This window comes from Dreissena polymorpha, chromosome 4 (assembly GCF_020536995.1).
Source record: "Dreissena polymorpha isolate Duluth1 chromosome 4, UMN_Dpol_1.0, whole genome shotgun sequence".
Lineage (NCBI taxonomy): Eukaryota > Metazoa > Mollusca > Bivalvia > Myida > Dreissenidae > Dreissena > Dreissena polymorpha.
Window position 1 is genome coordinate 30,949,410 of NC_068358.1, and position 72,089 is coordinate 31,021,498.

General features: G+C 33.2%; 1 protein-coding gene and 1 long non-coding RNA gene across 2 annotated transcripts; both read left to right on the plus strand.

Annotated features, from left to right (window-relative positions):
• The first annotated feature begins 4,151 nt into the window (after positions 1-4,151).
• Positions 4,152-6,934, plus strand: LOC127878321 (E3 SUMO-protein ligase ZBED1-like). The gene is made up of 5 exons (XM_052424844.1): positions 4,152-4,678; positions 4,891-5,008; positions 5,220-5,392; positions 5,925-6,072; positions 6,641-6,934. The coding sequence occupies exons 1-5, from the start codon at positions 4,152-4,154 to the stop codon at positions 6,932-6,934; spliced, it is 1,260 nt and encodes a 419-aa protein (XP_052280804.1).
• A 16,823-nt stretch (positions 6,935-23,757) lies between these two features.
• Positions 23,758-45,941, plus strand: LOC127879155 (uncharacterized). The gene is made up of 4 exons (XR_008048943.1): positions 23,758-23,944; positions 26,802-26,873; positions 38,943-39,239; positions 39,377-45,941. It is a non-coding gene; the product is annotated as an uncharacterized LOC127879155 (long non-coding RNA).
• The last annotated feature ends 26,148 nt before the right edge of the window (positions 45,942-72,089 follow it).

Consider the following 72,089-nt stretch of genomic DNA (forward strand, 5'->3'; position numbering starts at 1 on the left):
ATCCAAAGCACGTGATAGTCTCGTTAATCTTTTTATACAATTGAAATTCAAATTTAATTATCCCAAAACCATAGATATTGAAAAATATAATCAATGATAACTTTTATCAAAGTTTACACAACTGGCTGCACGTGTTTAAAGTTAGAGGTGAACACCTTTGATAGTTGTTGAAAAATGGACACCAGTCACACACTTAAACAAGACTGATGTCCTCAACTACAATGGTCTGACAACAATAACTCAACATGCGTCGAAAAGTAGAGCTAAAACACATTAATATGATTAAGTCAAGCAAGGGCAAATACAATTAATAATGACACTGTTTATTTTAGACATTATTTATTTAAAATAAGACAGACTTTTGTCATATCACAGCATAGAAATCAATGTGAAATCAATGTTATCAAAAAGTTAAGAAAATAAGAAAAAACAACAACAAAAAACAAGAACTCCGCGGACGACATTGTGCTACGGACGCTGGCAGGACATGAAACATTGTACCATAAATACAGATTTAACCTTTAAGTCTTAGTATGACCTTGACCTTGGGGGTAGGGACCTGGCTGTTCAGCATGACACCTTGGACAATGATGATGAACATTTGTGCCGAGTTAAATGAAATTCACTTGAAAGATGACGAAGTTATGCTCCAGACACGAATGAGACATGAAACTGTATCATATATGGAAGATTGACCTATAAGTGTGACCTTGACATTAAAGGTAGGTACCTGGGTGTTTAACGCGACATATCGTCTAATGATGGGGAACATTAGTACCAAGTTAAATGAAATGCGCTTAATAAATGACAAAGTTATGCTCCGGACACGAAACATTGTACCATATTATTATATATGGACATTTGACATATAAGAGTGACATTGACCTTGGAGGTAGGGACCTGGTTGTTAAGAACGACACATAGTCTAATGATGGGGAACATTAGAACCAAGTTAAATGAAATACGCTTAATACATGACGAAGTTATGCTCCAGACACGAAACATTGTACCGTATAATCATATATGGACATTTGACCTATAAGAGTGACTTTGATCTTGGTGGTAGGTACCTGGGTGCTAATATTATAATCTAATGATAGGAAACATTTGTGACAAGTTAAATGAAATTTACTTGATAAATGACGAAATTAGGCTCAGCACACAAAACCTTGCATCATATTATCTTATATAGACATTTGACATATAAGTGTGACCTTGACCTTTGAGGTAGGGACCTAGGTGTTAAGCGTTATTCATCGTCAAATGATGGGTAACATATGTGCCAAGTTAATTAAAATTCGCTTAATAAATGACGAAGTTATGTTTTGGACACAACAAATTGTATCATATTGTCATATATAGACATTTGACCTATAAGTGTGACCTTGATCTTGGAGGTAATGACCTGGGTGTTGAGCGTGACACATCGATTATTTATTGGGGACATCTGTGCCATAATAAATGAAATTAACTTGATCAACGACGAAGTTATGCTCCGGACACGAAACACTATCATATTGTCATATATGGACATTTCTCCTATAAGTGTAACCTTGACCTTGGAGGTAGGAACCTGGGTGTTAAACGCGAACCATAGGCAAATGATGGGGAATATTTGTGTCAAGTTCAATGAAATTTGCTTGATGAATGAAGATGTTAAGTTTCGGACACAAAACATTGTATCAGATAGTCATATATAGACATTTGACCTATTAGTGTGACCTTGACCTTGAAAAATCGGGCATGGTTGTTATGTGCGATTCATCAAATAATGGGGAACATTTGAGCCAAGTTAATTAAAATTTGCTTGACAAATGAAAAAGATATGCTTCGGACACCAAAAACTGTATCATAATGTCATAAATAGATATTGAAGGATATAAAATGCGAAAAAAACTTTTTTTTAAACTGAGTAAGCTTTATTAAATAATAATCTCAAAGATGACACTATATAACATTTATGTTAATTGGTATTTGCTATTTTTTTTATTAAAATGTTACTAAAAGTATACATTTTTTATCAGAACACTTAAATTTTAACTTCGTTCTCAAGAATAAAATCTTAAAAAAATTACCGTTTTACATAAAGGGACACAGTTTCAATTTCATTAGCAAGAATATATTTACCAGCTATCAATATAATGAAGTGAAACTCCAGCTGCTGGAGCAGTATTGAATTTTCATTAAAAACAATTAGTTGGTCCTTTATTTAAAGCAAGTGACCGATTGCCCAAACAGTACAAAACAGCACAATACAGCACAATACAAACCAACATAAACACAAAATATGAATAAAGCTGAGTTCACCGCCTTGGAACGGTCAATGCAAAGCATTGGGGGTTTAAACCTGGTTATAGAATTGTCTGGGGTGAATTAAAAATGTATTTTATAGTTACATTTACAATATCAATTATTTTCATCCTTATCAAAAATGACTTCCATTGTCTTAAATTTGTTCATTTGACACTATTGCTAAAATATACACTTTCATTGTGTAAGAAATGAAATCTGGAAAATTTTAACAAACTATGTTATATAAAAAATATATTCAAATATTTACAAATGTAATGTCAATCTGACATAAAGAAATATGAAATCAATATCCAAGTTTGAACAAATTAATATCCACACTTAGATACTCTGGTTAAATAAGTGCTCTATAAGAATTGTAAAAACATAGTAATTATAAAACACAATCCAACAGTACACAATTATACATAAACATATATGTTGGCACGTTAAAGGTTCTGAAGTGCATCTATTTTAAGATCTGGCAACTTTCGCGAATTTCTTAAGGTTTCGTGAAAAGTTTTTAAGAAACGTCTTCCGTTATGTTACTCTTTTCGTGAAAATATATTATTTTCAAGGTTTCATGAAAAGTTATCTGTGTTCGAGAAAAGTGATTTATTTTCCTGAAAACTTTAATTTGTCTTTATGTGGTGGCAGTTTAGAGCACTAACAGGGAAGAATTCGTGTAAACATAATTTATTTTATTTTCGTGAAAATTTATCTGTTTTCGAGAAAATAAATCGCGAAATCCGTCATTATTTTCACGTTATTTCATCTGTAGTAGTGACACAAATATGCTTCCATACCAAACTAATCGGGTTATAAATGAATAAATTTAATGGCATTGTCGTGTTTATTGCTGTTTGTGCAACATACAAATGGTTTTCGTGCAATACGCATGTCGCACTTCATATAGAAGTAGGACACAGGTACATGTATATATTGAGGCAAGAAATGTATCAATTCAACAAGACAAAAAATACGCGCTTTAGAATGCAGATGTTTTGTACGTGAGGACAACTGAATCATGTGGACTAGGGCTGCAACGGGTACCCAAAATATCCGATGATATCGGATTCAACTTCAGATTCGCAGGTACGGATCAACCCCTGGAATTTTCGGTTCCGGATATTTATTTTCATAGTTGAATGTAACCTAGCGCTGTTTTTTGACGAGTACTATTTTTTATGGAGACTGGTTCTGTTTATAAGACAAACGATACGTATAATTATCGATATTTTCTTGACGTTTGACAGTCAAATAGCAGTTCATGCGAGATCCTTCGGCTTTTAATGTAAAAAGTACCGATTTTCGCGAACAATTGAACATGTCGGAGAGGAAAATCTTCGCATGTGGATTGTCCTCACATGTATGGGAGCATTTCGGCTTCTTTATGAAAACAGAAAATGGCATTGAAGTTCTGGACAAATCAAGGTCATATTTGTAAAATATGCAAGGTATCTCTTGTGTATAGAACAGGCACTACGTCAACTCTGAAAAAAACACATTGAATCACGTCATCCCCACATAAAGTTAAAACCTACAGGTACGTCAGGTAGTGTTGATTCTGTTGAAACGCCTACTCCACCCAACCCAAGAAAGCAAATAATCTGCAAACCTTAAGTGATTACCTGAATAGAAAAAGAAAGAGCAATGAGACCTATCATGCAAGCTCACAAAGGGCTAAGGATATATCAAGATCTATTGGAATCTTCATTGCCAAAGATTTGCGACCCTTAAGCATTGTTGAAAATCCTAGATTTCTTCAACTGATTAATTGTCTTGATCAAAACTATGTGGTCCCTAGTCGAACATACTTCACGAACAATGTGTTGCATGACATATTCTCTGAACTGACCACAATGTTGAAGGAAAAAATCAGCTGTTCCTGTGCAGTAAGTCTTACCATTGATGGTTGGACCAGTCGCGCCACAGTAAGCTACACAACAATAACTTTGCACGTCATTGACAAGAATTTTCAACTGGATTCATATTTCCTACAAACTCGTCCATTGACAATAATTCACACTGCTGAAAATCTGTCAAATGAATTGGAATTGGCACTTGATGAGTGGAAATTGAGAAAATTTGTCAACTTAGCAATTGCAACTGACAATGCTGCGAATATCGTCAACGCAGTTAAACTCACAGGCTTGAAACATATAAGGTGTCTAGCCCATGTGTTAAACGTGTGTGTCAACAAAGGCCTTAAATGCGAGAATGTAACAGGACAGTTGAAAAAAGTTCGTAGAATAGTAGCATTTTTCCACCGGAGCAGTACAGCTGCAGCACGTCTTGAGTCAGCAGCTAAAGCATTGTGCATAAAATCCCACAAACTCCTCCAAGATGTGGAAACAAGGTGGAATTCTATTTTTGACATGCTTGAAAGGTAAAATATTTTAAAATAAACATAAACCTTTTCTAAATGTTTCTTAATTTTAATCATGTTTTGCATGTTTAAAACTCAAATTTAAAAAGGCACTTTCCAGAGACATATACTACGTTTCCCAGACATCATTTTCATATATAAAATAATTTCCAAAATAGTATTTATATTTGCTCACAGTTTTCAACTTACATAGAACATGAAACATGTTATAGATATACAGAGCAAAATGATGCTGTGGAAGCCACATTGAAGAGCAAAGATCTGAAGTTCAAAGACGTTGAAAGTATTCCTACGACTGAGGAGGGAAAACTGATTGATGAGCTTGTGCATGTATGTTAAAATTGTAGTGTTTTCTCATCAAGCTTTTTTTCTTTCTGAATATATTATGTAGTATTTAATATATTTTATTGAGTATCTCTTATAAGTTCTGGTATTAAAATGCTATGATACAATGAACAGTATTTTTCACAAAAAGTTTTGTACGGTTTCTTGAAAATAAAGTATGTTCTATAAACATATTGTGCGGAATGATTTTTTTCAGCTTCTGGGTCCATTCAAGACAGCTACAGAAGAACTGAGCACATCAACACATCCAATTATCTCCCTCGTGTACAACGTTAAGAAGCTGCTTCTTCACCAACTTCACCCCACAGCCCAAGATAGCCATGCCATTGCTGAGATGAAGAATGCCATGCGCGCAGACCTTGAACCAAGGTGAGAATACAAATTACTTCTGAAAAATTATTGGAAACTTGTATTACCTTAAGCCTCTATTACAAAGTTCATTTTTACATTTAATTAGTTTAAAGATATTTATTTGTGCACAATTGCATCGAAAGCCTTAAGCTTATTTAGACACTCTTGATTCCGTTTCCTGGGAAGAATCAGTACTTGGCGTCTACGGATGAGATTATAAGAACGCTCCACGAGTAAAGATCGAACCCAAGAACTCCTATTGCTAGGCGGACACCATATCCACTGCACCACCAGGACCTTGTTACACTTAATTATAATTGCTCATACTAAATATTAATTAATTGTCTTAAACACAGCTGATTGAATTCATAAATGATAGATGTGATTGTAGATATAATTATTATATATAATCCTTTAAAAGGAAAAACCCAACTGTTAAAAAAATGATCATTTATTGTCTCATTTTGTTTAAACAATATGGCATCTTAGATTCATTTTCTTGCAAAAACTTCCGTCTGTTTACTGTCATTTAAATCATATATATTCAAAGGTATGCTGATTCGGAACCCTTCTTGATCGAGTGTACCATGCTGGATCCAAGGCTCAAGACGACCACTTTCCCATCAGAGATTGAGAAGGAGGAGGCGTTGAAGGTCATCAAAGAACAAATGACCTCAATTATCAATGATGATGCAAGGGTAAAGCAATTGGCCCATTTTGAATACGTTTTTTGAAGTCTGAATTCTTCTCTTTGTTTCAGAGAAGCTGTTAGTACCTCTAATTATCTTATAAATATTCAACTTCCATTAAGTTTTACCCAATTGTTCTTCTGACTTGATTAATGTTTCTTGAGTTTCATAAATTCTGTAATAATCCTTTACCAAGAGGTATAATGTAGGGATATTAGAACTGCCATGATGTCAGTGTACTTATCTGTGACAAAATTGTTAATTCATTTTTTTTGCTATTGCTTGCATGAAACAGATCTTATGATATTTAATTTTTATTTATATTTTGTTTCTTCATTTTTGTCTTCTGATGAACCTCTTTTAAATCATCTGCAAGAAAAAAAATCATTAATTGTATTTTGCTCATGATCAGAATTATTCTGTGTATCAGGTTCCTGACATCTTGGTTTAACGAGAAGATGAGAACAACAACAGCAGCATGGCCTGCAATGCAACTGACACCATGGACACGTGTAAAAACCAGAGCAGCAGACACAGTTTGGGGTTAGGCGATATGTTGAACTCTTTTATTACAAAGAATGTACCACCTTCAAAAAATGATATAATTGTTGCAGAAGTCAAAAGCTACATGTCCGAACCCATCCTGGAGTATAAGGAGGATCCCCTAAAATGGTGGAGAGAAAAGCAGAAGACATATCCCGTACTGGCACAGGTAGCATCCAGGTATCGTGTGATGCAAGGAACCTCCGTGCCAAGTGAGAGGATCTTCTCAACAGCAGGGGATCTAGTCAGTGCGCACAGGATCTGCATAGACCAGGAAAATGTGGACATGTTATTTTTTGTTAAAACCAACATCAAAATGATCGAATAATGAAAGTGTATGTTAAAGTGCAAAATATTAATTGAATAAGTTTTAAGGTTTAGTTTTACTTTGACATTGTTACAATGTGTAACAATGTTAAACAAGAAATTTGTTATGTTTTTTTGTGAATAAATGTTTAATGTTTAATGATTTTTAGTCTAATCATACTTCTAAAACATTGATTTCTTTAATGTAGACAGAAAATTATCATTTTCTCTTATATGATAGATCCGGATCCGAAAAACTGTAAGAAACCACATTTGGATTCGGATGCGAATAAATTTTTTGGATTCGTTGCAGCCCTAATTTGGACAACCCTCCCGCTAAAATCAAGCACATCAATATGGACATCATTGTAAGTAAAATAATCATTTAACACCTGCATCCGATTGTTTAAACAGTTAAACCGGCGGTTAACCACATACCGGCGGTAAAAAGTCGGTAACTTGTTGGTTACTGGTTGGTAAGCGTTTGTATAAAATTGGGTAAGTTATACCGATCGGTTAAAACCCAGTTAAAACATACCCTGCTTTGCTTCTCTAGGTGGGTAAGTACAAGTAACCGAGAGGTAACTTACACAAAATGACCGAGTCGCGCGACATTATGAAAGCTAACCATCGACAACCTTGAACATTTCGACAAGTAAACAGACAATTGCAGCGACGGACACTTTATTTGACTTAATTTACAGGGCAATACGTTTTTCCGACTTCGGACGACGAATTCAAGGACGCGCAGAACGTGATTTTTTTATATAATGTTATGGATATGCCGTGTGTGATCCGATGCATCAATGGCGCCCATGTTAAAATAATTTTTCCGAAAACCGTAAACGACAAAAGTACAAACAAAAACCAAAACACGTTCGAACTAGTATCCTTACCTTTAATAATCCTTTAAAATCCATAAATAATCAATTTAACTCAATATTTAATTGACGATTTTGCATCTAGGGTCTTTAATAATTATTTTAGCATAGTTAAATAAAGACCCTTATAACTATTTTCAAATAAGTTTATGAACTCGATACACTTTCTTTTTCGTCACACGCTACGTCACGTACTCTACATTACTGCCTATCAAATGAACCGGAGCAGTTTAACAAATAATAGCCGTTGGTAAAATCGGTAACATTTGCAGATTTCTGCAAACAAACATATGTTTAAACTTACACAATGTTTTATTTGTCTATGGTAAATGTCCTTACTGTACACTAAAATAATTTAATATATAAGTAAAGATAGAATGAAAAACATTCCATTACACAATAGATAAATGAGTCGTTAATACCCGTGTAAAAAATGGGACATTCCGAATTCCAGTGTGGTGCTATTTTTATCATCTTATACTTTACACATCTCTATGCCTAACATGAATTTAATCGGAAAGCATATATTGCAGATTATTTATGAATTGTGCGACTATTTGTATGGCTTGTTGTACATTCTAAAAATGTCAAAAGTATATGCACATTGCACGAAATAAGGAAAATGTGATAAATTGACAACTGAAATGCGTCGATATACAGTGCATATACGTGTGAAATAAGTCGCGTTTATATAATAAATCGTCAAAAAGACTCGCACTTTTCTCAATTTCAATATGCAATATTGGACTACAGACAGAGTGATTTTCGGATGTAATTTGAAGTTAAGGATATACTCAGCGTTGTGCTTTGAATGTGTAAACATCGTTCTTTGGCGAAAGATATTATTTTATAACGCAGTCATATGAAAACGGGTTATAAGCACAATTAAAAGAATAGGCTAGCATGTTACGACGATCATGAATATGTTACATCATTTAAAAAACAAGAAAATTAGGCGTCTTATCAAGCACTCTCTCGCAGTTGAAAGCACCAGGGATTCCGCTAAATGAGGCAAATACCGACATCATGATATTTTTTCCCTGGTCTGTGACATATGTTCGTAAACATTTTGAAAAATTTGATGAACTCATAGATTAAAATGTACACTTTATTTAATTGTAAAAGCATTTGTAAATAATTTAATAAAAAAATACAATGACGCTATTTATTTTGTTTGTTAACTAAATCGAAGCGTGACACTTCGCGCAAAAAGTACGTCATTAGAAAATGCATTGTGGGAATGTTTTGGTTAAATTTACCGTTGGTTAAATTCCACTATGCGCGGTTTAGTTACTTTGCGGTATTTCGTGTTTATACAATCGAGTTACCTTGACGGTTACTAAACCTGAATAACCGCAAACTTACCAAGGTTTAAAAGCTACCGAGCGGTAACTTTAACCAGCGTTTATACAACTGGGTGCTGTTAGTCTATGGACATCCTTAAAGTCTCTATAACGCTCAAAATCAACGAACATTTCGGTAAGTATTTCGTAAAAAAAGTTAACACCTTAACAATCAGTGTTCCTTATAGCAATTAGCCAAGATTTCAACGCTAGATGTGGTATGATTACATAGATTTTTGTAGATACAAAATGCTCGTTTTTATTTATTTGTGGCCACAATTAATTCCCGCGAATATATCTATGCATACGACACACGAACACCATTTCAGTGTTCATGTGTCGTATGAATAGATATGCAAAACAATAATAAAAACGAGCGTTTTGTATCTACAAACATCTATTTTACCAGACCACATCAGGCGTTGAAATTTCGGCAATTGCCATTAGGAACACTGATTCTTAATTGGTTAAGTTTATTTTACGAACAATTGTACTAAATGTTCGTTGATTTTGAGTAGTAATGTTACTTTAAAGTTAAATGATCATTTAACACTTGTTGGTCTTCTTTCAGAGGTTATGGGACAGTAAACATGTTTTACACGAATGTTGTTAAAACATACATTCGTATCGTGCACATTTTACAAACTGATTAAAATAAGTGTTATCTGTATCAAGTCTTTCAACACAATGAATACATATTTAAGTACAAATGAAGTAAGATTTATAAACGTTTCAGGCAGAAACCGAATCTAAACATTATTGGTATTGTTTATATTCTGATGTCTAACAAAAGGGAGGAGGTAGAAAGAAAAAATAACATTTACGCATGTGTAAGTTAAATTGTCTGTATAAATGCCATTTACAAATACGGTGACGGCGTTTTGGTAAATCATATATTAATGAAATGTGAATATGTTTAACCGTTAATTTTAAATGAAGCATAGAATTTTAAACTGTTTAACTAAATTTAACATATGAAAATCATAAACGGAGAACGTTAGGGACTGTAGCAGTCTGTAACTTTTCAGTAAAATTAATATTCCTGAATTACGACCTAAACGCAGGTAATGTACACAAAACGCTTGAACAATGTCTGTTAGGTAATTAATGGGGTGTTATATTCTGCATAAAATGAAATTAGATGAACGTAGAAGGTGCCAGGAAACCATTTCAAATGCCTGGGTATAATGCATGTAAATACCGTTTGTATACTTCCTCTCATAACTGATTAAAACAGGAGCATAGCCTCAATGTGATTCCATTATATCTAGTATCACTATTGTTTTATCTGACCACCGATTGGTATATATAGAGAGACAGTTTGAAAGGAATACTAATACTTATATTAATTGATAAAAGAAACTAAATCACACCATTTGCCTCAGCTGAACTCTTACTTAGTTATACTGGATTGTACAAAAATGAAAAGCGATTATCAATTTGTTACGTTTAAGTTAAATATGTAGTAATACATCGTCGTGTATGTACATATTCGTTTGACAACAACGTATTAAATAATGTACTTGTTGAATTAATCTATTCTTTGTTCGCAGAATTGCTGTCATTTTGTTTACATATTTGGATTGTACAATTGTAAAAGAACGAACACTAATAACTGAATTAACTCGTCAGAATGCACTTTTTAAAGTAAATACAAGTCAAAAACATATATTATGGAACAAGTTTTATTTTAAATAACTTGTTGACGGTATAATCACGACAAATTCAAATAACACATCGGCTTATATTATAGGCACACACATACTGCACACTGGTTCCACAAAACATGTTAAAATTCAGGTTTCTTGTGCATTTGCATGTATTCTTATGTAAAGATATTCTTAAAATATTCTAAAGATTTTTACAAGTCTACATGACTAATTCGGCGAAAACAATACTTATTTCTACAACAGTTACTATCTTACAGCCTGGAAACATTCAACATATTGGAATTTACAAATACGGAATACTGACTGAAAACCGTGGCCGTCCGCACAGGCTAATCAGGAAGGACAGGTTCCGCTTTTATGATATTTTTCGTTTAAAGAAAGTCTCTTCTTAGCAAACAAAATAAGTTTAGGCGGAAAGTGTCGTCCGTGAATAGACTTTGCTGACTGCACAGGCAAGTATGGAACGACACATTACGTACATACATTAAACCCATGTTTCACAGAGCGCGGTTCATATGTACTACTGTGTGACAATCATTACAAATATTTTATCATCTTGATATTCTGAACGACAAACACGCAAAGATATCGTTAATATTGCATCTACCATGGTGCAGAATCACGTGCCTTTGTGGGAACCGGTAAGTGGTGATTTGTTTCGAATAACTTTTTAAAACACTTTTTCTTATGAAAATAAACTAGTGCATAAAAGACAGATTTTTATGCTGCTTATGGCAATGTAAAATCCATCAGAAAAACTTAATTTAATAAGAATATGTTCTTGTTCAAAAATTCTACGCGTACTGCATTTATATATACGGTTATGCTTCACGCAACGTGAAATGTTGTCACCGACGTGTTGAAGGATGTTTTCTTATACCTTAAGATATCGGCAAACACTGCAAGAAAACCTGTCTTTTATGCACTTAAAAGTTGTGCAAATGAAAGTCAATGACTTGAGATATTTTTTAAAGTAATGTTCTTAACGGTGTATTAATAATTGTGTCCAGCCCGTGTGTAACCCCCAAAAACCCCGTTGATTCTGCACTCTGCTACAGTTTCGGCAAATCTGTCACTCTACCAATCTACAAATATTACCGTCATTGCTTGTTTTTAGAATTACCGTTTAGAATTTTAAAATTAAATTCCAATTAAAAAAGGTAAAATTAAACCCACCATACCTATTCAGATTGCAAGAGATCTGGTGTTACTTTCCGCCGGTCTTTACCGAAGGCAAATGACCATTCAAGTATACATTACGGGACAATGAATTTAAAACACTACCCTGAATCTAACACCAAGTGTTTAAGCATTTTAGCTGTAAAAGAATTATTTAAAAACACATATATCGAAACTCAAGGCACATTGGTGGGCACATTAAAGCAAATGGTATTTTGACCATTTTATGCGTTCAACTTTATACACAAAGATCATTCCAATGTTTTTTACTATATGTGCTTATTTAAATTCTCTGGGTATTGTTTCACGAAGCACATTCAGTCGAGTAATACATTAATATGTTGGTTTGCCATTAAACAGCTACCGTAGTTTATCAGCAAATCAAAACCGATGCAGTAAATTGGTTCAATAATAACAACATTCCACGTCGAGATAACCCTCGATTGTTCAGTGTGTACTGTGTTTATATGGCTTATTATGCTCAGATCGACACTCTTACATGTTCACATCACATTCTGTATTTATACAGTTCTAGTTAGATACGCCGTTTATTTTTGTACGGAATTAAATGCAAAGGATGAAACTAAACAAACACAAATATCATCTTGATATAATCTTTTAAAATTCAATATAATATTCAAATGTGAAAATGACTCAGTTAAAAAGATGTATCGTATTCGGTCAATATAAAACCGCAAATAATGCAGTTTAATGACAATGAATCATGACTCTGAATCGTGTCTAATTAGCTTGAAAATAAAGATTTTCGTAATAATACCTACAGCATAATGCGGATATTCAAGTACACAATTGAAATTTTCATTCTAGCTTTTCTTAACATCGTTTCTACGGTTTTACTATATTATTTTCATCATTCGTCTTTCATTGCAATTTTAAATAGATGACGGCTTAATTAAATGCACGTATCATAACACAATGCTTTTTTACCACGTATAGAACAGTGTTGCTTGGTGATCCTGGTCGCATTCAAAAACGTTGTATATACACATAAAACGCAAAGATATTTTCTGATTATCTACCAAAGACACATTGAGTGCCTTGTTTTCTTATATGGTAAACAACGACGAGCACAAAAGGTAGCAATATTACATACAATTTAATGTCTGTAACACTTACACTTATATCATTTAAAATACTGAATTTCTAGAATTTTAAAGTAAGGAAACCCCACTTACTGTCATGTATGGATACATATTTTTTGTAAGCATTTGTCCTTTTCTTACTTACCGTAAGCATATACCACTTTGTTTTATACACATAGGCGTCAGCATTGGTTATATTCCGATACAAAAAAACACGAATCGCCAGTGTTGTTCAAACGCTAAGAATTATGCGTATCACGTCATGAAAGAACTTGTGTATATTGACACTAATTGATACGAATTTGCTTTACGTTTTGTTATGAAAGACACATTTTTGTAAGAACATGTTACCATTTTTCAGCCAGTCATACAAATCGTCTGAAATTTGAATACCTGTAGTAACTTATCCTTTCGTTTAGATTAGCGAAAAAACACAATTCGTATATTTTACAACAGGCAACATTTCAAATACTATTCTTAAATAGTTCGTAGCTATCACAAAATATTTGGTTGACAAAGAGATCGCTATTTGACAAAACATGACTTATTATTAAACGAAATCCTTTTTGAGTATGGTATGCATTGACGGCCTTTCAATATGAGTTCGAACTATTTGTGAGAGCTTAATCATAATGCATGCGTTTTATTTATCATAACAGCTTTATTTGTCATACAACAAATAATTTGCAAATATTTCAAATTAAATACTACAAAAATGACAGACAACGTAAATCATTTGAGAGAAATATTAATAATATATTCATTTTAAAAATAACAATTTAAAAATAAATCGCCCGGTTACTCGTTTTGCTTCAAATTTAACTTTCTGACAGAACTATATCGTTAAAGATATTATCGATGATGCATAAACATCTCATGTTTAACAAGAAAATAAACAAAATATTTGCATTCGGATGTCAAGTTAGACAATAATCAAATAGTTAAAATGCACACGCTACTGAAACTTACAAATATTTAAGCAGACGCTAACTGAACCGTTGAAGATGACAAAGACAAGGAATTATGCCGGTCTGTTTTGACGTTTTAAAGAACACAAACAACTTCAATTGCTGATTTATTTACGGTAAATTCATTTGGAAACGTAAAATAAATTTGAAAAAATAACGTGTATTAAACATTGCATAACTAGTAGTATTGATCTTGTCCGAACAAATTCATATCTGATCTGACATTAGTCGCTATTGTTGAAAACAAAACCATGAAATATGTCATTTTTGCACCATTTGGAAGTCAAAGCGAAAGTAAAACAATGTTGTATATTAATTGCTATTAGTGAATGGGGAATTTCAAAATTGTACTAATTTAATCGCTATAATATGGCCGCGGGTTAAATCAATAAAATAATTTCGTATATTTGATATTCATGCGATTTATGTTTACATACAGACTAATTCAACAGACAAATAATTGCTTTTTAACTGCTAATAAATACTTATATATCAATTAGTATAGTTATTGATTCATTCCATGCTATCTTAAAACAATGCGTTAAAACATATTAACGGAATATATATTTATTCGTAAAATATTAAATATTCAATATAGTTTTCGTAATTGATACTTTATTATGTAAAATAACTGAACACTAATTAATATGCCCCAATAGAAAATTATTCATAAATGACAATTTTAAATCTAGTTTTAAAAACAAAACGATAAACGCAGTCTAACATAAGTTCGAAGTTTCCCAAAGTACTTCAATGGAACGTTTTCACATTCTCAATGTCTATTTAATTTTTATACAAGATGCTTTTTCGCTGTATAATCGTCACATTTGTTTCCAGAACATGTATACTTTTCAAAGCAGTGCATTTTGAACACTGTTTTTGGCGAAAAAAATGCACAAAATCCTCATTATTTTTTATTTTAATAGTCTGCATTTGTGTATGTTTGCTTATGATCAATGGTGAATACAATTTCATTATAATTTTACATTTCGTGGTATATTTAAACGTTTCAAACGTCGGGAACAAAACATAGTTTAACACTCTAAATACAACATGATCTCGAACATATTCACTGATGTTTGCGTTCAATTAGCTACAGTTTACTTTGCAATTATGTTTGCTTGATCAGTAATGAGCTGCATACAAAACATTGTACACTTGCAACATGGCATCATCAATATGGTTCCTGTATGAAATGAAAAGACAATTAGACACTTTGTTTGCATACGCTTTTAAGTGTACAGACGGAAGTATTTATATGAAACAACGCTGAAGGGTTCGCTCTTTATTCAAATTAGTGTGTTCTCTGCATTTTTCAACATATTTAGAAACTACCAAATATTGAACGACAATGCTTTCAAGTGTAATGTTAAATCCATTACAATTAAATTTAGGGTTTGTATTAAAAGATTGTCAAATGCGTCATACTGTCACAGTTTCTTACAAAAGCAGGCGCTCAAAATATGTATTCAAAACATTTGCTGCTTCTGAACCATGCATGATTAATGAAGTGTTCCGCACTCGTGGTGTGTATGAAGAACTTTTAACACATTTAAGCCAATTAAGTGTTTTCTTTTAATACACGAATATTAGTATATAAGTTAATTTATTTACGAAATAACGACCATCAGCAAGTGTAATTAAATCGATATCGTTTATACTATTGTAGTATTAAACATAGAGAATAATCTTTATGTACGTATGTAAAGGGATATAGCGAAGCCTATCTGAGAATTATGTACTGTTTGCAAAGTTTGTTAAATAATCACTGGCCTGATAATAATACTTTGCGGACTTACCGTATGATAATTTATCCACGTTTAATCCATTAAGTGTAAACCGATGAGATAAATTTATCTTTTTAAATTTCGTCACGGTATCACAATTCCTTACAAAACCAATTGTACGCATCCATTTAAAATGTTGCTTCCACATTATCCCCCACTATTCCCGATTTATATGTTGTGCCGAATCGGCGTGTTAATTACCATGTGTGTTACCAAGTTTACACCGTTATATCAATTAAGCGTTAGCTTCCACAACGTATGTGTTTATACTTGGTTAATCGACGATGTTTATCATGTGGACTTTCATCAAAATAGTTTTTTATAAAAGTAGTATGAGAAACTTAAAGATTAAAATGAATATATAACTACACGGATTTGTTACACATATTTTTCAAAATTTTGGTGAATTAAAAACATACATAAACGTTTAGATTAATGGGTAGACGGACATCGACCAAACAAGGATGCTAACTATTAAAACATTTTATTTTGCACAAATGAACGTTCATTAATACACACACTATATTTACACTGTGTGTGAGATTTGTTCATGTGACAAATATACTTAAATGTTGGTTCTGTAAATTTTACTGCTAAACGTGACTGGATCGGCGTTTCATGTCGCTAGGAGTACCATAACATGTTAATATGTTTTACCAACATTAACGATACGAAATATATTTTGTTAAACATTCCGCATTCATATGTTAATATTGCTTTCACAATAAGAAAACATTGAAGTGTAAATCTTATAAAAATCGCCATAGTGCTTATATAGAAGATTGTGTAGTATTATCCGCACTACGGGATGTTGTGGCTAGTAGTGGCGTCGTTGAACTATAAGTGGTACACACGATATGAGAGGCAACAATTAAGGAAACAGTCAGTAAAAAAACAGTAGCTGTTAACCCAATAAGAATTATTACATGGTTTGTAGTGTTGTCGTTGAAATATTAGTAGTATACTAGATATTAGAAGCAGCGATTAAGGAACAAGTGACCAAGAAGCAGTAGTTGTATGTAGTTATTTCAGTAGCCACCGCTTGCAGCTTGTTTAATGACTCACGTTTCCGTCTGACAGAAAAGTAAAACATGGTTAATAAAGCATAGCGTAAATAGAGAATGCAAAATATCTTGGAAAATCACTTTCTAACCCATTTTTCGGACACATATTCATTTTTAAACAACTGTATTTGTGTATATGATAACACGAAAGCACTTAGCTATTGCTGACTATTGACATTTATTGGCATATTTTGAAGTCAATTAAAACTTGACGTCACATAATACTATTAACATATATTGACAACGTAATTAAAATATATAATGTATATCCACTAACTGCATTGTAAATCTATATTAGCCACACAAGAATTATTCATATGTACTTATGCGATTCGACGTGAATCATCAAATATCGATGACATTTAATTCACAAACTTTACTCGTGATCGTGCCGATGTCAAAAGTTGTAAATATTACTACTATTCTGAACTTATATATTATTAAAAAAACACTTTTTCATAGAACAATGTCCAAAATCATAAACAATTGTGGTATCGAAAATCTTTTTTCATTTTGTAAAAAATATGTAATAGTAAAAACAAGTGCGTAAAAGTTAATGGTATTCCTGTCTGTTTGTCTGAATGAATCCCTGATGACATGAATTATACGAATGCTTTGCTTCTTTGTTCCTTGAAAGTTATGATATTGTATTTATGAAGGATTGTGAAAAGCCGCATTAACAGCATCAATAACAAATACATAAGGACATAGTCTGTCGATAATTTAATATGTTCAGTCGTCTCACTACTTCCATGCCATTCATTTTGACATCTGACTGCGAATTGTCAAAGTGGCCCTATGGAATGCGCTTTTGTATGGCCTAATCTGGAGAGAACATAAATAATATAAAATATTCATCTCAATGTCGGATAAATAGTGTGGTTCGAGTCCGTATAAGTTTCGAAAACACACGTTCTGTTTAACATCATGGTTTGTGCGATCAAAAGAATATTTCAATGGTGTGCTCTGATGTGAACAAGAATTCCGTTCAGTTGTAAGTAAACGACGTTGATATTTTCTCATATTTCTGATATTTTCTCATATTTGCTTGTTAACATTGATGGTATTTTCTTAAAGAGAGTTTCAAAGGTAATTGTCTTATCCATGAAAATGTACAATAAAATACAAATAATAACACAATGTTCAAACATGGTGGTCAATCTTATAGATTGGTAGTAGACATTTTAAGTGTGTACTATTAAGATTAAAACTATTGCCTTTTGTCAAGTACATGTTTCATTGACATACATCATAAAAACCAGATTGCCCCTGTTAATCTTGTGTTAAACACCTGCAATAATATATTGAAGTTGATAAAATACTGGTGATTGTAAAACAGGGCACTAATGCGCAAAGTGAAAAATTATGTAAAAGGATGACCACCAGCTAGGATAAGATCCTAAGTGGACTGGTTAATAGTGGCCTTCTGTATTTTAGTAAAACAATTATTTCAGATGGTAAAATACACATTTATATAATAAACAACTAGTTTCTTTTAAACCTAAAGAACTATAGTTGAGCGTTACAGAAAATATATCATCTAAATCCTAAAATCCTAGATAATAGATTCTATACACAAAGACGCTCAATATACTATCAACTTATGACTAGAATTTCTTACTATACACAGGTACATTATATATCAAAGATAATAAATATACTATCGCTGCTATTTACATAAAACATGTAAAACAACTATTTATTTAGATATGTAAAACATTCTTCTTTGTAAAATTAAAAGGCAGGTTTTGGCTAAGATTCTTGTAAATACGTCATTGAAACAAAGGGTTTTCAGATTATCGCTATTCGACATGTTCATACAATTTGGAGTTGAATCAACAGCTTTTTCGACAAGATTATATCCGATATCATTATACATGCCACATTCTAATAATACATGACATTCATTTTCAATTGTTTTATCTCTACAAAATGGACAGAAGCGTCTGTCAGCAGGCAGACCTTCCTACCTTCCTGTCTCGAGGCGATTCGGAGCCATGCCATACCTTAATTTCCACAGGGCCGATCTACGACTCTTAGGGATTATTAACTTGCAATATTTCTCAACACCAAAGTTCTGCTTAAATGTGTAGTAGCTTCTAATCGTATTTTCATATCTACCTGATACATCCTTACTAGAGGTAATTCTATGTAGCCAATCTACTTTATATTCATTTAACATAAACTGTTAAATGTCCTTAACAATAACACCTTTGGATATAGGTCTAGAAACATCGTAATGATGTCTAAGATTAAAATGAGATAGATGCACAAAGAAAAGCCAATTTTTACATCTTTTTGGTGCTAGCCCAGACTGCTATGCGCTTGTTTAATCTAGAGGACTTGGTAGTGGAATGGCGGGCCCAGTAAGTTGCTACCACTGGGTCCAACCATTTCTCTAGAAACGCCAAGATTTTGGGTGTATTTACCCACTCCTAGATAATACCGCATTGCCTTGTTATGGGCAGGTGTTACACATGAAAAGGATTTACGCCCCCATATAGCCACCACGTAAGCAATGACTGCCCAAACAACTGAATCGTAAAGCTTCGTGAAGACATCGTATGGCACACCACCAATTGTTTTAACTTTGGCAATAAGTAAACCTAAAGCTCTACTAGCACTCTGAGCTACCATCTTAGCATTAACATCAAGATCCAAAAACTCATTCAAAACTAAGCCCAGATATTTATACTGATTTGCATATTCTATCACTTGGTCACCACATGTGAACACAACATTAGATCTCGGCATAGATTTTGTACGAAAGTAAACAATATTGCTTTTTCCTACATTAATATACATGCTATTTTTAATACACTATTCATTATATACATCTAATAGTGTTTGAAGGTTTTGCTCATTTTCGGCCAGAAGTACAATATCATCAGCATATAATAAAACACATACAATCTCATCATCAAATTTAACACCAATATCTAACGATTTCAAATGCATTGCTTAATCATTTATAAATATATAAAACAGAATAGGGGTACAAATAAACCCCTGTCTTAACCACATTTTACTTCAAACCAATCCGTTCTATGTGAAATAATTCTAACATAGGAAAATACAGAATTATATATAGATTTGGTTGCCTGTAGCTATTATATTGCAAAGTTTTTTTCTATCTATTGAATCATACGCCTTTCTAAAGTAAATACAGGTGGTAAATGTTGATAATTTTTACTGTTTACGGGTTTCTATAATACTTGTTAGAGAAGATAAGTGATCAACAGTACTACGTTTTTCCTGAAGCCATTCTGCTCATTTTCTAAAATATTATTTCTTTCAATATGAGTGCTCAACATATCATCAAGTATCCTACAGTAGACCTTGTAGATTGCAGACGCAAGGGCAATTCCTCGATAACGGGTCTCTAGGATCTAGCGTAGGGAATGGGGATAGGATTGATGATACATTTACTCCAAACTTATGGAACAATATCATTATAAAAAACATAAATTTAACAACACATGTATAAAATGAATGGATGTATCCTTAAAAAGTACGTCAGAGGATATCTCATCCACCCCATAAGCTTGCCCACATTTAGCTTTCCATATTGCCTTCTTAACTTATGCAATACTTACATGTATATCATTATTAAAAGGGGTATTACTTTCATTACCAAGATTAATGTTATAGCTATCAACATCAGGTAAGTCCTTTACATTTCTATTATTAAAGAGTGAGCTAAAATCATGCTTTATTCAACACATTTGAAATTGATGAAGAGACTGTTCCATTGTCCAAAACAACTTGCTCTGGGATCAGCTTTTTCTTGGAGTTATTTACATCACTTTTTCCGATAGACTTCCAAACGTTATTTTGATAAATTTTACAGTCCTTCAACAATTTATTCTGTAAATTAAGCCAATATGTACGCTAAGCTTTTTGTACCACACGGTCAAAGTGCTTGCGTAACTTAACCTAATCAGCTTTAAAAATATGTTTAAGACTACGAACAGTACAAATAAACCATTTATTTCAGCAGCACATAATTTAGACCACAGATCTGTAAGTAAAACACTCGACCAAGGTTTTCCTTGTCTATGTTTCTTTAACTTGCTAGACATATTATTTACAATAATTTTATGAGGAACACTCTTATACATATTATTTCTGACAATGTCACACCGATCAATGTTATTGCTATTTACCTCGTTACTTTCCAATCTATTTATTAAAATATTTATATTTTCTAAAACAGACTGATGATTTAAAAAATCATTTTGTACATTCTCTAGATCAAAGTTAACATTACTAGAAACAATCATCAAAGCATCAAGGCTACCTTCGTACTCTAAGTTAGTAACAATATTCCGAGACAGCAGCGAGTGGTCTGGCATGCCAACAGGAGTAATGTTTACAATACTATCAAGTGCTATAATCAGATCTGATGTGAGGATGACTAAAGTATGTAAAAATATCCAGATGCTCATGGGAAGTAATACAATAATCCAATACAGATGCTCCATTTACAGAAACTGATGTATAATTATTCTCCCCAAAACTACGGCCATTTAGCATACACATATTTGTATTAATTAAAAAATCGACCATAAATGACCTTAGTCAGCTCAGAACACAAAATTATCAGATGAAAAAGGGCAGAAAATTAATTTTTTAACCAAACTGTAATAAATAAACGAAACGTGAAACACAATAATTTGTGTATACGTTCATTTGAAAATAATTCTAAAAATCAAAGTCTAATTATCGAGCGCAAATTTTGTTGTACGTGCCTTATTTTAATACCAGTGTTTATTAATAAATTCAGGTCTTTTGTTTAAATGTATCCTTTAAAACCTTTCTTCTACATCGGTTATAAATAATATTTAAGGTTAAGTGTTGATTATTTCTCGATTAATTTTTGCTTACCATTAAAGCAGACACACAAACAAATATGATTAAAACGCCAATATAAAGTAAATAACACTTTTGAAGAATAGGTGTTGAACTTACTTGGATGGTGAAACAAATTGTATAGTAAACGTCCCAAGTTGAGACAGAGAAATAATACAATAATGATAAATACTGGATATACGTTTATATAGTTTTATATTTTTCATAAGTTTTGAGTTGCTGGATTTACGTGTTATATCAATACAAATCTTTCCTTTTTTCGCAAAATTTAAAAAATTTGGAATTTGTGTAATTAATTAAGTAGTAAGGAACAAACGTATTTTCTAGACGCATGTATTATATCTGCTACAAGTGATCGAAAGTAGAGACCTTTTCATCCCATGTTTTAATCTTCACAGTACATCATATTGTCGGCAAACATTTGGATAAATAGATGTGTACTGAAAAGGCGCAATATGAAATTGTACAAATAACATAACGACACCAGAATTTCAAAGAAAAGGTAGTCAATATTTTATTTTATATTTAACTTGCCGATTACGTGACTATTCGGTTTGCATAATAGGGGAAAATAACATTTTGATACTCATGGTGACGCATTGTGAATGTAATCAGTTCAACAATATACATGGCCTGTGTCACCTATAAATAAGCATCAACTATAAGCAGTTTCGACGAAAGTAATTTCAATGTCATTCAGCTAGTTTCGTGTACTGAACTCTGACAATGACCATACGTGCTATATTGTTTGCTTGTAATAAAATATGTAAAATTTTCCTATTGTCTTACAAACTATGTCATTACTTACTCGCATATAAAGCGCATTAAGTCATATACTTTACTTAGGAATAATATAAGAGCTAAAATACTGATTTACAATTCTCTAAAATAAACAGAATGGATTTAAAACTCACTAAATGGAACGGACTGGATACTGCATTGACAAAGACAATCATTTATAGCCAAACTAATCGGTTTATAAATTGATAAAGTTAATGGCATTATCGTTTTATTTCTGTAAGTACAAAATACAAATGCTTTTCGTACAATACGTGTGTCGCACGTCATATAGAAGTACCACAAAGATATATAGAGGTTATGTATCAATAAAACAATAAAACAATGCGCGCTTTTGAATGCAGATGTTTCCGTGAAGACAACTGAAATCATATGGACAAACCTTCCGCTAAAGTAAATATGGACATTACATAAGTGAAATTATAATTTTACACTTATTAGTCTTCTTACAGGGGTAATGGGGCAGTAAACATGTATTAAGATTTTTCTTTTCATTTATAGAAGTTTTATGCGGTAATTTGAGTAGAATATTTAACCGTTATGATATTAGTAAAGTCACATAAAGAATATATTCGTCCGAAAATAGTAATGGCAGATATTAGTATAAAAATGTATGTATTAATAAGATCTAATTAAATGCAAGAAGCGTCTCAACGCCAATGATGGCAAACAGGCAAAAGTATCAACAATTTACAGCATATGGTAATGTTTAGTAAAACGCACAAAGACATAATTTGTATTCAATATTCGAAGGTTGCTGGTTATAAGAAATAAAAAAACATATTCATATAAATACAACACATATTACACATATCGGTTACATCTGCTAGAAGTTCGGTAGACTTTACAAGTGTTTAAGATATTTAGTCCAACTTTTTTTTACGAGATATAGTCGAACTGCATAAACAATTTATTTATTCATATTTCATTGTTTACAGTTAAGCATCTATAAATATCAATAAGGTGAATGTAGTCGGAATTTATAATGAGAGCACATGCAACGAATCAAACGCTATAATAATGTACATTAGACTTAGTATTTAATCGTACAACATTACTAAAAGTTAAATTGCGCATAACAAGTGTGTTCATTGGATAATTTAACCTCATAGAATTGAAAAGATGGATTTTAATCTAATTCGTTTGCTTGAGTATGGAATCAGTGGTATGCAGCCTGTGATTAAATTATTTTTAGAACATTCGATTTACCCAATTGACCTGACCTACATGCCGAAATCGAGATCGCGTGTAGATCAGAGTTGGGTGTGTGTAAGTAGTGCGTTTATGAAAGAAATTGGAAAGTTTTGCACGTGCTCTGCTGAAAGTTAAATGCGGGATTACTGTTTTGGATTTGCCTTAAATTGCAGGTATGTATGTTTATTTATTTTGATGCAGTGTCATGGATTCTAAGTTAATTATTGTGTGTTTGTGAACGCATCCATAATTTTACGAGTAAACAAGCTTGTGCTTTTAGCCATGTTAATGTTGTTGCACTGCATTAATTCAATGTATTTGATGATATCTGGGCGTGTGGAGTAATATCTCGGGATCAATTGACGCCTTTGTTCTGTGAAGTGTGGGCACACAAGGACGAAATGAAATTCGTCTCCTAATTCTCTTAATCCTAGATGGAGGCAAAAGGGGTAAGTTTCTTAAGTTATGAGGAATATTATCTTTGAACTTCAACTGGCAGTTTGTGGTTAGCAGTTCAGAATTTAATGAGGTTTGTTGTAAGGTTACTTTGAAGTGATGTTATGCACTTTTCGAGTTTATTATTGTTTTTGAACAGGAAATAGTGTTTGCCTTTGTTTGACGTGTTAAGTTTTGCCTCCCATTCTTTTAAAATTTGATCCATTAGAGTTTGTTTAATTGCCTGGTGAACGTTGTTTGTGTTGATATAATTTTGGACCTCGAAAATGTATGTATTTCCTGTTTCGTTAAATATCTGTTTAATGTAGTTGAGCCATTTGTAAGTTTGAGGACTATTTAGCATATACTTATATATGATGTATGTGTATTTTGTGTGGTCGTCATTTATTATCTTTAACCAATATTTTATAATGTTTGTTTTGATTTGTATTTGTGTTGGGTTTCTGTCCAGCTCTGCGTAGAGAAATGAATTGGGAGTTGATTTTCTGGAATTAGTTATTTTCTTAAAAGAAGATATATGTATTTTCTCCAGATTGTTTGTGTTTTCGTATTCAATTATTTCAGTGGAATATGTTAGAGTTGGTAGGATTGTGCTATCGAATAATGATATTTGCAAGTCGAGTGAAAGATCGAGATTGTTAATTCTTTTGTATAGTAGGTGCAGTGCTTTGTTTGCTTGTTCTTCAATATGTGTTCTCGCTTTAAAAAAACTTCCATTGTGGCTAAAAAATGTTCCTAGATATTTATAAGTGTCTACTAGTTCAATAAGTTTACTGTTTATTTTGAATGAGTATTGTTTCCAAGTTCTTTTATTGGTGCCAAATATTATGACTTTCGTTTTATCTACATTTACTATTAATTTCCAGTGTTTGCAATATTTTTCGAAATCGTTTAGACATTTTTTTTAAAGATTTTTGGGAATCTGCAAATAGAATCGTGTCATCGGCGAACAGTATGGCTATTAGTGCAATAAAATGCATTGTTTCTCCATTCTGATATTGAATTTGAATCCCATTGTTGTTATTGTTTATAAGGAGTTAGAGTAAGTCATTAAGGTAGTAGGAAAATAAAAGAGGAGATAGGTTTTCCCCTTGTCGGACACCCTTGTCGCAGGCAAAGAAAGCTGAACTGTCATTTTTTGTTTGGACGCATGATTTGATGTTGTCGTTCATATTTTTTATAATTCGAATGAATTTTCCTTGGACATTGTTGTTAATTAGTTTATGGAATAGTTCTGCTCTGGGGATTAGGTCAAAGCATTTGGTAAAGTCTACAAAGCCCACAAATAGTTTACTCTTTAATTGTTTCATGTTGTTTATAAGAAAATTAAGAATGTTGTCTGTTGTTGAATTTTTTACGAAAGCCAGCTTGACTTTAGTTGATTACAGAATTTTCATTACTATACCTTGAAAATCGTTCATTTAAGACGGATGTAAATAGTTTGCCTAGACAGGATAAGATCGTTATGGGCCTATAATTTTCAGGGCAATCGCGTGGGCATTTTCCTTTGTATAGTGGAAAGATGTAACCTTTGGACCAGGTGTCTGGCATAATTCCACTGTCATATATCATATTGAAAAGTTAAGTATAAATTGGCAAAATCAGAGTTTTCGTGGTTTCAATATATTCATTGCAAATATTGTCAGCCTGGCTACATGTTTTGCCGTTTTTACATTTGTTGATCATTTTATCAATTTCATCACTGGTGATCGAAGAGTTAAGGGTAGTTTCTGTGTTATTGTCGATTATATTAGGTTCAACGCGATAGGGGTCATAGTCACTTGTGTTTTCATTTTGTGTTGTGTTTAAGTCTTTGAAATATGTATTGAATTGTTCGATGCTTGGTTTAATTTCGTCTTTGTGGCTTTCGAGTGATTTAACGTAATTCCAATAATCTTTCGGTTGTTTGTTTTTCATGGCTCGTAATTGGGTTTGAGTACGATGTATATGTTTTTGTGATGGAAATGCACGATTCGTTTGTATTCTTGCTTGCATGGTTCAGTGCGTTTGTATTGTCTGATGTTTTGTTTTCATTGTAGAGTTTACGCATTCGTTTGTAGAATAGTCTCTTGTTATTACATTGAGGCCCGTACCAGGGTTTAGATTTGATTGAATGTGGTGTGTGTCGTTGGTTTTTATGATAAAATGATTGTGGTTGATATGTTTGCACGGCTGTCGTATGGAATAGTTGTGCTATTTGTGTGAGGGCCATATTGATACTGTTGTTGTTGTTTCGACTTTTGTTTTCGGTGTTGATAGAATTGTCGTGTTGAATAGTATTATTGTTGTTGTTGATGTTATTGTTGTTGGTGGTGGTTGTTGTGTTAAGAGTAGTTATGTTAGATGAAGTAAAAGTAGTAGCTGAAGTAGTATCAGAAGAAGTAGTAGTAGTAGTGCAAGAAGTGGTAGTGGTAGTATGAGCCGCACTATTTGTAGTATTAAGTAAAGAGTAAATTGGTGTTAAATCGTTATTTTCTAAATTCAAGACGAATTCGGCTCGTTTTTTTGATTTCCATAGCCGATTTTGGTGTTGTTTAGTATTTTGATTTTTCTTATGTTCGATCACTTTTGCAGGTTTGATGTTCAAGGACAACACAGAGTGGCCATCAGAGAACACTGGGTCAAGTTCTACGAGTTAAATACTGTGTAAGTATTTTAGGGTATGTACTGAGCAAAGGGTATAGACAATAACACTTGCCAGCCTAGTGTTGTTTTTAGCAACTTATAAGCGATAAAGATCTATTGACTTTGTCACGCACTCATGCTTTGTTGTTGTTATGACTGCAGCTAATAATTGCTACTAATACAAATTGTTATTATTATGCGTATTCGTTTAGTTCACGCGTGACCGTTGTTTGTAGTTATCCCCACGCTTTTTGAAAAAAAGGTGGGGATATTGTGGTTATCTCCGCCGTCCGTCCGTCTGTCTGTCCGTCCGTCCTGGCCACTATCTCCTCCTACACTTAAAGCACTAGAACCTTGAAACTTACACACATGGTAGCTATGAGCATATGTGCGACCCTGCACTATTTGGAATTTTGATCTGACCCCTGGGTCAAAAGTTATAGCGGTTGGGGTGGGGCCGCGTCAGAAATTATCACTCATTTTTTTAGGTTATTTTACATTTACTTCTTTATTTCTACACCGATTCACTTCAAATTGATACTGGACCTCTCTTATGACAATACGGTCAATCTCAACCATGCATGGCCCCATTCCCAACCCTGGGGCGCCCCGCCCACATAGGCCACACCCACCAAAAATTTCCATTTACTATAATTTTTTCATTTCTACACGGATTCACTTCAAATATATACTGAACTTTTGTTATGACATTAGGGTCAATCTCAACCATGCATGGCCCCAATCCCAACCCTGGGGCGCCCGCCCACATAGGCCACACCCACCAAAAAATTCCATTTACTATAATTTTTTCATTTCTACACGGATTCACTTCAAATTGATACTGAACTTCTCTTATGACATTATGGTTAATCTCAACTATGCATGGCCCCATAACCAACCCTGGGGCCCCGCCCACATAGACCACACCCACCCAAAATTGCCTTTACTATAATTTCTTCTTTTCTACACCGATTCACTTCAAATTGATACTGAACTTCTCTTATGACATCAGGGTCAATCTCAACTATGCATGGCCCCATAAACAACCCTGGGGCCCCGCCCACATAGACCACACCCACCCAAAATTGCCTTTACTATAATTTCTTCATTTCTACACCGATTCACTTCAAATTGATATTGAACTTCTCTTATGACAATACAGTCAATCTCAACTATGCATGGCCCCATTACCAACCCTGGGGCGCCCCGCCCACATAGACCACACCCACCCAAAATTGCCTTTTACTATAATTTCTTTATTTCTACACCGATTCACTTCAAATTGATACTGAACCTCTCTTATGACAATACGGTCAATCTCAACTATGCATGGCCCCATTACCAACCCTGGGGCCCCGCCCACATAGACCACACCCGCCCAAAATTGCCTTTTACTATAATTTCTTCTTTTCTACACCGATTCACTTCAAATTGATACTGAACTTCTCTTATGACAATACGGTTAATCTCAACTATGCATGGCACAATTACCAACCCTGGGGCGCCCTGCCCACATATGTCACACCCACCCAAAATTGCCTTTTACTATAACTTCTTCATTTCTACACCAATTCACTTCTAATTGATGATGAACTTCTCTTATGACAATACGGTCAATCTCAGCTATGCATGGCCCCATTACACACCCAGGGGCACACCTAGGTCAAACATTCGGCGTGGGGATACGCGTCGGCCTCTGCCGCGCCATTTCTAGTTCAAACATGTATTTAGGAGTGAAATATACTGGCCGTTGGCCGTTATGGACAATTGACCGTTCTTCTCTAGTGTGATACGGATAGATTTTTCGTCGGGGCCAACCTGTCACTCTGTCAATGTACTAATATCACCGTTATGGCTTGTTCATACGATTTTAAAATTCAAATCCCATAAACAATTTATATTTAAACCCACCATACCCATCCAGAGTGAAAGAGAAACGAAGTAACTCTCCGCCGGTCTAAAACTAAGGCAAAGGACCAATAAAGTGTACACTACGAGACAATGAATTAAAAACAGTACCCTTAAACTAACACCAGGTGTTTCAAAAATTGTAGTTGCAAAAGAATAATTTACAAACACATATATCGAAACTCTTAAAAACATTGGAAAATATGGATATACAATTGGATTTAAAATAAACATGGTGGGCTCATAAAGGCAAATAATATTTTGACAATTGTATGCGTTCAACGTTATACACAAAAATAATTCATATGATTTAACTTAATATGCTTATTGTAATGGTTTGGTAATTGTCTCTCAAAGCACGTTCACGCAAGAGATACAACAATATTTTCGTTGTCCATTTAACAGCTACGGGTAGTTCAATAGCGGAACCGATGCAGTTAAGTGGTTCAAGAATTACAACATTCCACGCCGAAATAACCCTTGTTTGTTCAGTGTGTATTGTGTTTGTATAGCTTATTTTGCGCAGGTCGAAACTCCGAAATGCCTGTTCACATCACATTCTGTATTTTCACACAGTTATAGCAAGATACGCCGTTTGTTTTTGTACGGAATTTAATGCAAAAGATGAAACTTAAACGAATATCATATTTATCTCATACAATCTTTAAAAGTCAATATAATATTCAAATTTGAATAATGCTTTGTTCAAAAGATGTATCGCATTCGGACAATATAAAACCGGAAACAATACATTTAATCTCTATATCATTTATCTGATTCATGTCTTATTAGTTTGAAAATACTGATTTTTGTCTTAACATCGTTTCTACGATTTGACAACATGATTTTCATATTTCGTGTTTTCATTGCACTTTTAAATAGATGACCGCTAAATTAAATTCTCGCATAATTACACAATTATATTTTACCACGTATAGAACCGTGTTGCTTGGTGATCATGGTCGCATTTACAAAGTTAATATAGTCACATAAAAAATAGTTATTATCTGATTATTTACCAACGACACTTTGAGTGCCTTGTTTTCTTATATTGTTAACACCGACGTGCAAAATAGGTAGCACTATTACATACAATTTAATGTCTGTAACACTTACACTTACATCCTTTGAAATATTACATTTCTAGATTTTTTAAGTTGAAGCCCCACTAACTGTCATATATGGATGCACATTATTTGTCAGCATTTTTCATCTGCATACTTACCGTAAACATATGCCACTTTGTTGTATTTTTACAAATGTGCGTCAACATTGGATATATGCCGATATATCACGAATCGCCCATTATTGTTCCAACATTAAGAATCATGCGCATCAGGTCATGCAAATGAGTATTAAACATCTTGTGTATATTGAGACTATTTTATACGTATTGGCTTTACGTTTTGTTATTAAGAAAAAACTTGTGTAAGAACATTTTACCATTTTTCAGTCGTGTTATACAAACTGTCTGCACTTTGAATACCTAAAGTGACTAATACTGTCGTTTAGATTAGCGATATATTACGTCTAATAACGTAAAATCAAATATATTTGACTACATGCAACATTTCAAATACTATTCTTAAATAGGTCGTCGCTATAAAACAATCGTTGGTTGACAAAGGGAACGCTATTTATGCCATATTATTAAACAAAATCCAATTGGAGAATGGTATGCATTGACGGCCTTTTATTATGAAGAGCTTAATCACTATACAGGCGTTTCATTAATCATAACAGCTTCATTTGCTCATACAGCAAATAATTTGCAAAGATTTAAGGATGTTCGATTGTTTCCACTTTACGGTAATTGATTCTCTATATCGTGAAAATTAAAAACCTTTATATATTTTCACGGTTTCAAAAGATTAGGTTGGAATAAACGAGTGAAAATTCTAGTTTTACTGTTTTGATTATTCGCCTATAAATTTTCGGCATTTACATATTTTCGAGATTTACTGCAATGAAACCAAGCGTTCGATTGCTTGACGTCACTTCGTGATCGACATCGATGAAACGCTTGCTTACGCTGTAGATGTTATTTTCTGTGCAAATACAAGCGTCTATTGATAACGAAACGATAATTTGTCAACAATGAGAATCAGATACTTGGCTTAATAATTTTCATTTAAAATGTCTAATTTGGATATAATTCGGAATACAAAACGAAACTTAAATTTTTTTTTTTAAACGTTCCAAAGAACAATATGGATTTCAATAGAAATACTATTTCCACCGACAATCAAGATTTCCGGTATGACCACTGTTATTTTGACGATTTTTCTATCGGATCGTCGGTAAGCGTGACCACATGTGACAACAGCGATGCCAGTTGGAAAATTAGTAGACGTGTCGTTGAACTCGACACATTTGCCGAATCGCTTTCAGCATGCAGTTCTTGCCAAGTGCCCATGAATTTACTTAACACAGTAGGAAGCAGGGATTTCGGACAGGCATGTGTTTTGGAAATACAGTGTAGCAATTGTGGTGCCATCAATAATGTGGCTACTGGACGAAAACATGACATAGTTTATGACATGAACACAAAGCTTGCATTAGGTAAGACTTTTTTTGTCTTTTTGGTACATTGGTGCATTATATAATGATTTATTGTCTAAATTACTGATACTTTATAATACATTCTGATAGTTATCTCAAATATTACATATAATACCTGTGTAGTCTACATGCATACATTTTTTTTATATTGTACATGCTATATATTTTTCCTTCATATTTTGTCTGATTTATCATTTACTGCCAGTAAACACAATTATAGTAGAATGTGAATGGTTCATTGGTTGTCCTTAGTTTAACATGTATATTTTAACCCTTTGCATGCTGGGAAATTTGTCATCTGCTAAAATGTCGTCTGCTAAATTTCTAAAATGAGCATTTTCTTAGATTTTTTTCAAGTAATATCAGAATAGCAAACAGTCTGGATCCTGATGAGACGCCACGTTCTGTGGCGTCTCATCTGGATCCAAACTGTTTGCACAGGCCTTCAAAATTCGGTTCCCGCACTGAAAGGGTTAAAGTGACATAAGTAATAAAAATGAAATTTTGCAAGTTTACAAAACATAAATATTCTCAATTCTTCAAATACTTATTGGTTTTGAAAATAAAGGGCTTAAATTAATTATTATTTGTGTGTATGTAGATCTCTAGGTCTTATAAAATTATGTAACTTTTGTAAATTTTTGACATTATATCATATTATTTTATTCCGCATAAGCATATTCTAACATTGTGGATCATTGTAAACTGTTCTGTCATTTACTGCAATCTGTTTCAGGTAAATCATAAACTGGGTGTTTCACATGGGACTTTCAAATCGAAACTGGCCCTTCCCCGTGACCTTCAGCACAAAAAAAGAAAGGCTATAGCTGTTGCTCGTGCAGCAAAACAGCGACACATAAAACTCAAAACTGGAACGGTATTTTTAATTATGGGCATTTTATTTTTAAAACACAATATTCTTCATGTGTATGCCCCAAATTGGCGACTTAGTTTTCGAACTGTCTGTGGGTCGGTCGGTCAGTCCGTCATACTTTTCGTGCCTGAAATTTGGAGCATCTGTGTCGTGTGGACACATTTCTTGTTTGAGATTGTTTCAATAGATTCATCAATTATATATATGCAAAGTAGTAGGAACATTTAAAAGCATATGCTAATGTTTGTAAATTGATTATTGTAAAAGCATTAATGTGCTGTGAAATCATTTCTTTAAATAAAAATCGGAGATGACCCATGAAGGTGCAAGCACATTTTCCAATTTGAAATTCTGTTTTCCTGTTCAGGCATTCAAAGGACAGTGCAAGAAGTACGAGCGTGACCAACATACAGTTCAAACATAGAGGACCAAGATGTTGAAGTTACAACTTTACCCCCACCTGTACCCAAGCCTGGTCCAGCAGGGCTAGACACTACTGGGAAAGAATTTGTTTTCTTTGATTTGGAAACAAGAGGGTTAGGTAAAGTTTATTTTTAACATATTCCTTATTCACAGTGTTGCACATACAGAAGTTTATCTTGGTTCAATTCAGGTATTTAGGTACTCTAAATCTCCAAGATTCAACTTCTATTAAAAAATATACATATTTACTTACATGTGTAACATAATTCAACCTGCTACTGCTGAGTAACTCAATGTGAGATATCGTGTGAATTGTTGGTCAACCTAGCATATGATTGAATTGCAACAAGAGATATGTTCAGACTAATTTCTCATTTTGCTTTCATATACTAAATCATGCTTAATCTTTATTGATAAAATGATAGTAAATACCACTTAGATGATGCAATGTTACATTTTGTATGTAGTGACTTGTAATAGTTCTCTACCGAGTTTGTTCAAATTATGCCCCTTGAGTCAAATTTGAAACTGCCCCGGGGGTCACACAACTGAACATATGCTTATAAAGTGCTTATTTTGTGAAAACTTTAAAATACTCTTGTCCATATCCATTGGGCCTAGGGCTACCAAATTTGGTATGTAGTGACATCTAATAAACCTCTACCAAATTTGTTCAAATAATGCCTCTGGGGTCAACTTTGACCCTGCCGCGGGGGGTCACAAAATTTAAAAACGCTTATAAAGCGCCTATTTTGTGAAATCTTTAAAAATCTTGTTGAAAACCATTCGGAAAACGGCTACCAAATTTGGTATGCAGGAACATCTTATAGTTTTTAACCAGGTTTTCCGAAGGAAAAAACTGGTTATTAGATTGGCGAATGCGGGCGGGCTGGCTGGCTGGCTGGCGGGCTGGCGGGCTGGCGGAATAAGCTTGTCCGGGCCATAACTATGTCGTTCATTGTCAGATTTTAAAATCATTTGGCACATTTGTTCACCATCATTGGACGGTGTGTCGCGCGAAATAATTACGTCGATATCTCCAAGGTCAAGGTCACACTTTGAGTTCAAAGGTCAAAAATGGCCATAAATGAGCTTGTCCGAGCCATAACTATGTCGTTCATCGTCAGATTTTAAAATCATTTGGCACATTTGTTCACCATCATTGGACGGTGTGTCGCGCGAAATAATTACGTCGATATCTCCAAGGTCAAGGTCACACTTTGAGTTCAAAGGTCAAAAATGGCCATAAATGAGCTTGTCCTGGCCATAACTATGTCATTCATTGTGAGATTTTAAAATCATTTGGCACATTTGTTCACCATCATGGGACGGTGTGTCCCACGAAAGAATCACGTCAATATCTCCAATGTCAAGGTCGCCACGACTAAAAATAGATTTAAAAAAAAAAAAACTTACAAAGGGGGTTATTTTTTTTGGTCATTTCAAAAGTTCAGTTTGAGTTTTCTCCCTTTATCAGATTTTTTTTTCACAATGAAAACCTGGTTTTGTGACAATTTTGTCCCTTGTCTTCTAAGTTTGTTCAAATTATGCCCTTTGGGTCAAATTTGACCCTGACCCGCGGGTCACAAAATTGAACATTATATACGCTTATATCTTGCTTATTTTGTGAAAACTTTAAAATACTCTTGTCCTTAACTCTAGGACTTAGGGCTACCACATTTTGTATGTAGTGAGATATAGTAGTCCTCTTCAAAGTTTGCTCAAATTATGTCCCTGGGGTTAAATTTGACCCAGCCCAGGTGGTCACAAAAGTGTACATGTGCTTAAATAGGGCCTATATTTAAGTATTTGCACATGCGTAGAATATTTGTTTCAGCCTTTTTTTCATTAGTGGAGCGATACAGGGCCATCATGGCCCTCTTGTCTTTAGATAAACATCTCACAGTTCTAAAATAATAATTTTAAAATAATACATATGTTCAATTTACAACCCACAACATGGGTAACAGGTGGGTGGGGTAATTTAAGATGTTTTTTGAATATCACCATTGTTTTTTCATTTGTCACATTTGAAATATTTTCATAACAATGTACATTATACATATTTCTAGTGTATCACATTTCAGTTGATAATTTGATTGTTATGGAGCAGTTATTATATAGATATGTTTTAATTACTATAACAATATTAGTCACTATATTTTTGAAATTAAGTCCATATTAAAATGTCTGTAGCAATAAAAAATCCACGGTGACCTATCAATTTCTTTACTTCATTTTAATGCTAAGCTAGTTTCCTTTAATTATTGAGAACCTGAAATGAATATGAATATTACATCAACAGAAATATGTATCTGTATTGCATGTTATCTATTTTGAACTGTGCAATAAAATATTCAAAACAAACAAAAAACTAGTCATACTTATTTCTCATTATTTTTGTACGATTTCCAATATTTTTGGTTTTAAAAGTGTTCAGTATGATAATACAAATGTTACAGTTGCTAATCTAATACAATCTCAATATTACTATGCAATTTTAAATATATTACACTCAAACATTTTAACGTACCTCCAATTTTATGCCCCGCAAAAATGACCTTTTTTCAAACGCACATGGCATTTAAAAACCTTCGTTATCTCAAAATTATTCACGGTGACCTCCCTTTTTTATTTTATATTTATTTCAGATACAGATCCATTAATCACCATACAAAAAATTATAGCATTCCGGATATTTTTAAAATTTTCACAAAATGATCGAACATCCTTAACATTGAATACTATAACATGACACACACCGTTAATCATTTGAGAGAAATATTAATAATATATTCATCCTTCAAATTACAATTTAAAAATAAATCGCCCGGTCACTTGTTGTGCGTCAAATTTAACATTCTGACAGAAATATGTAGTTAAAGATATTATCGATGATGCATTAACATCTCGTGTTAAACCAGCAAATAAACAAAAAGTTTGCCTTCGGATGTCAAGTTAGACAATTATCAAATAGGTTTAATGCATAAGCTACTGAAACGTACAAAAAATGTTACCAACCGCAAACTAAATCGTTGCATATGACAAAGGCAAAGCAATAAAACCGATCTGTTTTGACGTTTTAAAGAACAAGAACAACTTCACTTTCTGATTCATTAACTGCAATCTCATTTGTAAACATAAAATAAATTTGCAAAAATAACGTGTATTAAACATCACATAAGTATTAGAATTACTAATGTCCGAAAAAGTAATATGCCAAAGCAATTAACTGTAATAGTTAATACACATAACAATTCATTTGTGAACAGAGTTATTTTTGAATTTGTGAATGAAAGAAACCTTCACTTAAAGTAAATATATTTTAATAATTAAACTTTTAAGACCGTGGAAAGTATTCAAATAGATTTTTACGTTCATACTACTCAATAAAAATGCAAATCATATTTATCACAATAATGAGGGTAAGTGTATGTTTGATTTCCGCTTAACTCACACTATTATCTCAGTCATTAGTCGGACGATGCGTAGAAAAATCGTTTGCCAGATAATGAAATTATGCGTTTTCCAGATCAGGTAATTCATGTTTGTTTAAATGTCACTGACGCATAAATAATATTATATTATTCAATTGTAGACTTGACGGTTTATTTACCAATTCATGATTGAATATACAATAAGTCTGCAAAATAACGGAAAATAGTTGCACTAAACCATGTATTTCTAATTTATCCATATCTGATCCGACATTAGTCGCTACGGTTGAGAACTTAACTATAAAATATGTCATTTTTACACCATTTGGAAATCAAAGCGAAAGTAAAACAATGTTGTTTATTAATTGCCATTAGTGAATGTGGTATTTCAAAATTGTATTAATTCAATCTCTATAATATGGGCGCGGGTTGAAACAATAAAATAATTGTTGTATTTGATATTCATGCGACTTATGTTTGTATGCAGACTAATTCAACAGACAGATAATTACGTTATAACTGCTAATAATTACGTATATGTCAATAAGTATAGTTATTCATTCATTCCATGCTTTCTTAAACAAAGCGTAAGAAATATTGACGAAATATATATTTATTTGTAAAATATCAAATAGATTCCTCGTAATTGATATTTAATTATATAATATACCCCAAGAGAAAAATTATTCATAAATGACAATTTTAAATCTAATTATAAAAACAAAACGATAAGCACAGTCTATGCTTAGTTCAAAGTATTCCAACCTACTTATATGGAACTTAATGGCTACCTCACCATGTTAAAAAAAAACTGCACATTATGACGAAACACAAACCTTAATTATCAAGTATGCTTAATCAACCGCAGCCTGTTATTTTGCATTCAGTAAGTATTAAATAGATAACGTTTTCCAAATATAACTTGCTATATTGGGACGCGGTTATTTCGTTGTATTTATTCATTTGTCTTTTGTTTATTTCTTCGCAATGTTTTTTTCCATCTGTCACATTCTCAGTGACCATTTAATCTTAATACACGTGGATATTCCGCTTTTTAATCGTCACATTTGTTTTCAGAACATGTTTCATTTTTAATGCAGTGCATTTTGGGTAATATTTACAAAATCCTCTTTAATACTTATTTTAAAAGTCTGCATTTGTGTATGTTTGCTTAAGCTCGATGGTGAATAAAATGTCATTATTATGTTACAATTCGTGGTATATTTGAACACGCTAAAACACAATATTAGTTTGCCCAATGCATATTTAACGACTAATCGACCTGATTGTTTAGGTTGGCCGAAAGAGGAATACATGATCTCGAACACATTCACTGATGTTTGCGTTTAATTAGCAAGAGTTTATTTTGCAATTATGTTTGCCTCATCAGTAGTGAGCTGCATAAAATACATTGTACACTTGCAATATTGGGTGGTAAATATGGTTCTTGTATGAAATTGAAAGACACCTAAACACATATTGCCATACGTCTTGAAGTGAAGAGACGGTAGTATCGATATATACACAATGCTGAAGGTTTTGCTCTTTATTCAAGACATGTTTGTGTTCTCTGCAAGTTTTCAACATATTCCAAAACCACTAAATATTGACCGACAAACCTTTTAAATGTAATGTTAAATCCGTTACAGATAAATCTAGGGCGTGTATTTAATGTTTTTTTAAAAGCGTGATGTTTTCATAGTTGCCTACTTAAGTATGCGCATGCATTCACAACATTCACAGCTTATGAAAAATTCCTGAATAATGAAACGTTCCGCACTGGTGTGTTGCGTTTCATGTATGAAGCACGTTTTATACATTTATGTAATTTAAGTATTTTATTTTTACCTACGATTATTAAAAATTTAGTTAACTTATAAACTAAATAACGACCATCAGCACGTGTAATTAAATCGACATCGTTTATACTATTGTAGTATTTAAACATAAACAATAATCTTTATGTACATAATGAATGGATATAGCGACACATAACAGAGTAATATCCTGTTTGCACGTTTTGTTAAATAATCACTGACCTGGTAATGATATTTTCCGGATTATCTGTATGATATATTATCTACGTTAAATCCATTACGTGTAAACCGATGAGACACATTTAGCGTTTTTTAATTCCGTCGATGTATCACAGTTCCTTACAAAAGCATGTATACGCACTCATATATGCAAACTATATGAAATATCGTATCAGTGTTTTTTATGCGTTGGGTGAAAGGAACGGCAATCAGATAGACTATAACCTATCTACAGAAAAATCGGATAAGCTTGTCTATATTCCCTGTAAACAATGACGGAATCACACGAAGTGCAACGATCTTTAATGCATTCAGATGCCATGCGGATGTTTAAAGAAAACAAAGAATTTTTTTTGTTTTATTTAAATCCAGAGTATACGTTATTTTATTGATTTTACATAATTGCATAGTGATATTTATTTGACAAGTTGTGCAATACACGGAATACAATCGATCATTGTACTACAAATAACCAGTTTAAGCAACGATATGACAATTTTCTTAAAATACACAAACCACAAGTTGTAATTCAGCTCGGACTATAGTGTAAAGCAGGTTAAAGACCAGTTCACGCGTGACGTCACGCGCACCTGCGTGTTTACATCCGGACTATATTGTGCATTGTACATGCGCGACAATCCGGAATCAAAACCATAACATTGACCTGGTCTATTTTGTGTGAATTGTTCACACTTGCGAAACCTCGGAACGTCCGTGTAGAGGAATACGAGGCACAACGACGTTACACAAATTCTATTTTTAAAGACATTATTGGAATCTCATCCATCTATTACACTCTGGAGTCACAGACGCACATGTATCTTCAGTGCCTATATACAAATATTTGCAGCAGACGGGGTCCACCTTACCCTACTTGGTCGACATTGCTTCTACACGTCATTGTGGCATGCGGTTATGAGAGCTGTGAAGAATTATACATAGAGTTTTCTAGGGGAGTATATTTTATTATATCTGTAGATCACTTCTTCCATATGTTATGCAATCGAAACCAAGGCGGATCTCAAAAGTCAAGTATATTACTTATTTAAAATTGAAAGCAGTATAAGATGTCAAGATCGAAAACATGTACATTACATAATCACTGAATCGGACGATTCCATTGTAACTCAAACTGATTTCGAACCAGGTGTACATTTACTACAGTTTTTTTTATATGTCACTACAGATTATAATACAAAATTCTTATGTATATCCTAACATATAAGTTGTCAATTACATAACAATTGCTTCTATTTGTATAGCGGCCGAGGTACAATACATAAGGACAATGTCCATGTATTTTTATATTATAGTATACATCTGTGTCTGTGAGCCATTTAATGCGGCCAGGTGTATTGTTTTCATGTAGGTTGTATGGTTTTGTTCTTTCATTTATCTTTGATATACCCCCGCTTTTCGCGAGCCAGTAGGCTTTATAGAGGTCACGTTTTTTATGTTAATGTGGTTGGGCTCTTACATTTGTACAAACCCTCACGTCTGCGAGCCATTAGGCTTTAACGCGGTCACATTTTTGTGAATTGTGGTGGGTTTTTATGTTTATTACCACTGTCTGCGAGCCTTTTGGCTTTAGCGCGGTCACATTATTTGTGTGAATTGTGGTTGTTTGCATTTGTCATATATCCCACTGTCTGCGTGCCTGTGGGCTTTAGCGCGGTCACATTTGATTGAATGTGCCTGTCACATTTAATTGAATGCGAATGTAGATGTGTTTATTTAACTTATTTGTGTGTAGTATTCCCCACTGTCTGCGTGCCTGTGGACTTTAGCGCGGTCACATTTGATTGAAGGTGCTTGTCACGTTTAATTGAATGGGAATTGTGGATGTGCTTATTTTACTTATTTGTGTGTAGTATATCCCACTGTCTGCGAGCCTGTATGCTTTAACGTGGTCACATTTGATTGAAGGTGTTTGTCACATTTAGTTGAATGGGAATATATGTATCCCGGAAGGGGCAACTTTTTGGGGGGCCCACTGGTCAGCTGGTGCGGATGGGTATGACCCATTTGTAATCCTTTCTAAATCACACACCGTGTCGGTCGTTATAATTTGGGGTATGCTATCATTGGTTTATTTGGTGGACCAGCGTTGTTTTACCGGGGTGATTGGTGGTTTATTCTAAACTCGTGCTTTTCCGGGATGGATCTTTTGTGGATGTGTGTATGTTACTTATTTGTGTGTAGTATATCCCACTGTCTGCGAGCCTGTCGGCTTAAACGCGGTCACATTTGATTGAAGGTGCTTGTCACATTTACTTGAATGTGAATTGTGGATGGATTTATTAATTTAAATAATGTGTAGTATATCCAGCTGTCTGCGAGCCTGTAGACTTTATGTGGTTGATTGTGCGTGTTGCATTTGATTGAAAGCCAATAAGTTTGGTTATTTTGGTGTTTTGTTGGGTGCAGTGTGCCGCAGTGTATCAGTTACTTCCCTTACTCCGAATATGGCTTCTGTGGTTTAAAATAAACGTTTTGCACTGTGATTATTTGTCTCAACCCTGAGGTTATTATTTAATACTGGTGGAAGCTCCAACATGCCCCCGAAGAACAGGAAGAACAGCGGTGGTCCAGCGACACTGTCAAAGAAGGCGAAAACAGCCTCACATACAGCCACAAACAGTATCAACACGAATGACCCTGCAATTTTGGCACTAACTGACAATACCAGAAATGGGACAGCAAAAACCAGTCGCTGACGCTGACACGCCCGGACTGTACGAGAACCAATCCCAGGCTGTGAACGAGGTCAATTCACAGATTACGAGACAAATTGGAAACCAATCCCTGCCTGATATTAATAAGATATGGTAACAGTGTCAAGACAATTATTTTAACCTAGTCCCTATGTTCTCGTCAGTTGCTATTGCAAAGGACCGGTATACTAAACAAGTAATAACTTTGTTTTGTGTTATTCGAAATTCATATACTAAAATGATGTGGTTTATTTGTTTAAAAAATAAACCGGGTTATTTTGTTGAAGTTTCGAACTTTTTCGTCTCTAAGCATATACCTACGAAATGTAAACAATTTAGCTGACAGCGACGAAATTATTCGTGAACGGTATAATCATTGCCTTTTACCGCTTCCTTTTCTCTCCAGCGCTGGAGAAACTTTTTGCAATTTTGTAATTTATCGTTAAAAAACCACCCACCGCACCCTGTTTGCTAGGAATTATATGTATATTGCTAATTGTTACGTATATTTGCTTTATGAGTATTGTATAATCTCTATGCTTTTTGGATAACTTTGCAAATCAAAGATTTATTTTGCTTGGTCTGTCTTTGCTGTATATTTGCAGCGGCAACTCAATTGTACTGGAGTTCCACTGGCAATCTGCACGTGCACGCTGTCCAAGGTTCCCACCATGTACTGATACTGATGAGCTGTTACCATAGCCAAATCGGGGGTTTACCAACCTTCCTGGGCAATTTCTGTGACCGTGCCCAGACGAGCGCCCTGTTCCTGCCTCGTCCTACAACAAGCGAGCCATTACCATTTACCTGCCTCGTCCTACTACAAGCGAGCCGTTACCATTTACCTGATTTTGTGTTGTGAGCCTATATGGAATCTATAACAAACATTGGGAAACAATCTTGACTGTGTGGCCTTTATAATTCTATTACAGCAGAAGAATGTTCATTTCTGTGCGTTACGGAGTATAGCACAGAACGTTATGTCTAAACATAATGCACCGCACAAAACATGTATATATGCGGTTCGTTCATGCGTTATGGTTGTCATGTGAGTGAGGGTCACTCAGGCGGGCATAGGCGAGAATGTGCACGGGGTTTTCATTGTTTGGTCCATTCCAAGCAAGACCAGTTATGTTTCAGTTACACACTGTCCACAGTTACATGTTAATATGTGTTGGTTTCGGGTACAGTTTTCCAGAGTTATTTTACATTGGGCATCGGATGTTTTCTGATGAAGTTTTATCTTTGGTTTTTACCCTGAACTTGAAAGCAACATTTAAGGATACAGAATAGAAGTTACGTATACCAATCATAGTTGTTCTGTGTTATATAATAAATAGATCAAACTTGTACTGTCATGTTAATCTATGATTATACTTGATGGTTCTATATTACGACATGTAATATTCGTTTATGTATGTTTTCAATAGACTGATAGCAAGTCTTGCCCAATGCAAACCTGGACTATAATTAATGAACGCATCTTTCATTTGTCTTTGACACTTTGCTTTTGTCATGGCCTAGATTTAAATATGAGACTGGACTTTAACAACACTCTTGTAACAGAGCTAAAGTTTAAATGTACCATTGAAGATCGCCTAAATCCAGATTTGCTATTATAGACGTGTGGAAAGTTTTAAGGGTGTGACAAGTAAGCAAAAATTGGTCATTACCCAGAGGCCACAACTGATCTATGACTGTATTTAAACAAGAAAAATCAGTGCCTGATTTAGATTTCCTTAGATAGTTCAATAAAAACTGATTTCATAAGCCTGGTAACAGTTTAACGGTAATGCTACCAATGTGTCACACCAGGGCCTTGAATTTTAAATCTAGGACATGCATGGTCATTTCTTCATGAAAGCAGGACACAAAATTGTATTTTAAGTCCTTAATTGACCTGGCTATAGTTCTCAGATTATTATAAGCTCAATCAGTATATTTATATCATTATTTATGCTTTGTGTATTGTAAACATATACACAATCATGCAGTTACATGATAGCAATAAATAATATCAAAGCTACCCATACTATAAAGGTCATTGACAAAGCCTATGGTCAAAATGTGAACACATTGAGTGTAATCGCCCTCTCGTGCCAGCAAAAACAACACGTTGACAGGTTGTCATTTTTGACAGTTCTACTTTCACTTTCATTTTGTGATATCAAACTATTAAGAATTATGTGGCTGAGAAAAATATCGCCATTGCTTTTTATGCTCCCGGTAGGGTAGCCTATATCAGTTGAACTTTCAGTCAGTCAGTGTGTCAGTCTGTCCGTCCGTCCGAAAACTTTAATGGCCATAACTTTTTTAATATTGAACATAGCAACTTGATATTTGGCATACATCTGCATCTCATGGAGCTGCACATTTTCAGTTGTGAAAAGTGAAGGTGAAGGTCATCCTTCAAGATCAAATGTCAAATATAAAGCGTCTGTCTGTCTGTCAGAAAACTTTAACATTGGCCATAACTTTTTCAATATTGGCGTGCATGCGTATCTCATAGAGCTGCACATATTGATTGGTGAAAGGTCAAGGTCATCCTTCAAGGTCAAGGTAAAAGGTCAAATTTTGCAATATTGAAGATAGAAACTCCATATTCGGCATGCATGTATATGTCATGGAGCTGCACATTTTGAGTGGTGAAAGGTCAAGGTCATCCTTCAAGGTCAAAGGTAAAATATATGGGTTCAAAGCTGCGCAGCAGGGGGCATTGCGTTTCACAAACACAGCTCTTGTTTAATATATTTTCTGCACATTTCTTCAAAAAACTTACATCAATACACGATTTTCTTCGTTAATTCAATCATTCCTGACAGACCTGTGTACATATTTCGCTTACATTTTGACGCGCGTAGGTAGGACCGCATTACCGCTTCCGAAATGTGTATTAATACTATTGCCTTCCAGGAACTTATCTGATGTTTGACGGAAAGGGCCGAAAATGTGCGAGTGTGGGTCAAGTTCCCCACAGGTACTACTTTCCCGTTCCCCCAATTTTTTTTCCGTACCTTAAATTTTTCGTACCCAAGTTTTTTTCGTACCCAATTTTTTTTTCATCCCCAATTTTTTGTTCGTACCCAAAAAAATTTCGGTCCCAAATGTTTTGGTTCCCAAATATTTTTTCGTACCCAAATTTGTTTTCATACCCAAATTTTTTTCGCAAATTTTTTGTACCAAATTTTTTTTCCTACCAACATACACAATTGTGGTGATTGTGGTGATGTAGATGAACTAAACTTGATGATTTTATATCCATCCTCTCAAAAGCATCGTCACACCAATACTGTCAGTACTTTGTTTATATTAACGTTACTGAGATTATTTAGTTTGTTTTGCTTTACCCAGTTATTTTGATGCATTTCCAAATGACATGCTTTACTTAAGTCAGAATATTTTGTGCTTCTGATGAAAAGTGTGTTATTTGTTATATGCTTGCTATACTTGAGCTATGAAATTCAACTTTTGTTCACCAGATGCCAAAGTATGAGTTTAATGTTGTATTCCTCAGTCGTGCCAGCTAGGTGGGACCTCTCCATTATTAAAAATGGGTGGGAAGATAGCAAGCTATCTTTTTGGCCATCTTCTAAAGAAACCTCCACATTTTACCGAATAACATAATTGTTTAATCTCCTTATGTCTAAAGTTATATAATATATTGGTGTATATATTGATATATATTTTGTACTTTTGTTATATGATAATAACGGTCAGTCAATGACCATTTAACCACAGCATATGTTTTGTTTGTTACTTCCACCCAGTGCATACATGCAAACTATACGAAATATCGTATCAGTGTGTTTGTTTTTTGCGTTGGGTGAAAGGAATGGCAATAAGATAGACTTTAACCTATCTACAGAAAAATCGGATCAGCTTGGCTATCTTCCCTGTAAACAATGACGGAATGACACGAAGTGTAACGATCTTTAATTATGAGCATTCAGATGCCATGCGGATGTAAAAAGAGAACAAAGGATTTTTTTTGTTTTACCCACCTCCCACCCCAATCTCCTCACAAATCAGCACTTGCCTGCAGGAAATAAATTGTTTTGTTGTACCTAGTACATGTTGTAATACCTTTTGGAAGGCCATTTTTAGCTCGTCTATTTTTTGAAAAAAAAATGAGCTATTGTCATCACCTTGGCGTCGGCGTCCGGTTAAGTTTTGCGTTTAGGTCCACTTTTCTCAGAAAGTATCAATGCTATTGCATTCAAACTTGGTACACTTACTTACTATCATAAGGGGACTGGGCAGGCAAAGTAAGATAACTCTGGCGTGCGTTTTGACAGAATAATGTGCCATTTTTATACTTAGAAAATTGAAAATTTTGGTCAAGTTTTGTGTTTAGGTCCATTTTATTCCTTAAGTTTCAAAGCTATTGCTTTCATACTTGCAACACTTACTAACTATAATAAGGGGAATGTGCAGACAAAGTTATGTAACTCTGACTGGCATTTTGACAGAATAATGTGCCCTTTTTATACTTAGAAAATTGAAAATTCGGTTAAGTTGTGTGTTTAGGTCCACTTTATTCCTACAGTATCAAAGCTATTGCTTTCATACTTGCAACACTTATTAACTATCATAAGGGGACTGTTCAGGCAAAGTTATGTAACTCTGACTGGCATTTGGATGGAATTATGGGCCCTTTATACTTAGAAAATTGAAAATTTTGTTTAATTTTGTGTTTTGGTCCACTTTACCCCTAAAGTATCATAGATATTGCTTTCATACTTGGAACACTCGCAAACTATCATAAGGGTACATTAAAAGGACAAGTTGCATAACTCTGGTGTCATTTTTACGGAGTTATGGCCCTTTTTTGACTTAGTAACTTTGAATATATGGTTAAATTTTGTGTTTCGATCCACTTTACTTCTAAAGTATCAAGGCTATTGCTTTCAAACTTCAAATACGTTCATGCTATCATGAGGTTACTGTACCTGGCAAGTTGAATTTTACCTTGACCTTTGAATGACCTTGACTCTCAAGGTCAAATTATTAAATTTTGCTAAAATTGCCATAACTTATTTATTTATGATTAGATTTGATTGATACTTTGACAAAACTACTCTTACCTGACATACCACAATACTCTACCCAAACCATACCCCGTGCCCCCCCCCGAATCCTCCCCCCCTAATTTTGTTTTAAGATCATCTCACAAATAACCACCACACCCTCACACTTTACCCCCCCCCCCCCACCCCCTCCATTTTTTTTGAAACGGTTAAAAAACACAAATATTTATTTTTATTATTTTATTTTTGAAATACCGTCCAACCATTGCACCCATGAATCCCCTCCCCCACCCCCCACCCTCGAATATTTTTTTTTTGCATTTTTTTCGCATTTTTGGAAGATATTGTAATAAATGTCCACACCCCCACACTATACACCCCTCTTCACTCCATCCCTCCCTCCTTTGTGATTGAAATTGAGAGTCCCTTCATCTTTAAAAAGAAAATAGATGAGCGGTCTGCACCCGCAAGGCGGTGCTCTTGTCTAAAGAAACCTCCAGATTTGACCGAATAACATAATTGTTTAATCTCCTTATGTATTAAGTAATATATTGGTGTATATATTGATATATGTTTTGAACTTTTGTTATATGATAATAACGGTCAGTCAATGACCATTTAACCACAGCATATGTTTTGTTTGTTACTTCCACCCAGTGCATAAAAATTGCTGCTCCGTCATTATTCCCCAATATGCCCGATTAATATGTTGTGCCGTATCGGCGTGTTAATTACCATGTGTGTTACCAAGTTTACATCGTTACATATCAAGTAGCGATTTCTTCCAAAACGTATGTGTTTATGCTTGGGTAAATGTAAGCATGTGCAATTTCATCATAATAGTTTATATACAAGTAGCATTAGAAACTTAAAGAATAAAGTGATTATATAAAAAACACGGATTTGTTAAAACATGTTTTTCAAAATTGTGGTAAATTAAAAACATACATATACGTTGAGAATAAGGGGTAGCAGGACATCGACCAAACAAGAATGTTAATCTATTCAAACAGTTTATTTTGTGCAAATAAACTTTCATTTATATGCACAACATATTCACACTGTTTTGGCGATTCCTATAAGTGCGTCAATATTTGTTCATGCGACAAACCATACATAATTGCTGGCTTCGCAAATTTTACCTCTAAATATGACTGGATCGGCGCTCTATGTCGCTAGGAAATTCAGTACATGTTAATATTTTATACAACCACTAACCGATAAGTAATATATTTTGTTCAACATTCCACATTCATATGTCAATCTTGTTTTCAGAATTAGAAAAAACGTATGACGTGTAAATCTTATAAAAATTACCGTTTGATATTCAATGGACTAAAAGCAAGGAATAACCTGTTATTGGTTTTTAATGTGCAGCTTATAATGGGTGAAACGCGGATGTGTTAAATGAGTTGACGATTCATCGGCCATTTGTTATAAAACGCAATTGCATATTACAGAAAATAAAACGAGCATAACACTATTGTTGTAAAACGCATTTTGGTGTACACTAAACTCTATGGTGCACAATGGATCATCCAACAAATATGTAATTTAAACCTTCGCTTTATAATTCCATTGGTGTAAGGCTAATTGGAGAATGAAATAATATAAAAACACAAAGCGAACGACTATATCGCCTGTAACATTCACCTGTTATGTGAATTTAGGTCAAGCATAATCTTGATTGTGTCCTTTACGTATAAGTATACCGTATTATTTCGGCATACTGTCAGTACATTTTTTTCAGGCTAAAAGATGCACCGGAAGAAAACTAATAAACCAAGAGCTAGGGATTGAAATCGTACATACTCAAACAAAGATGGCACAAAAGTCTCAATATCAAAATTTATTTATAAAACACATTTTAAAAATATATTGTCAGTGTATAATATGTAAACGAGTTTTAATTTTATATTCACTATACGTAACATTATTATATACCATTATTAATGTACACCAGTTAGACCATATACTTGTGTATGTCAAACAAAAATCTTTCACTGGTTATCGTTCATATTTACGAAGGAAGCCACGACTGTAACCAACGGATATAACTACAACCCGATTAACAACCGAACTCATTTATTATTTGGATCGTAAAACATCAAAACACAATGTGCCTAGTAATTAAATGCGCTGGTTGTGCTTATCAATTAAAATTGTCTACTCATATTGGTAACAGGATTTAAACAGCAATTAGCGTTGTTTAAAGTGCATTGCCACCGACGAAAGTTTTGAAGATCTAAAAAATTGGTAACAATAATACATGGTTGTACGAAAATAAGCATGAAAGGATGCGATTTCTTTATCCGGTTTGCTACAAAACGTAAATATGGACTTCTTACCCGCTTTGTGTATATCGAACACACTTTGTAATTAAAATATGGACAGAACAAAACAAAGCCAGCTTTATAATTAGTAGATATAGTTAAATAGTAAGTTTACGATAAATGCATATTCATAATACGCCGTTTTGTGCAAATCGTGTATGACATCAGACTATCCATAAACGATATTTAAAATTAAAACGACAAACTTTGAAAAATTATAATCCATCAGAATGTGGTTATCTAAACATTTCAATGGTGATGGAAATGTGAATTCTACTAACATCCTAATACATTGTATAATGTAATAATTCAATAATCTAATAAGCACATAAATATTGATTCTGATTACTAGTTCTTTCCTCATATAAATGACTGTTAAAAATGAATGAATGGTGCAATTTAATCAATAAATCAGCTATACTCTATGATGAAGAATTTATCTATGGATTAAAACTGTTGACATTAATTGAAGTCTTATCCTGAATACAATCAAGTTGTGATACAGATTTCACTTCTTTATATTAAATGCATTTCCAAATTTAAAACCGCTCGACATTGCGGATTCACTTTTGTGGGCATATTGGGATGATGATCAAAGGAAACACGAATAGTGCTTGTGACAGCATACTTAAACATCATGCTTTCTTTTGTACGCCTTTAGTTGGATTTGCTCAACATTTGGTAAAATAACAAGTAAAACATTCAAAAATAAAGAATAAAATTCAAACAAAACAGTTTCTCTTAGAAAAATGTTAAAAATATACGTTTGTTTATTGGAAATCATATAATGAACTCGTTAAACAAATAAATTGCTTTTTCATCCAGAATTTAACATGTATTACCGATATATGGTTGTAACAACCAATCATTAATTTACAGCTCTGATGTATAAGAACGAAAAATAGTACTCACTTTTTTTGCAGTGTCAAATTGATTTACGATCAAGAAGAAGTCCATATGTTCATACCGCACACATTACGATATACTTGTCAATATATCCTGTCACCTTCTTGACACCTGTCAATAATACCCGCAAGGGGCGTTAGACATTATAGATAGATAGATAGATACTTACTGTCCATTTAATCTGTACATGTGCATCATAGCTTCTTTCTAAATTATCTTGTACGATTTAACCTATTTGCGCTGTACTGTATTCTGCGTTTTTTTGTCAATTGAAAATCATTTTCAATCACAGTATACACATTTAAGAAAAAATCTTTTTATCGCAAGTGCGTCATATGTTGACAAAATTACCACTATTTAAAGCTGTTGGCTATGGTAAAAATTGTTTATGCAGGCGGCATCGTTTTGTGTAAGATTAGCAGAACGAATTTGTGTTATTTGCTATGGCCTATGTTCATCCTTATGCATTTGACCTTCACCAAATTTGTTGCGTGTACGTCTGCGCTGTACCTTATTTTTCTCGTGTTTGAAGACAACGTGAAACAAAGATTGAAAATAACATAATGCTCTTAACCACGATCCCCTTGGATGTTAAATTATCCTTCTCTAATTCTTACTGTGTTAACCGTATAGTGCTTACTATAGTATAAAACATGTCATGTAAATTAACCAGTAATACTTGCCGCCTGTATTAAATGAAAAGTATTGAATAAGCAGACATCCGACGCGGAACATGCTTACATGTATTTACATAAAGCCAATCAAAGTGTGCAAATCTTGTTAATGACTCTGCTTTGAACGACGATAACTTAATAGTTATGTTATTAAATTATACCTTTTATTTATTCATTGAAACTTTTGTAACTGCACATTTGTCACAAAAGTGCTTCATCAATCAAAACAAATATTCAATTAACAGCATGTTTAAAATATTTTATAAATTACAAATCAATAATGGACTTCGTATTATTGTTGTGTTAATTAAGTACTTATAAATATTCAGTTGGGTATTCGAGAAGATATTAATTTAATCCACATGCTTCCTAGAAATGTTTTTATGTCATTAATTAACATGCAGTGTCTGGAATGAAAATAAACAGAAACAGAAATACGTATTAATCATCGACCACGGGATGGCGCCCAGAAATGCTACCATACGCGTTTTCCGAACAATAGATCCCTTTTCTTCGCAAGTGTATTTGGAGGAACATTCAGTTGTGTGGACTTACAGAAGCATATAGAAAAGACGAGAATGTACACCGCCTGGCACGGAAAGCAGCCGTTTTAACGCATGTCTCTCTCGATGTTGTGGAAGATGTATGTTTCAATTCCCTCACAGACGTAGGCGGTCTGAATCTTCCCGCAGCTTCACCGACTGTCACCGAAAATTGGGTTGAATGTCAGAAGGAAGTATGGAACCATTTCAATTAACCCATTTTGCTCATCTGTGAATTTCTTTTTAAGGCAAATATAAATATGGACAAATCCCTGCTAACGCACTTTAAGCATTTTGTGACACATTATTCAAATCCTGTCAATGAAAACATGCCTGTGATTGTCTAAAATTTTAACCCATTCATTTTACACTTTCTTTGGGTATCGATCTTTTGGTTGTTAAATATAATATGTTAATACAGTGTGTATATATTTTCTCCAATTGGAAAGAACAAAATTAATATATTTATTGAGAAGCCCTTTTGTGTTTTTCATGTTTATTTAATCGAATAAATACACGAAATAAATGCCCAAATAATTAGAGAGAAACTCCGCAGTAAACCCTTTTTGTGACTATAGATTGCGGTGCATGATTTATGTTTTGTTCAATTGTTTCTGCATGTAGTTTCACATGTTGTTTTTTTTATAACAAAATTGTGTTTGTCAGCATTTCGCAAATGCTTGCTCGTTCGTGTATATACTGAGCTCGCCACCAATTTCATAAAAGCATGTTGCATGTACTTTGATATTAGACTATTTTAGTGATTTTCGGTTTCTATTGTGACATGTTTTGCTTAAATACATACGTAAAGTCAAGACATCGGCAGTAGTTATTAAATTCAGTGATATGTTTATATCATAAGTATGCGAACAGATTATTTGTCGTGCTTGCGTGTGACCATTTGAAAACATGCACTTCGTTTATTACAAGTTCATTTCGATGCATAAACAACGTATTATTATATGTAAATCGATATTTATCACAATTTAAATGTGCATAACATTAAGTAAAATATACAACTTTTTGCTTCGACTGATGTACATGTAAATCACTGTTTAATAAAATGCACATGTCTATAGAATGTATACGGTTTTGAAAAAGAAATGTTGATAATCGCGTTGAATTTAACGAGTCGTAATATCACATTTAGCTTTTTTTTAAACGGTTTTACTTTGTTCAGGTTGGACAAAAATATTTCACTCGGAAAAAAGGGCGTAATTACAACGCTTGTGAGATTTATAATATTTAGATTATAAACATTTATTAAAATACATGATAATGTTTAAAATATAAATTTTGTAATACATGTATTTCTTTTAATTGTACATGCCTCAAATTAGAATTAGAATAAAATGCTTTTTACTTACAAATTATGATTGAAAAATTAACGTCTACATCATTTTATAATATCAAAAATAAGAAAGATGAATTTGATCTATTACACATCTATTACATAACAGACTTGAACAAATTGTATTTTCCCGCATTTCTTTCACCACTGATTGTATTGTTTATAATACTCACAACACATATTCACACTGTCATCGACCAGTGACAATCTGGCATTTTATAATATGTTTGTTTTTTAATAAAAACTTTATAAATTTTTAACTTGAGACAACGCGTGACAGTAGTTATACAATTATATTCTATTATATTTAAGCGAAACATAATATTAATTATCAATTATCAAATAGAAATTCACCAATCTAATATTAACTCAGCAGAACAATACTTTATTACCTACAGGTATGCAGGTATACAACATTGGGGCTATATATATTTTGAATCCCGGTAAAATAATTGTATAGCGGAGACCTGAAATGACAACTATTCTCAATATTTGCATTCAGGAGTGTATATTTAATTTTTGGTTTGTTGTTGAAATGGGAAAAAAAATGATTTGGTTGTGCATTGCTCGCAATTCTCAAAACAAGTTAAAGAAAATGTTTCCATATGTTCAAATAGGTATAGTATGACTATGGGATTAGTTCGATAGCGTGGCGCTTACTATATGTTGCTGCATATATTGATATTTTATGAACTAAACTATATAGAGATGGTACATTAATTTAATATAACAGTCCTCTTTTATATTCATATAAAGCTTTAAGATTGCTATAGTAAACTAATACAATTTAAATCGTATTTAGTCGTTTTAATCTTCATGGCTTTTATCTGTTTAGTCTCATTCGCTCACGAAGACAATAAAAAAATGTTTAGAGGGTATCAATTTAACCTTCTAAGCATTACCGTTTGTTTTGTTTTTACAAATGTTTGTTTTTTATGCAGAGCATTAGCATTCCAGAATAAGCAGAGAGGAAAACAATTAATACCTATCATTAACAATTAATACCTATCATAAACAATTAATACCTATCATTAACCTTGTTAAGAAAACTCGTAAATTGTATGTTCGACCGTGTTTTGTTTTTCTTTTTTTGTTAAGGAGCATGGTTCAATGTGTATATCTTGTTTACGGAAAGCACAACTGCGTTTCTATTCAATTACCGCGACCGTTGCAAATTGGTCTTAGCATATACCGCTCTGTAAAGGGTAATTTAACTTTTATTTCTGCTCAGGTGAAGAAGGCTCATACAAAAAACGGCCGAATTAATTATATGAATTAATTTGGTAATTAGCAGCCGCGTATACTCACGCCCATAATCCACGGCACATTTATTGGAATCCAACATGGCGCCGGAAGGTTCATTAGTTTCCCAAATTAATTCATCATAAATTAGACGATAGTATGTGTATACAACGTCTAAAAGTAAAATGTGGCTGCTTTCGGACTGATACCATGAATTTTGTTTTCCATTAAAGTGAAACTATTCATAAAATTTAACTCGTGTAAGCTTTATTGAAGAAGTTATTATCTCGCATTACTGAGAACATATCACGGCATAACTCCTAATGCAAAAACTAAGCCTATAGTTCTTATACTCGCAACATTATGTGCAAATAGATTTACTTAAATAATGTTCATATATTTCAGCAAATATCTCACTGAAAGAGTTCGGAATTAAACTGGTTTAGTATATGTTAATCAAATTACGCATGTTTATTTTTATCGTAAAACCTCTCTTAAAACCATGAATTTCGTTTCGCATTGATTGAACAGGTTTATGTATTCATTTTTGATTAACATGAACATTACTCAATGTCTTAAATTATAGTCAATAGGCCTGGACTTTACAACCGTTGGTTTACATACATAACAATACAAATCATGATACATTAGCATAAAAATTAAACAAGAAAGATCGCAGAAGATACGTTATCCAATATAGTGTAGACAGCTTATAATGATAAGTGTTTATGGTAGACAAACGTTATTCTTTGATCACTCACTATCTAAAGAAATAAGTTCTATTTTTCATTATTCAAATCGTTGAAATAATACAAGATTGATGAAAAAGAAGTAAACAACAAAACAGGCTTATTACAATTTGGTATGCCGAGTTTCGAGTTTTAAAAAGTGAAGTACTAGCAAGTATAATGGGCTGTAATATGTTTAATTCAAGCTTGCGTCATAGGTCATTTTTCACTTTACTTTACTTTTTAACATAGCATGCTGAAGCATTAACGATATTTAACTAAAGCTATATGACAACCTTCATGTTTAAAAACTCAACGTAATAAAATAATATTTTGGGTTAACTTTTATATATGCATTCTACCATACACGTATAACATAACTTGTCTAATTTCATCGCATTTGAATATATACATTTAGGTACCTACTACTCAAATACATTCCTTACGCAATAATTACTCGTTGTGCACGTGCATTTTCTTTTCAATTATCTGTAAGAACATTTCAAACAAGGAAATAGCTCGCACAGATTACCAACAGCTAAACTGGTAACACGAATCGTCTTCCAACGCTTCAATGACATCTTTAAAACACATAGGACGCTCACCGATAACATGAATCGCATTATGTGTAGCTAATAGAAATTCCTATAAATAATTAATTTCAAAGCGAATAGTCCTCAATTAATTTCCTTCATTATCAGTATGCGGTCCTCGTTCATAAAAAAAAATATTTTTTTCTTCTTGACAACATTGCGTAAATAAAGATTGCACTAAAATTATTTATTCAGCATTATCATTAGAGATGAGATAATCAAACTTCCGATATTTGACCAATACTAAAACATTTGAGCATCTCATAGTTACCGGAAATTAAACATGCACATGCAAGTACATAAGCTACATAAATCTTACTGTATTAGGAGTGATATAACGTGCATTTTATGTTACAACGATCTATAGGAGCGTATTTGTGGTTTTCGAATATTTATACATCATGAAATCGTTGGCAGGTAGGTTGGAATACTCAAGAACATTCATTGGTATCGTTAAGATATGCGTTCGGTGGAGTACCAGTAAACTACCAGTCTATTAAGAACTAAGGTAGCCAATAATGTGTCTTGATTAGTGTAACAGTATTACTCATATTATAAGAAGTTACAGAAACAAATGCAGGTGGAGGTCATTTACATAAAACATACATTCGAGAAAGGCTCTATCAATATCAAGTAATACTAAGTACCTTTATTTAAACGTGTTGAATATAAATGGGTATTTGATGTCATAAGAATGGCACTTCATTGTATAAATAGTTATACTTTTTGTTTTGCATACCAATTACATAATTGTGTTTAAATCTCTGAGAGTAATATATGATTTAGAATGCAATTATTTGTTGAAGCCCTTTCCCTTTTTATATATCGGTAAGTATGCACAAACATTCGCACCTGAACTGCACCACACTGTATCGCACCAATGCCGATATAAATGCGTTACTGCCATTTCATGCAATCCCAAGCGTCATTCCAAAAAGTGCAATTATTGATGCAATTTTCATGACTAAGTTTTCACACACTATCATGCACATTCTTTAAATAGTTCAATCCCACAAATAAAAGAGATGCATTTCTGGCTTTGTGTGGTCTTGAGTTGTATTTTTCTTTAGAGGTTAATGTATGCTTACATTAAGTTAAGTATTTATGCTACATTAAGTCGGCAATAAACATTCTGTATGAAAGCTTAAGTAGAAACGACCATTCACCCGACTTCTGACAACAGCTTGCATTGTTTGTGTAATGTTTCCCATCCGTTCAAGCATAATTCATAACAATTCTGGTGTATCGGAAATGGGGATTCTTATAAAAGCATATAACAGATACTTTATTTTGCGTACTGTATTTTAAAATGTTCTAGTCCAATAAAATATTCAAATGCTGTCATTAAAAAACATGAAATTGTAATTCAAATATAGTTATTTTAGTAGTTTATCAACACGTGAAAAGAATATACACTTTGTTATCTTGATTTTATTTTTAAGCCTCTGAAATTAAATTAAAATCAGTGCTTAGTTGGTAGTTTTATTAACCAATATTCTTCTGTATTCCATAAAAATATTTTTAGATTTTTAGATTTGATAAGATCAGATTGAATTAGATTATTATAGTTAATCACTCCAATCATTAGTGGCGTTGATAACAAATAACATATCGAGTATACAAAAACAACAAATTAGAGATCATAAGCGTATAAATATGTACACATGCATGTCAAACAGATTTCTTTTGTTTGCAATAAAATTGAACTATGAGCGCTTTTAAATTGCTCAAAAACACAATAATTATTGCTTCTCTTATTTTAAAGGCTTTTAAATTATATATTGAGTATAATCAATTGACAAAACATAGAAGATATAACATACATGTTAAATGTTGACATTCAAAACTGAACATATAATTTTTTTACACTGCATATGTAACTTTTGAGCTACACCCTTTTATCGCGTAGCTTTCGTAAATGAACCACAATGGTTCATCGCCAGCAAGCCGGGATTATCACATTTAACCTAAACATTATGGAGATATAGCACAATTACATCCATTTGAAGTTGCGATATTAACATTCACGTATTAAAGAATGTTCGACCTAACGAACAAGAAACTAACGTCTCAATAAAAAGACGATTATACAGCTTTTCATATCACTTAGTATGTTTTTGTCTGGGGAACAAAAAGGTTTGCAATGTATTATAAATAACATATATTTCCAAATATTCTGAACAATGGCGTTTCGATTACGATTGGTGCGTCAATGTGACTGGAGAGCCTTAGTTGAGCAGTTAGAAAATGATTAAGTGAACTTAAAATTAAAATACATAATTTTTGCTTTTATTTGTGTTTGAAGTAATTGCTACATATTTGATACAAATAAGCTAATAGTTCCAAAACATTAACACTATTTTGAAAACATTTAAATGTTAATGATCTTTCAAAGGAATGAATATAACGACTTAAAACTCATGTATTATATTCCACCTCCACTTAATCGCATAGTCTTAGACAGCGATTTGTTTTATCATAACTAGATTGGCATGAAATGGCGAACATGAACCTTTTACGTATTTGAGTAACCAAAACGTGATATTCTATTAAATTGCTTTTGCTCTGTCATGCCGATGCTATTACCCAATATTTATGTACGTTTGAATGTGTTATAAAGAACACTGGGCAAAGAGACAAGTTTTTAGCTTCTTAAAACCGCTTTAAATCTTATGTGATTTCGACATGCCCGTTACCAAATGAGTTGCTTTTAACCTCACTGTTTGGCAACTGATTCCATAAAAAAGAACCGGATCGCATGATTAGGAGTTTCTATTCTGCTGGTGCAGCTGTGCAATCGCTTTTTGTGTTACTATTTAAGCCATCTTCTTATGCTTACTTCATGTCTTAAATTTAAATTTAATGTTTAATATTCTTCGATAACTTAATTAGAATTCGATATTACTTTTAGCTTGCGTTTATAAAGGATAAGCTTAAGTTTATGATATCCTAAATTTCATCTTTAGTATCTAACCTGCTATTTTACTCAACTATAACATTATCCAGTAAAATGCAGCATTTTGATATTACATAAAACACATGTTGCTTTTCAATGGAGTATGCCATTTAGTTTATCAATTCATTAAACAGTTTGGTTTATGTAAATAGTACAATTATGACAAAACAACATGAAAAATGTAGACGTGTTTCATAGCCATTGATGATCAGTAATCGTTTCATTTTAATCGATTATCAGCCGAATGCCTGAATGAAAGTTAATATTTTTACAATCAAATTAAAATTAGAAATACAATACAAAAGTGTTGACATTAAATATTGCCTCGCTTAACGAAAATAAAAAGGTTTCCTACTAACAAAATCACTATCGGATCCATTTTAGGATTAATCGTGAATACATTGAATGCAATTACATGTAATGTGTAATTATTATTGCATATTTTTATAAGAAGTCGTTAAGTTGTACCGACGGATAAAAACCAATTAATGTATACATGTATGCATATACTCTACATCATGAAAGCTACTGCATATATATACAGAACACGAATGTAAGACAAACAAGTAAGCGCCTGCGACAATCAAGTCACGTCGCCTACTTAATATGGAAGCGTCTGTTTTAGCATACCGTATTGAGCTTAGCGTACACATGCAGGAGTCATGCATTCCTAAACTTTACAACGATTATATATTGTATGCTTAATCAATGATGCTATCTTTTCAATAATGTGGGTGGTTTTAAATGCTTCTTCAGGATATGTTTTTGTTTATAGAAACGTATATATTAATCTCATACAACTGTTTGCAGTGATTACAAACAACAAATCAGGCACTTAGCTTGAAATGATACATTTATCATTCAACATAATATAAATATTCATCTAAACCAAAAATGAGTTAGGATTCCATGTCAATAAAGCAGGAGCAAATATAGCAATGTACATCAACCTTTTGTGTAGAATGTTAATGCAATATTGACAAGTTTGCAGATAAGAAAGCACTCTCTGCCGATACGTATTGCATAAGCTGTTGTAATATAATGTTATTAATTAGTTGAATTCATATTGGCTTTGTTATTGAGCTGAAGACAGCCGTATTGGACTGAGGCCGCAGGCCGAAGGACAATACGGCTGTCTTCAGCTCAATAACATAGCCAATATGAATTCAACTTATTAATGACAATTTTGTTAATTAACTTTGTAATACTATTCAGTATGGACGAAAAATTCTTTCAAGACATTACATGATGCAGGAGCACAATTTGACAGGTCGCGAAATTATGCAAAATTTACCTGAATAACATTCCAGCCACACTGGATCTTCTACCGTTGATTTTAATACAACTCAGAAAGACAATAAGGATTGAAAACTTACTGATTGCCATTAAGAATTGCATTTGTAATATATAAATCCTCCATGATTTCGAATAAGTTTTGCTTCCGACGCTTGATAATTGTTGATTGTGGCGTTGTTATTTATACGCTCAAATATTGAACTTTCTGTTGTGGTTACACTGCACTATCTTTATTGTCGAAACCTTGAGCTGAAAGTATTAGGGGCAGAGTACGTTAAGTATATTTTTTAAGTTTTAATCTTTTGCACCAAAACTAAGCATACAACTTCAAAATGGCGTCCACAATTGTCGAAATTTTAAATTCTCGTATAAGGCCCAATTTTTTCTGGTTTCTGATTGGCTGAATCTCGTATTGGCCGACCTTTTTCCGTATTGGCCGTGTTTTTCCATATTGGCCGACTTTTTCTCGTATAAGGCGAGTTTCAAGTTTTATTGGCGAGGCTCGACTCGTATGTGGCGAACAAATTGAACAAATTATTGTCTAATTATATTTATAATTATAATTATAAAGTTAGTTATTAATTAACGATATAAATTGTCAAATGTAATATATTCAGCTCATATATAAAATGTTCAATGTGGCATGTAGTAAATATCTTGAATGTGTTTTATATTCCTTACAGTTTTTCATCCTTAAAAATATTCAAACAGACTTAGCTGTTTCAAAAAGACCGCATGTTTTGTAACCAGCAGAAAATATCAGGCGATTTCGCATGCTGCCCGTAACTTCCTACATAGGGCGTCTGTTCCAGTAATCAAGCCGTCAATCGGGAAACCTGGGCCGTGTTTATTGTGCTCGAAGATATAATAGATAGTGCTCGATTAAACAGAGGCCTGTTCTATCGGGTGTAGGTTTATTATGGCACTTTGTGTAAAAACTTCGCGACAGCCGTGTATTATTTAAAATGATAATGTAATAAATTGATTGTTATTGTACATATAACATTTAATACTGAACCATATTGAAGTGACGGTGTTCCATTATTGATGAAGATGAAACGAAAATTAATTAAAACGGAATGAACGAATGGTATTATACATGAACAACAGATAATTTGGTAAATTAAAAATATAACAATAGTATGTGTTGAAATTTAACAACTAAAATGTGTGTATAACTGGCTTATTCACCATCTGAATGTTATTTTTCATAGCATTGATTGTGTTTAATTTAACAACAAAATGTCATGTTCATAAACACTACGCACACAACATATCCGCGTTAATACATCGAAAATATTCCAGCATCATACTATGTTTGACTTGCGGTTTGAAACAAGTTATTTTTACTCGATATGAGACGCGTGCGCTTATCTGATTTGGCAAATTATAGTGCGCTTCCCCCAATGTATTATTTGCCGATAACAGAACAGCGTTTTATACAATTCACTTTGCCTCTAACTGTTTTCCAATGGAGCCGTTCAGCACTTGTAAAGAAGACATCTTGCGGTGGTGAATACAATTTCACAAACAATATCTTAGAATATGCAAATGCAATTATTTCATTGAATCTGGAATTTAAAAAAACAAGTCATTTTCAGTCATTTATGATGCTTCAGTAGTTTATAATTGAATTTTAATTTGACATATGTCATGTTTTAATGAGTTAAGGAGGCACTTACATTCCGTCACGAATTATGTCTGACAAATATGTATGTAAACACTTAAAGAATATTTTTAAATTCATCGAAATAATTGATTATTATCTTTCATTTCAGTGATGGCAATGTCGCAGAAAAATAATATGAACCATTTATAGCACACGTTTCGTGTTTGCAACTTATTAAAATATGATCGCGATAAAAAGTTGCGTTAATAGCCCATCAGCACTCAAAATCAAAAAATATTTCGAACAATATTTCTACAAATACAGTTAACACATAAAAAATCAATGTTCTTCATGGCAGTAGCCAAAATTTTTACGCTAGATGTGGTCTGGTAACATAGATTCAACAAGATACAAAATGATCTGTTTTTTTGCTTTTTGTGGGACGAACTATTCAACACATGTTTATGTACCATGTAAGTGTTCGTGTGTCGTATGAAGAGATATCGCTGAAGGAAATTGAAGTGGAATAAATTGTGCCACAAAAAATAAAAACGAGCATTTTGTATCTCGTTAAATGTATGTTTCAATACCACATCTAGCGTTTAAATTTTGACTATTGTTAAATGGAACGCATATTTTTGATGGATTAACTTTATTTTACAAAATATTTAAATTAAACAATTCAATGAACACACCAAAACATAGTATTTTCAGAAAAAAACAATCTGTTTGAATGATGTTCTTAGTAAGTGCACCAACAAACCGGTAATTTTTTCACTGTGCTTTGAATTCGTTATGATGTAATATTTTTATTTGGTCGTAATTAGTATTCATTCAGTAAGGGAAAATGTCTGAGTTCATTTATGAAATATTCTCCGTTTCAATGAAGAAGCACTTTATTGTGTAATACATCTGTAACACATATTCCATATGAAGCAAAAAATCCCCTATTTTATAGGTATATGTTCTGCAATAAGATAAATATGAATGCATACAAGTTGTTAAGTAAGTTATGCTGATACTTACATGCCTATTTCCATTACATGTTGCGAGGCCTGTTCGGGGATCAGCGCTCTAAATGCCCAACCAACTTGTTACTTATAGAAAACTAATCCATCATATCTTAAGGGGCATTTTTGTTGTTTCATACACAGCAAAAAGTTTGAAAGTCATTTATTAGAGGCTCGTTTTTAATCAGATTTGTACATTGTAGTACACATTGTACACCTTCTATGAATGATTATGATCCAGGCAAAAATGCGAGTAACTTAAAGTAATTTATTAAGTCAACACTATATTTTATAATTTGTAACAATAATCGCACATATTAAGCTGCTTATATGATTGACCGTTTACTCACATACAATATTGGTAAGACCTAAACCCATATAAGCAAGTCTATAAAATCATAAAAAAAATCATTAACGAAATGTTAACGAAATGTACAACTTTAAATGCAAATATTCATCATATTTTAAATCATGTCAAAAGTAGTGCTTTATGTTGGAAATATAAACGCAAAGGATTTTAAGTCCATGTCAAATTTCATTATAAACTGGATTTACATTTACATGGTTTCAGTATAAGCGTACCGAAGGTAACATAAAACAGAACACTACATTTCATAAATTTATAATCACCTCGTTGTAATTATTCTGTCATACAATCTATAAAGCATGTCCAATACTTTGCACATTTTCAATTGAGCCACTCTCTAAGAAATGGGGGGTTTGAGGAATGTGGCCAAAGTGTCGTTCCAGATTAGCCTGTGCAGTCCTCACAGGCTTATTTATAACGGACGACACTCTCCGCCTAAACTTCAATTTTGCTAAGAAAAAACTTTCTGTGAACAAAAAAATTCATAAAAGCGGAAAGTGTCGTCCCTGATTAGCCTGTGCAGATTGCACAGTCTAATGTGGGACGACACTTTACGCACATGCATTAAACCCCACAGAGCGTAGCTCAATTATATATTCGAATTTCATCCATCAGATATTTACCTACATGCGTATGGTTTATTAAAATGCGCATATTACACCAGCTGGTATTTTGGAGTTGTGCTTGAATGGATGCGAACATTATTAGCACATTGTGAGATTTGCATGTGTTCATAAAGAAGGCCAAATTCCACGCAGAGTTGTCGTTCCTTGCTCTCACATACAACTCTGCGAAAGGCTCAGCACGCCATTTTGTCTACCAAATAGCTAAAACCGAACAAACGCATAACATGTATATTTGAGTGAATATTTAAGAGTGCATGCATTTAATTAAGAAATATGACTTTTAAATGTACGATAAATCGTGCACAAACTTGTGAGTTTTAATGCAACTCTTTGGAACTATTTTATTGCCCATTTACACAGATGTAATCATTCCACGCACTTCACAAATGTAAACAATTGTACATATTTTTTATTGAGTGACGTTAGGCATTGCTTCGACGTATTTATGTTTGTTGGTTTCTTAACATAAAAAAAAACATCAATTTTATAATAATTAATTAAGACTGATATAAGATATCATGGTATGAGATGGTTTTCTTTAATGCAGTTAATGCAATGTAACCGTCGTGCAAGAGATTGTTTAGTGTACTGTAACCTCAATGATGAACGCTTGGAATGATCATGACATGAATGAGACGCTTTCAAAACAATAGTCCGTTCTGAGCCCAACACAGAGGCGAATGCAATGTGACCGTCGTGCAAGAGATTGAAAGAAGGCAGGCTTGATTGTGTACAAAGAATTTTTCAGTCGAAACATAAAACACGTGCATACATTAAATATTGAATACGTTTGAAGTTATAGTTTCCAACGCTTTGCAGATATACGCCGTAACGCACTATTCTCAGCGCGTATCAATATGTGAACACACAGAACAAATACATCCCCCATTGCGATGCAAATGATATATTTGACCTTGACAAAATATGCGTTTGATAGTATCGGGGCATTTGACTCAAAAGCACACTACAGAAACCTGCAAATCAGCATATCTATTAAAGCCCACGGCTCCTTGTAACGCAAATATTGCATTAAAGATAAATAAAAATGCTACGGTATAGAAGCGAACATTTGAATATCAAATGGGATTTATTTGTAATAGTAATTATTATTTACAATTTTGGTACCAAATGCGTGTCAGTAATGTAATGGGGCATTCTGAACTTTTTATCATTCAACATGAGAATGTGTAAACAAATTGAAAATGGGAAACCGCTATAACATATACAGTAATATTTATATTTACAATGTTGCTTTTGTGTTGGGTTTGCCGATTTTGTTTACTTGTGTTTCATTGTATTATTTACATGATGCCAAATTTGAACTTTATTCTAAGATAAACATTCACGAAATACAAACAAGCCATCATTGATATATAAATGTATTTGTATTTGTCAAATAAGCTAAGATTTTAATCAATATGTTCTATGACTCGGTTCTAAAATGTATTTATTTACTTATTTATACACATTTAAACTGCCACTACCGGAAAGTAAAGAGGTAGCCATATCGGAGCCACTCTGTTTCGTGCCCCTCTATCGTTCGTTTTGTTGGTCTGTCTGTCTGTTCCGAATTTGTTTGGGCTTCCGCATATATTAAATGATTTATTTACGAATAACTTAACACAAATGATCACATACCTGACATTGTGTGCAGTGCGCGAAAATAAAGTGGAACCTTCAAGGTCAACGACAACATTTGAGGTTAAAGGTTTCCACACGTGGCTTTATTTAAAACAAATGCTTGTACCTTTATAGCAAAATGTGAAAAGGATTTCGAGATAAGTTTAAAGGAAAGTTCTCACATGTGACAGTCGCTCCAAACAGTCATTCGCTACCTTTACGGTGGAGATCAGTTTTGAGGTGAAATGTCAATAAACTAGGCTTTATTGTAAAAAAAACGGACATTTGCGTTTTGTAAGCCCCACCATTCATCGAGATATTTAAAAAAAACTCTGATGTAATGTCAACTCATGTAGCATTGTGTGTCACGCATAACAGTCACATGACAACTTTCAGGTTCAAAGTCAACTATGGGGTCAAAATAAGGGCTTTGTTGGTTACAAGCTGTTTTTCTAAATCAGGCGTATGGAGCTATTTATTACCGATAGTGATAGTCTAGTAAACACAGAGAGTTATCAAAGCATTTGATTAAATATGCAAATGTTGTGCTTATTGCCCGATCATCAAAATCACCATCACTCGTATATTCAGAAAGTCTTATATTGAAAATGTTTGTTTTTTAAAGTAACATTACTATTCAAAATCAACGAAAATTTCGTACAATTGTTCGTACAATAAACTTAACCAATTAAAACTCAGTGTTCCTTATGGCAATTGTCGAAATTTCAACGCCAGATGTGGTCTGATAAAATAGATGTTTGTAGATACAAAATGCTAGTTTTTATTATTGTTTTTCATATCTATTCATACGACACATGAACACTAACACGGTGTTCGTGTGTCGTATGAATAGATATATTCGCGGGAATTAATTGTGGCCACAAATAAATAAAAACGAGCATTTCACAATCATAACACATCTAGCGTTGTAATTTTGGCTATTGCTATAAGGAACACTGATTGTTAAGGTGTTAACTTTATTTAAAGAAATACTTAACGAAATTTTCGTTGATTTTGAGCGTTATAGTGACTTTAAAGTTTAACCCATGTTTTTGAGTTTGTGAAGTTGACATAAAATAATAGTAAACTTAATTGTTATTAGGGTTTTCAAACGGTAAAATCCAACTTTTTTAGAACCACTGTTTAGAAAATGTATTTAACTTATGAAACGTGTGGTCATGTTTTCAATAATAAAAGAAATGAAAGGAATCGATAATAAACTAGACAAACTTGTACTGAAAATTTCGTGTTTAAAACACATCAATGAATTAATAAATTAACTGACATACTTGAAACAATGACCCTTTCTGTAAACTATTCCTTCTAGCAGATATGTCGATGTAACATTTTACCATCTGATGTCATCATTTGAATAAGAACAAGACTACGTCGCAAAATCCGGGATATACTGAGTTTAATGAACGTTATCAACTGGATAATACAGTAAGTTAATCGCTGCTTTTGAACGCACTCAGCAGGTACAGTAATAACCATACAGTTTGTAATCACATAAATTAAACTCATCTGAAGACGCAATTACAAAATAGCATTGTAGGGCTACTCTGAAGCATGCTACAGAATAGTATGCGATAAAGAAACAAAACCCCACCGGCCTCTTTGGTTAGACGTGATACCAAGTTGGTTTATAGTCTGAAAGTTATCTGTTTGAACCATTGGTAATGGCTCTATAATCAGCGTATGAATGTTAAATGCAGTCATTTTTATTGTCACTTTTCTCAAGAGAGTTGTAAATTGTTTACAAAAAACATGTTGTGCCGTCGAAACATTTCTGATTTATAGTTTTATTTATGATAGGTGCCGCTTTATTAGACTGTTTGATCCATTAAAACAGAAAAACAAGAAGAGTATATTATCATAAATCAAAATTCATTGTAACTAACACCTTTCGGTACAATTCTTTATTGCCTATTCTTGCTTTCAGGGACAATTGCCAGAAATGCTGAGATATTGACTTTACAAATCCAATAAACTCAACTGTAACATTAACGTTTTAGTTTGAATAAATGTATTCAAAGAAGTCATCACTTTATATAATGCAGAAGGCGTTACTACGACTTGTATGCGTTTGTTCGCCTTTAAAGTTGGCGTTATTATGTATTTTTGTAGCATTTTTACGACTTTTAGCTTGGTATTATTTCGCCATTTTTCAGGTTAGTACGCCTTTTTAGCATGATTACGCCTTTAAGCATACGTTCACCTTTCCGTTTGGCGTCATTACGCATTGTTTTAGCATTTGTACGCCTTTAAGTTTGCGTTATTACGCATTTTTAACCATTTGTATGCATTTTTGTTTGGCGTTTTTACGCAAATGTAGGCGTTTGAACTCCTTTTGGTTTGGCGTCACTCTGCCTTTTTTAGCGTTAGTACGCCTATTTAAGCGTTACGACTATTTAAGCGTTTGTACGCCTTTCAGTTTTGCGTTACTACGCATTTTAAGCGTTATATATTACGCGTTCATAAGGGTTTTTATGCCTTTGTTTGCTTTATTCGCCCCTTTTCGCATTTATACGACTTCGAACTATTATATTTTAATTTTCAGTGGTACTAATAGGCTTGTGTACGTAAAAACAAGTTATATTGATGACGTTTAAAAGGTTCACTAAAGGCTATTTCATGTTTATTAAATTTTAAAATATTGCACGGCATCGGAATAGATTTATGAAAGATTTATGAATGCTTATAGTATAATACTAATGCATTTATTCTCCATTTCATATCATTAATTCGAAAGTTTAGAGGTAATTTGAGTACAATGTTCGCCTGAGAGACTTCACGCAAATACATACGTTCATTTCTATCGACAGTTGAACCCCTCACTGTGAAAACGGGGCTTAATGCACGTGCGAATATTGTGTTAACAGTGAGGACACTTTCCGCTTTTATGTATGTTTTCTTATAAAGGAAGTACCTTTTTAGCGAAAATCCCGTTTTCCCAAAGCGGTGCTCAATTAGTTTTATAACCGAAATATCGATTATGCATTTATATGTTGCAAAGCTAGAAATTTGAATCAGTCAACCAGAATGTTGATAGCTTGACAAAATCGCCATTATCATGTGTGGTTTTTGGCTCAGCCTTTTGGCATTCTTACGAAAAGTGTGCGATTGATTGGGTGTATTACAAAATGACCATTTAAAGGGACCGTCAACCAGATTGTCGAAAACAAGTTCTGAAATACCGTACGACTGGTTTATTACGTTACTTGAAAATGTCGTAAAGTTTTCATATTTCCAGTATATTCGGTAATAACATTTTACTGGGTATGTGTACCAGGTAACTACCAGTTAACTATAAATCACGCAAGTAGATTATTCACATCGCGAAATTGTATTTCCGAATATACAAAAATTATGAACTGTTTTCATGCATATATATAAATGTAGTACGGAAAATTGTATTCTCGAAGATGACTGTGATTCCATTCAAAACAATAACCTTACAAACGTCAACGAAATTAAAAAAGAACATTTTTTAATAATATATTTTGAATAACCATGCCTAGCACGTACAATTATAAAATGCACGCACATGTACACATACTATTTGAACTAATCCAATTGAACTATGAACAGGAAATGATTGACACCTTTATTTTTATATACAGCAAATCATTGAGTAGTTAGCTATCGCAGAAACAAAGTCTGTGTTTCTTTTTCGCATTTTTAAAGTACAACGTTCCCTGTTGCAGATATGTAGGTTTTATCCAAATGACTTAAGGTTCTCATAACACGTTAATAGTTGCATTCCAGAACACTAATCTGATTAAGAGATGAAACGAAACGGCCGACTGATGAATGAAACAAATAAATAAGTAACTTATAAATGACGCAATGCCTAATTGCACGTTTACCCTACAGCTATCATAAATATGTATATTGTATCGACATAGCATAGACTGTAGACATACTATAAAACATTGATGTGTCTCGGTAGACTACTACCGATAAAAAAACGTTACGTATGATGGTCTTCTCTGACGTTGCCTATCTTTACTGCAATATCGTTTTGGCAGGTTTGAAGGCCCTTTCCACGATAACACACCAGAACGACAAAAAGGGCGATACAATATAATGCAATTGTGGCATTGTAGTCGTTATAGCGGGTGTATTGGTCGATCGTTTGTGATGTTGTTTTGTCGGCTTTGAGGCTCTGCGAAAGGACTAGATACCAGAACGACAAAAATACCCTCCAGAACGACAACACACGGCCACACAATTGTTATATTGGTATATGGTATTTAGTGTTTGCGTTAGGGCGGGTTTGAACGTCGATAAAACGATAAACATCAGATCGACAAATACATCCGCGAGAACACCCAATAACGGTGAAACATGGCTAGTAAATGTGTCGTTCTTCCGTGTAATTGTTATGGCGACCATTTTTAAACCCGCAAACACTCCATTATGCTATGGCACACATCAGCAATCATAGTTGTCTAATAGAAGTGAAAGCTGTGGGTTTTATCTCAAATCATCATATTGTTATATAGGATGTAAGGAAAATTTAATTTATAAAATTATAAACTGATTCCAAGATTGCTATTTATTGCACTTTTATGTTAATATGTTTTTTATGAACAACTCAATGATAGCTATCTTTAAGGTCATAATGTGTGTAGAACAATTTTACTTTATTCGATGTACATGTATCAGTTATATTAAATTTGTTTAATACACTTGAATAATTACGTTGAAAATCAATCGATCGTCAAGAAGCACATATCGAGTGTTTGCTTATTAAACATGCTCCTACTGTTTGTCTAACGCCCTCTTCATAAATAACGTGTAATACAGTACAACTAATCAAGGCTGATCTTGGCTTCCTTAGTCCTCAATTGAATAGAATTTACTAATATCCCACAGAACGTCAATCAACACGATAAAAGGATGATAGGATTTGAGATAAAAACAAGCTGGAAAGTGCTCAACCATAACCACCTTCTTACGTTTATACGATTTTTTTTTTCAACGAACGAAAACCTTTCAATTGTATTTTTTCAGTTATACAAATTGTCTTATTCCGGAAATGCATATTTGATTCTTGTTGTTTGTATTGGTATTTTGTATGTTCTGTATTTTGTTCAAACCCTTATACTCTTTCGGAAAGGGTTATCATACAGGCACGCTCCTGTATGTGCCTCTCCAATGAAATTAAATAAAACGTAGAAGATACTTCTTACTGTGGTGTTTTTCAAACCGGTAATATATGCACTAACAGCCTTTTATTGCGGCCTTTCGCGGCCTTATGTATTATCACGTTGTTAAAAAATGTCGAAAGTAGTGTTATATTTAAGCATTGCTCACAATTACAACTGGGATATCTGCTGCTAAAATTACTTTTTTATTTCGTGTCTGTGATGATTGTAAAAGGGGATAAGTTTGTATATTTCGATGCGGACGACATACTGATTGATCATAAACCTATTTTAATGCCTTTCTAGAATTCGGCAAAAATATGATCGAGGACATATGTACGTCTCTAGGTGATTTTAATTAAAAGAAAAGAACATTCGCTTTGAAGTTAATTTTATCCCATTTTCAACGCGGCATTGACGGTATAACACCTTATGGAATATACAAGTCTGTATTCAACACTGTGGGATATACCTGTCACGTGCACGGACTACTTTTTACTTTATCACTGAATGATTTTTCATAATTAATAAAGTCGAGAAAACTTTAGCTTCAAAATTATACGACGTTCAACCTTTAAATCTAGTCATATGACATAATTTTTCGCCATCCGTATAATGAATAAGCTGATTGATGGCGTCATAAAAAGACACTTTGTGCGTCATTTTTCCAAAAAATTGATGATTTATTATAAACGCGACTTATTTCACATGTACATGTACTGTATATCGACATACGGTATTTGAATTGTCAATTAATCACATTTTCCTTATTTCGTGTAATGTGCATTGTTTATAATCCATGCATATACTTTTGACATTTAAGAATGTACAACAAGCCATACAAATATCGCACAATTTATAAATAATCTGCAATATTTGCTATCCGATTTAATTCGCGTTAATCATAGAGCTGTGTAAAGTATAAGATGGTAAAAATAGCAACACACTGGAATTCGGAACGTCCCATTGTTTACACGGGTACTATCCACTGATTTATCTGTTGTGTAATGGAAAGTTTTCTATTCTTTGTGTCTTCATATATTAAATTATTTTCTTGTACACAATAAAGGCATTTATCATAGACAAATAAGATTGTGCAAGTTTAAACATAATTATGTTCGTATGCAGAAATCTGCAAATTTATCGGAGTTTACCAACGGCTATTATTTGATAAACTGCTCCGGTTCATTTTAACAGCAGTTATGTACATAGAGTACATGACATAGCGTGTGACGAATCAGAAAGTTTATCGAGTTCATAAATACATTTGAATATAGTGATAGGATGGCATGAGGGTCTTTATTTAACTGTGCTAAAATAATTATTAAAGACCCTAGATGCAAAATCGCCAATTATTGAGTTAACTGGATTATTAGATGGATTTTAAAGGATAATTCAAGGTAAGATACTAGTTCGAACGTGTTTTGGTTTTTGTTTGTACTTTTGTCGTTCCCTGTTCTCGGAGAAATGATTACTATTAGCACTAGAATCTTGAAACATACACACATGGTAGCTATGAGCTATTTTGAATTTTTATTTTACCACTGGGTCAAAAGTTATTATCACGTGCTTCGCATGTTGTAAGTAAAATGAGTGAAAATGTCCTCATTTTACCCCATTTCACCCCCCATAACTTTGGACCCAGGGGTCAGATTAAAATTCCAAAATTGCACCGTCAAACATATGCTTGTAGCTACCATGAATGTAAGTTTCAAGGTTCTAGTGCTAAAAGTGTAGGAGGAGATAGTGACCAGATTAAACGGACAGAACGCGGAGATCAAAACAATATCCCTACGCTTTTGAAAGCGTGAGGATACATACTATACAAGAAGCATATAATAAAATGAATGAGTGAATACATAATTGGTTTGCATCGATTATGTTTAAGTAACATTATTACCGAAAATCAACGACAATTTTGTACAATATTTCGTAAAATAAAGCTCAACAATTAAAAATCATTGTTCCTTATGGCAATTGCCGAAATGTCAATGACAGATGTGGTGTGGTAAAATAGATGTTTGTGGATATAAAATTCTCGTTTTCATTATGGTTTTAACATGGTACCATTTTAGTGTTTGTTTGTCGTATGAATATATATATTCGCAGCAAAATAGCATGGATTTTATTGTGTCCACAAATAAATATAAACGAGCATTTTCTATCTACAAAAATCTATGTTATATCATACCACATCTAGCGTTGAAATTTTGGCTATTGCTATAAGGAACACTGGTTGTTTAGGTGTTAACTCTATTTTACGAAATACTTTACGAGAAATTTTCGTTGATTTTGAGCGTTATAGAGACTTAAACAAGAAGCAACAAAGTAGCTAACTAACAAGGTAATCATTTCTTTTCAACATGACATAATAAATAAATTTGGAAATATTTCTTAATAGTCTAGTGTTAGTATTGGACATCATAGATGTGAACTTGTTGACAGTGTAAAACGAATTGTTAACTTTATATCTAATTAGTATTGTGTATAAACCGTACATGTACATAAGAAGTGATATTCTGATTCAACCATCTTACTGTTACACAGTTTGCAATTCCTGTTTTCTCTAGCAATGTTATTGTATCTACCAGTTTCAATTTCTAATGAATGAGCGCTAAGTCTTAATCTTGTTAGAGCATTTCTATGGCAATAATTATCAACACATTCCATATATTGTTAAAATGTATAATCCTTTTGAAATTTAACATAATAATATAATTTATTTTGCGAATTTATTATATGATACCATTACTTGACGTATTGATCAAGAAGTCGTTGTTTTTTTTTGGGGGTAATGGTCTGTTGTGTTCACCTGTTCGTGCAATAAATAACTCAAGCCTAAACTGTCAATAAGGTCTTCGATAGCTTTTGTCCCGCATAGTTTTACATTAGTGTTAACAAACGTATTATCTGTGATATTATCGTACTTAGATTGTATAAGAGCGTTTAGTGAATTAATAATTTTGCACAAGAATTTAAGTATTAGTATTATACACTTTGAAAGCGACATTGCGTTAATACATTAATTATCCTATTACATATTGCTATGAAAGCTTCTTGCTACTCCGTAAATAATACAATAACATTATTTATAAAACTTAAAAGATAAATTATATATATACCTGACATTTGTTTTATACATATTTGAAAATCAATAATCTTTGTTTTGCTAATAATCAAACAGCAAATATCCATAGATATGTTAATCAACGTCAACAACTTGTATGTAAGTAATATGCGATATCATTCG

Bases quoted from the DNA above. Each gene is read 5' to 3' on its own strand.
- LOC127878321 (XM_052424844.1), top strand. From the start codon at position 4,152: ATGTTGAAGGAAAAAATCAGCTGTTCCTGTGCAGTAAGTCTTACCATT. The intron at 5,009-5,219 runs GTATGTTAAAAT...GATTTTTTTCAG, and splicing joins TGATTGATGAGCTTGTGCAT to CTTCTGGGTCCATTCAAGAC. The intron at 6,073-6,640 runs GTAAAGCAATTG...TTTATTACAAAG, and splicing joins TTATCAATGATGATGCAAGG to AATGTACCACCTTCAAAAAA.